The 72,089-nt window shown below is 33.2% G+C and overlaps 2 protein-coding genes across 2 annotated transcripts; one reads left to right on the forward strand and one right to left on the reverse strand.

Moving 5' to 3' along the window:
• Nucleotides 1–18,054: 18,054 nt before the first annotated feature.
• LOC127726515 (uncharacterized) lies at nucleotides 18,055–39,071 on the reverse strand. The gene is made up of 5 exons (XM_052233882.1): nucleotides 39,003–39,071; nucleotides 28,376–28,726; nucleotides 27,052–27,278; nucleotides 26,127–26,334; nucleotides 18,055–21,631 (listed from the first exon to the last, which is right to left on the reverse strand). Exons 2-5 carry the CDS (start codon nucleotides 28,644–28,646, stop codon nucleotides 18,087–18,089), a joined length of 4,251 nt encoding a protein of 1,416 aa, XP_052089842.1. The 5' UTR covers nucleotides 28,647–28,726; nucleotides 39,003–39,071; the 3' UTR covers nucleotides 18,055–18,086.
• Nucleotides 39,072–66,467: 27,396 nt separating this feature from the next.
• On the forward strand, nucleotides 66,468–68,164 carry LOC127726765 (temptin-like). The gene is made up of 3 exons (XM_052234220.1): nucleotides 66,468–66,567; nucleotides 66,970–67,113; nucleotides 68,076–68,164. Exons 1-3 carry the CDS (start codon nucleotides 66,468–66,470, stop codon nucleotides 68,162–68,164), a joined length of 333 nt encoding a protein of 110 aa, XP_052090180.1.
• Nucleotides 68,165–72,089: the final 3,925 nt, after the last annotated feature.

The raw sequence follows: 72,089 nt of genomic DNA on the forward strand, positions 1-72,089 counted from the left end.
AACCCAGATATATCGTTGAAACGAGAGCAGCTGGATGCAACTACGGTTATTTTAAACAAAAACGATGTTGTAGTTAATTTTCCTTTTGTTTTCGGGAGGAGTATTCTTTTCCATGATCTTTCAGGTACGTGGAAAACATGAATTCAGAATGACCTGAATATTCCAAGGGTGTCTTTAAAATAGGAAACGAAGTAGAAACGAAACGAAATTACACGAAACGAAACATCAGAAACGAAATAAAATGAACGAAAACAGAACGAATAAGAATAAGAATTAACGAAACGAAACGCAATAAAACATATTGCTAAAAACGAAGAGAAATAACAATTACTAAAATAAATATAATTCAATTCACTCTTTCCGTTTAATGTTTAGAATTGGTGAATTAGTTGATGTCTCCCAATTCGTTCTGTATATATATCTTCCATATGTGCAAATCTGATTTAAAATAAAACTTAAACAGAAGGCAAACAAGTTTTATAAAGAAGAACGTATAACAAGAACAACGAGTTGATGAAATATAGAGTAAGAGGCATGTTACATTAAATGTAGACTGCAGGCAGAGCTAAGTTTTTGGAATTTCAATAAATGTGTCAAATGAAAACGGCTTTTTTTTCAAATTTTGCGGAGGCTTTTTTGCGTAAAAAAATAGTTTCAATTGTCAAATTTTTATATATATTTTCTGAATAATAATGATTATTTCTACAAATTGACCTTACTCTTGTGCATCATTATATAATACCGTAATTTGGCTGCAGTTCTTTGATTATTTTGTCAATTTCACTTTCCTTTTATTTCTTTTTACAAATTATTCTAAAGTGCCGAATATGTTTACTGTTTTTCATTTTAATAATATAATGTTTTGATTCATTTCATTTGGTGTCACATATTTTTAACAAATGTTTTTAATTTCTTTTCGCTTCGTTGATTTCTATTTCTCGTCGTTTTATTTTTTCGTTGATTTTGTTTTTTTTTGTGTCGTTCCGTTTCTTTTTATTTCGTTTAGTTTCTTTTTGTTTCGTTTTTTACTCCATAGGCACCTATATTCCAGCACCAGTTCCGCAATATTATATATTTGAGTTCAGTTTCATGGTAGTTTTACCTATTTTAACCTGTACAGTTTCGTTTGTCTGTGCAGTTAGGTCTGTCTATGATTTAAAGTAATCGCATTCATTTAAGCTTTCAATTCATGATAAGACGAGCCATTTAGAAATTGCCTTTGAAAAATCAAACTTTAAAGAAATAATTATTTGAACCTTACAAGGAAAACACCAAATCTATTTTACTGTACTTTCTGACACACACACGATTGAGTTTCGAATAATTTATGATTTATTGTAATATGACCATTATGGTGCAGAAAAAAATGGTACTGTTTATGTTATTATAGATTTAAACGTGATTTTTCTTTAATGATTCGCATATGATTATGTGTCGCCTTTCGTGTTTATTAGATAGTACCGCTTTTTTTAAAATTTAGTACACAATATCATTGTGGAATAATAACAATTATGACAGCCATATTTCTTTACTAATTTTTGGCGCCTTTTGATAATTCGTCAACATATTTCTTCACAGATTTTGAAGTTGAATAGAATTCAAGATACAATACCAGATCTTACACGTACGACCAAATCGCAATGCTTGAACACAGTAACGTTACTTATTCTTTTCCCAATCCTTTTTCTCGATGACAACCGTGCACTAGCTCAGTCGATTACAAGATGAGTTGAAAATATAATAAATGGAAAAATTAATAAATTTATTAATTGTTGGATTTTAGACATTAAGTAGAGACTCTGTTGGATTCTGACGTTACCGACGTTATATCTGCCACTGCAATTTTGGTAAATCATTTCTTCCTGATTATAAAAACAATTTGATTTTACTACAAACCAACCAATTAAAAATTATACCTAATTCAAAACCAGTATTCTACAGAGTAATCGTCTACTTTCGTTTTACGACAAATCAGTGCATGAAGTCCGATTTTGATGATTGTTTGTAACATTTGTATTTTTAACATTCTGAATTTGCGATCGTCTTCTAACAAACACGTCACACTTAGAACCATTTCGATATAATGTATTTTCTATGCATAAATGCAAGCATAAGAAAACATAAGATATTAAGCATTGTTTACCCGAATTCGTTTAAGACAGTTAAAAAAATAATGGTGATAAAGCAGAAACAGTGCATTTATTTCAGATTAATTGAAAAAAACTAGGATTTGTCGATTTGTCGAAAATAGTGTTTAGCTATCACTAAAAACATGGTATTGTGTCGTTTTATTACAATTACGGCGTTGTTTATTTAATCTAAACTATAAAAAAACCTAAATTTTTAAATTATGAGACACATAAAACGGTGTAAGATAATATACTTATTGACTGGTTATGAGGATAATAGCAAGTTTGTATATCTGAGATATCAAGTATTGCACGAGGTCAGATGGGGTGTTTGGATTTTTTAAATATTCTATTTTTTGGGGGGGTATAATAAAACACTTAATGACTGGTTATGAGGATAAAAGCAATAAAAATAAACTGTGTTTTTTTTATGTTCAGAGAATTAATTTATATTATAATAATTTCATATAATATATAGAAAACGGAAATGGATTCTTAATGTAACTGCTGTTTGATGTGGGCATAACCTTGTACAAATTCAAAATATATTTTTCAAGGAAACTCTATACAATTTCAAAACAATTGTAGGAAATACTTTAAACTGACACAGTTGTTTTATTCAAACAAAGAAAACCAGATCACAGAAAAACAATCGAAATCACGAGATAGTATCTATATACGGAAATTTTATAAATAGAATTCAATAATGATACATACAAGTCATGTATTGAGTACAGATGTTTAAACTTAAACTCTGAGATAAAGAAGAGCTTGAAATTGTTATTTTCTCTTTTGTATACATTTGATTTCTGCATTTTGCGTTGCGGAATACTCATTTTCATCCTGTCTTGTGCAAAGTTATCTATTTTCAGTTCTTACTAGACCAAGTTATTCATTTTCTTAATCCTCACGCCCCCTCCTAATCAAACGGTCTTCCCTTTAATTCAAAAATATTCATGTTTAATATTTTGCGAATCTTGCTTATATTTGTGCGCGTATGTTTTCATTTTTTTCATCTTTAGGTAAACTTCTATTTTTCCTCTGTATACTAATTTCAAGAATCCCCTTCCCCCTCCCATCCCTAAATTTCAAATTGTCCCCTCTTTACAGTATATAATTGTCATTTGTCACATATTTCTGATGGATTTAAAATTTATACATTAAGAAAAGTAAAATTAAATTCTTATAATTGATATTCAGCACTGATATCATAAGGGAATTGTAAGTACTTACGGAACAAATATTATATCTAGTTTATCCTGCATAATGACGATCACAAAGACGCTTGATGAACTTTAATAGAGCAGGGATACAGGCGATTCCCTCTATCTGGTAAACGACGTCACAAAGGCGCACAAAATTGACGAAATTTTCCGGTGAAGGACTTAACTCGAAAGTGGTCTATGCACTGATCATTCAAGTTTGCAATTAAATGAAAGAACCTTAGTGAGCACTCTCACATACCCCACGTCCCCACATTGTCATTGGAGAAATAAAATAAGTTTAAGAAAAAAAATTGTAGCAGAAAAAAAAATTGAATCATAATTTCCTGTCAATATGCACATCTACATAGTATGTCCTTATTATCTACACAGTTTCATGAAATTCTGTTGTGTGGTTTGAGAGGAGTTGCAATGACAAAAAGGTTGCAGTAGTATATTGGGCAAATAAGTTCAAAGGGGCGTAACTCCTGGGAAAAAATTGAATCGTAATTTCCTGCCGATATGCACATCTACGAGGTATGTCCTTATTATCTGAAAAGGTTTCATGAAATTCTGTTGTGTGGTTCGAGAGGAAGTTGCGATGACAAAAGGTTGCAGTAGTATATTGGGCAAATAAGTTCAAAGGGGCGTAACTCCAGGAAAAAAAATTGAATCGTAATTTCCTGTCGATATGCACATCTACGTAGTATGTCCTTATTATCTGGAAAGGTTTCATCAAATTCTGTCGTGTGGTTTGAGAGGAGTTGCGATGACAAACTGTTGCAGTAGTACATTAAAGTAAATAAGTTCAAAGGGGCGTAACTCCTAGAAAAAATATTGAATCGGAGTTTCCTGTCGATATGCACATCTACGTAGTATGTCCTTATTATCTGAAAAGGTTTCATGAAATTCTGTTATGTGGTTTGAAAGGAGTTACGATGACAAAAGGTTGCAGTAGTATATTGGGCAAATAAGTTCAAAGGGGCGTAACTCCTGGAAAAAAGATTAAATCGTAATTTCCTGTCGATATGCACATCTACGTAGTATGTCCTTATTATCTGGAAAGGTTTCATGAAATTCTGTCGTGTGGTTTGAGAGGAGTTGCGATGACAAACTGTTGCAGTAGTACATTAAAGTAAATAAGTTCAAAGGGGCGTAACTCCTAGAAAAAATATTGAATCGTAATTTCCTGTCGATATGCACAACTACATAGTATGTCCTTATTATCTAAAAAGGTTCCGTGAAATTCTGTTGTGTGGTTTGAGAGGAGTTGCGATGACAAGAAATAGGTCTGACGGACTGACGGACGGACGGACAGACGGACGGACGGACGGGTCACAAACATTATACCCTCCGCAACTCGTTGCATGGGGTATAATTACACTTTGCCGACCGAATTTTTTTTTCGGAATAGGCATGCAAAACTTGATGCCTGTTTTAAAGAATGTCACACAGTCTTCTCTCTCTGTTCTTTATTAGATGCACTGTTGTACCCTATGCGATTGATTAATTCATTTACGGGTGCTCTATATCAAACGCCAATTACTAATTGAATATTCAGGACAGCAATGTGTTATTATTAGGCGAATATTACACTGCTTCACCTATCTGAACAATGATAATTGTATTTGACAGAGGTAAAACGCCAGAGAAATGTTAAACAAAAAACTTTTTGCTTATTCCATAAAAACAGTTTTTGAATGTGTTTCCTTTATACAAAATAAATAAATATTATGATGATTTTTTTTTTCATTTTTACATTTTAGAGAAATTGATGTAGGTAACAGATATTAGCAACTTTTAAGGAATTGAATTGTTTTATAATTTGACATATTGCATTGGTTTGCCTACTGCTGGAGACCTTTGTCGAACTATTAAGTCTTTTGTATCGTTGGAAATTTTAAGAACGTTTACGTCAATTTTACGTGCTTTTTATACAAATGCTCACCTATTTTAAAACTATTCAATCATTAATATTTAAAAAAAAAAGAGATACATGCATTACTTTTCGATTTTTGTTTCAGTTCAACTTGTTGTATGCAAAATTCTACCAAAATCTGTAACAAATATAAATAAGAAGATATGGTATGAGTGCCAATGAGACAACTATCCATCCAAGTCACAATGTGTAAAAAGTAAACAATTATAGGTCAAAGTACGGCCTTCAACACGAAGCCTTGGCTCACACCGAACAGCAAGCTATAAAGGGCCCCAAAATGACTATTGTAAAACAATTCAAGCAGAAAACCAACGGTCTAATCTATATAAAAACGAGAAACGAGAAATACTTATGAACCACACCAACAAACGGCAACCACTGAACAACAGGCTCCTGACTTAGGACAGGTGCATAAAAATGCAGCAGGTTTTAATGTTTTAACAGGCGCCAACCTCCACCCGAACCTGAAAGTGTGGTATAACATTACAACATAAAAAGACACAAAATTAAATATCAATTGAAATGGCTTAATTCGATCAAAAAGACAATACACAACAACAAGTAGATATACACTGAACGAATAAGTTTGGTCTATGACACAATATGAATAAAAAAGATGTTTCAATGTCAACCTAGGACAAGCACATTTACTGTAACTTGACCTTAAGACGGTGTAGTCTTAAACAATTTAAGGGATATCAAACGATTCTTACATTTTACAAATGACACTCATGTAGTGCAACAATTAAAAAATTCAATTCGACTGGTTTCGTTTGCTTAAATTTTTACCAAAATCTGTGACATTACCCTGTCCCTTTACCTCAATATGGATATATCTGACGTGTGTTGTCTATAAAAATCATACAAAACAAATACAAAAGCTATAGGTTAAGCATTTTAAAATTTAAGGAAGAGTTACGATCACGAACTATGTAAACTTTGTTTTATTAATTTTGTATTTACACTGTGTCATAGATCAAATTTATCGTTCAGTGTATGTTCACTTGTTTTTGTTAATATGTCTTTTGATTGAGTTAAGCCATTTCAATTGATATTTTATAGTGTGTCTTTCTATGTTGTGATGTTACACTATTGTTTCAGGTTAGGGTGAAGTTTGGCGCCCATTAAAACGTTTAAACCCGCTGCATTTGTTTGCAACTGTCCTAAGTCATGAACCTGATGTTCAGTGGTTGTTGTTTGTTGATGTGGTTCATAAGTGTTTCTCGTTTCTCGTTTTTTATATAGATTTGACCGTTGGTTTTCCTGTTTGAATGTAGTCTTTTAAACTCTTTGTGTAAAACTTTGATATTTCAGTTATGAAGAGTTGTGTCCTCAACTTTAAATACTAGTATGTAAATCAAGGAAACTATAGAACTTCCTTTTTCCAAGAAATGTCATTATACGTTATGGGTTTAACTCATTGTGGAATGTCGTACAACGACTCATAAATGCTTTTTTTCCATTCATCGTTTTTTTTAAATAGATGTTTCATTGGCAATATCATACCACATCTCCTTATTTATATTGTTACGGTATGTATTTTGTTTTACGTTTCTCTATTTTAAACAAATTCAAAGCTTATACGTACAACCTTGCACTTGCATTCAAACACCCATACACACACATATAGAGTTTGTTAACGGGTATTTCATTTTGTCGATTTTCGTTTTGTATCTTCCACCAGATAGATTTGAACATGCTGAATGTTTTACTATGCATGTTGAAGACCGTACTGTGACCTATAATGGTTTACTTTTATACATTTTGACTTGGATGGAGAGTTGTCTCATTGGCACTCATACCACATCTTCTTATATCTATTTACCTAATATGTATTTGTGATTTGATTGCGTATTTTCTATTCTAATTCTTGTTCCATTTATTTTTTTTTAACATTTTTTTCACAAAGCATCAAAATATTATTTGATAACTGTTTTTGTATTTTAAGCTTGGCCTTCGTAAAACGTAGATTTTACTAGCAAATTGAGTTTACCTAGCGACGCGTATTTGCACTTTTCGTACGCTTCTGAATTGTTTAAATATTGACAAAAAGAAGATTTTGAGGCACAAAATGTTCCTTTTTTGTTTATTTTCGGAGAAATTACATACCAAAATAATCGGAATCCAAAATGGTGGCTTTCCTTACGGACTGGTAGAAAGTGGAATCTAACTCTAATGTGCAATGAAAATTATCGTTCCAAACGAATTGCATTAAAATAGTTGATTGACGTTCTAGAAAACTAATTGTGTATTCTGAAGAATTAACAAAAACTGACAGTTAGATCACCTTGCTATTGAAAATTTGAAAAGAGCATTGCACTATACGTTTTTGTTTATTATTATTCTCTTGACATGTCCATTTATGCGTTTATCTATAATACAAAGCACAATGACTATATAGATTTGTGTTACATTATCCATGATCTATCTAGTTCCTTACAATCAAGCACTATGGTCTTTTGTCTCACTAGCAATCATACCACATCTTAATATATTAATTTAGGTTTTCGAGATTCATTCATCTTTATGTATTATACAAATTCTAATGGTAATGTTGATAACAAATTCAGGATGTGAGCTTACATTTAAAAACAATAGTTTAATCATGTACGCTACCGATTCATAGGACTTTTTCAAGTCGGGAACTTCTTCAATGGATGTCAAATGTAAAATTTTAATGATTCTTATTATTTGGAGAATTTGGTGTTGATTGCAGATCTCTGTTATTTTCGATTATTAAAAAAACAAAAACACCTGTCTGGTGTTGAAAACTATATGTTTTTTTTTTGGTTATTCATGTCCTGTCTGGTGTGGTAGACTATATATTTGTTGTATTTTCTTTGGTTATTCGTGTCCTGTCTAGTGTTGAAGACTATATGTGTTCATTTGTTATGCATGTCCTGTCTGGTGTTGATGACTATTTGTGTTTTTTTGGTTATTAGTGTCTTGTCTGGTGTTAAAGACTCTTTGTGTTTTTTTGGTTATTCGTGTCCTGTCTGGTGTTGAAGACTATATGTGATTTTTTTGTTATTCGTGTCCTGTCAAGTGTCGAAGACTATATGCGTTTTTTTTATTATTCATGTCCTGTCTGATGTTGAAGACCATATGTTTTTTTTTGGTTTTTCGTGTCCTTCTGGTTTTGAAGACCATGTGTTTTTTGGTTATTGGTGTCCTGTCTGGTATTGAAGACTATGTGTGTATTTTTGGGGTTATTCGTGTCCTGTCTGATGTTGAATGCCATATGAGCTTTTTTGGTTTTTAGTGTCCTGAGGTTTATGTCACATTGATTGTATTTATTCATATCTAAATGAACTCTAACAAGCATGCCGAAATGTTTGAAGTTTAAAAAAATCTTTTGTAAAGTGTTGTTTGATGGGACATTTTTCTTGGAATACATTCAGCTTAGAAAGTATGAATAATGATGTTTGTTGTTATAATACTAGAATATAAATAAATTTGGTGTATTTACTGTCTTCTGATTGGTTAAAAGTATTACCTTTATTTTCAATGTTGTTAATTTTTAAGGCGACACGCCCACTCTGACGTTGTGTATTCATACGCCAACATGTGTGTACTTTGCTATTGTTAATATAAATAATATAAAAAGCTCTTTGAGCCTTATTTTTGATAGAAATTTATTCATAATGAATGGCTATTATTTATTTTGAATTTATTGAACCATAAAATTAGTTTTTGACTCTTCACATTTTACATAATCCGCTTCGCGGATTATTCAATGTGAAGAGTCAAAAATTAATTTTATGGTTCAATAAATTTAAAATAAATAATAGCCATTCATTAAATAAATCAGAAGTTCAATTTAAAAAATTTAAGCTCGAACCATTATTAGCAACTTTATATTTGAATAATGTCTACAATGCCTCATATAGGTAGAGTGTCACACTCTTTTCACATATGAGAATCGTTGCATCAATCATTTCAAAGGTCTGTATAATGTAGTATATAAATGGTGACCTGTCAGAAGGCTAAATATCTTCCCTACGAAGTACACGCAATTTTTCAAGTGGAAATCCAAATTTGCCACTCATCATTCCAGTTCAACAATGTTTCAGAACTCACGTTTTCTAAGTATTGTTTAATGTGTTCTCGTCCTGAATTTGCATGAAATATTGGTAAGAATTCCATATGGCATCCCACCATACTAAACGAAAACAATAGCATATTACAGGTTATTCCGAGGAGTGCAATATGGAATTTTTACCGAAATATTTGCCAATGAAACTAAAGTAAACAAAAATCAAATAACTTATTATACAATCATGCTTCAGATGGTAATTTGAATATAATGTAATCTGTTAGGTACTTGCAATCTCTTTAACATTTATGTTGCAGGATCATGGCCAGTAATTGGAGTATGTGTGGTGTTTGTGATAATCGTCATATAACCAACTCATCAGAAGTCTGGTGTTCCGAATGTGAGGAAGGACTGTGTACAGATTGTAAAGAACATCATGGTGTTTCTAAGGGAACGAAACAACCATGCAACAGTTTCCATAGTCGATTACAAGAAATTACCGACTGAAACCCTTCAAATCGCACAAGTCTGCGAAATGCATAACAAGAAATACGAGTTTTTCTGTAGAAATCACGATTGTGTATGCTGTAAATGTTGTTTGAAATATCATAAAGGTTGCAAAGGTATAACTGACATCAACAAAGTAGTAAAAAACGTCAAAACTTCAAATGCATTCCATGAAATCGATCAATCCTTGCTAGAAGCTGTTGTGAATATCAAACGGATTAGTTCTAACAGGGAAGACAATTTAACAAGGCTGGTAAACCAGAAAAGAGAAATCGAAGAAGAAATAAAACAAACCAGAACCAAGATAAATAATCACCTTGATAAACTTCAGAATGATTTGATGAAAGAATTAATGGCGACGGAACAAAAAGAAAGCAACAAAATACGAAAGTTGTTAACTACTTTAAAACAGAAGGAACAAAAGATGGCAAAATACCAAGCAAATGTTGCTAATATAAAACTGTATGCATCGGAGCTGCAAACATTTTTGTCAATGAAGCATTTTCAAAAAGATATGGCTGTTGAAGAAACATTTGTTCAATCGCTGTTCAAAAGTGACACCACAGATCAAGTATATATTTCATGCAAAATTAACAAGTCTTTACAACAAAACATAGCCAGTGGTCAGAATTTTGCCAGGAAATCACAGACAGCGTACAGAAGTTTGGAAATAGGAATCTCAGTTCTGCTCGATGTGATTTGGCCATTCAGAAACAAAAAGATAGACAAGCCCAGATTATGGTAGCTCTTCCAACCAGAAATATCCATAAACTGACTTTGACGCTACTGAAACGTATCAATACAGGGTTGTCAGAGGTCCGAGGTTGTTCAATGCTTCCAAATGGTAGGATGGTATTCTCCTGTTATTACCAAAAAGAAATAAAAGTATTGAAATCAGGCGGATCAACAGATTTTGAAATAAAGACAATTGATCATACGTTTGATGTGGCATTTATTGGTAATGATTCGATTGCTGTAACATCTGCCGAATCAGATAAGATTAATATAATCGACATAAAGAAGCAAAAACTGAAGAAACAAATAAAGGTAAATTCAGGCAATTATGGAGTAGTATACAAAGATGAACATTTGATTTATTGTTCGAGGAAGAAAGGACTAAAGATGATTAGTCTTAGTGATGAATCCATTGCCAATGTTCTTCGTGACGAACTACCTCCTAATGCGTACGTTACAACATCTGCTGACAGACTGATCTATACAAAAGGCAACAATAACAGTGTAACCTGTTATGATTACCATGGTAACATATTGTGGACATTCTGTGATACAAGCGTTCTGATTTATCCACTCGGTATCTCTGTAGACAATGGCGGTAACGTGTTTGTAGTTGGATATGCTTCTCACAATGTGGTCGTCATATCTCCCGATGAAAACGCCACAGACAACTTTTATCGCGAAGAGCTGGACTGGTTCATCCGACAGTTCTGCACTATGACCAATGTACCAATACATTGTTAGTGGCTACTTCTAAAGGTGACGCTTCTGTATATAACGTTAAATGATTATTTCAAACTTACCGAATAGGACATTTCGTTCATTGAGATAATTGAACAGGTTCAAATAAATTATTTGGTTTTATCTTATCTTGTTTTTTAATCCACATTAAACAAATTGCAATGGGGTTCCCCTTACTATGGCTGACCCTCCAAGTGAATTTACGGGCAAAAGACTGATAATGTTGCCAAAACATTTTTCAAAAAAAGTCATAATTTAAAGAAACGATATTTTTCTAAAAGTTACTAGTTTAGTAACATGCTGTAATCTTGAACTTTGACTTATTGACTCCAAAATCGATAGGTATCATCCTCTTTCCTATATTTTCCACATTCTATACAATAAAGAAAAACTAAGTGACCATATGAAAATTGTTTTTTTTCAAAAAGTGTAGATTTTTAGTACAATGACCTTGAACTTTGACCTATTGACCCCCAAATCAACAAGCGTCTTCCCATTTCCTATATATTCCGTTTTGTAAGTTTCATTCCAATCAGACAAAAACTGTCAAGTTTACATCCGGAAATACTTTTCCAAATAAATTCTCTATTCTTGTGACAGTGATTTTTGCTATGGAATGTTCATTCGTTCATTCATTTAAATTATATACATCACGTATACTTTTATGAAACCGGTTTATGTGATCGCTAATCATTTTGATTACGTTTACACATAATTAGAATGAAATGTATCTATATAATAACTAATTCTTTCAAGTATGAGGAAGTTTACAATTGAACATTACTAACATTTCTTTTGAACGTTTGAATATTACAATAGGAAAGGATAATTTGTAAGGTCACTCGAAGATGTGAATATGTTCTAAATTGGTCAGACAATACTTGGTCATGTTTTATGAACATTTAAAACCCTCGACTACGCCTTGGGCTTTAAATCTTCATAAAACATGACCAAGTATTGTCTAACCTTTACATCCAATTTAGCACATATTTACAACTCAAGTAATCTTTTAATTGGTCTATTTATAGTTTATTTTGGCTGACTACTTGTATCACAGGTGTTTGTAAAACGTAGTTCATTAACGAAGTTATATGTTTTGTAAATCTTCTCACTAGTATCATAGTAAAATACGTGATTTCAAGAGGCCCTTGACTCCAGAATGAAAAGATGGTAGCTCTTGGTGTAAGTATGTTTTTGATATAAAGCGGTTTTATACTATTCATGTACTTCTTTACATGATAAGATGACAAAATAATTTGACTAAAAGCAGACAATAATTAAATTGCAGTGGAAGCTTTACATGTTTTGAAAACATTTTTTTATTTCACAGTAAAACTAAAGCTATTATAAATTTGAAACACACAGATAGTATGTCCTTATAGATAGTCTTGCAGATAGATCAGTTCCATAAAAATAAGAAAGCAAATTCAAGCCATTTGATTGGACGAGAAGTTGTAAGTTTGTGCTAATAAAATATATATTAAATAATTAACAGATCTGGGACAAAATATATTGACGTAAGTATACTATTCCTTGACAGAATTAATCTTGTTTAACAACAGTCAAAATCTACATATTAATATACTCATATAAATTCTGTACTACTAATTTGCGAAAATCTTCATATGAAATAATAAGAATACATATGTTATTAGCTCACCTGGCCTGAAAGGCCAAGTGAGCTTTTCTCATCACTTGGCGTCCGTCGTCCGTCGTCGTTAACTTTTACAAAAATCTTCTCCTCTGAAACTACTGGGCCAAATTTAACCAAAGTTGGCCACAATCATCATTTGGGTATCTAGTTTAAAAAATGTGACCGACGACCTCGCCTGCCAACCAACATGGCCTCCATGGCTAAAAATAGAACATAGGAGTAAAATGCAGTTTTTTGCATATATCTCTAAAAATAAAGCATTTAGAGTAAATCTGACAGATAAAAATGTTCAGCAGGTTGAGATCTATCTTCCCTGAAATTTCAGACGAATCGGACAACCCGTTGTTGGGTTGCTGTCCCTCAATTGGTAATTTTAAGGAAATTTTGCAGTTTTTGGTTACTATCTTGAATATTATTATAGATAGAGATAAACTGTTTACAGCAATAATGTTTAGCAAAGTAAGATCTACAAATAAGTCAACATGACCAAAATTATCAATTGACCCCTTAAGGACTTATTGCCCTTTAAAGTCTATTTTTAACCTTTTACAAAAATCTTCTCCTCTGAAACTACTGAGACAAATATATCCAAACTTGGCTACAATCATCATTTGGGTATTTAGTTTAAAAAATGTGTCCAATGACCCCGCCTGTTAACGAACATGGCCGACATGGCTAAAAATAGAACATAGGGGTAAAACGCAGTTTTTGGCTTATATCTCTGAAACTAAAGCAAAAGTATAATGGTTGCATTATTTCATGCATCAATTATAAACAAAAATATCAGGTGAGCGACACAGGCTCCTTGGAGCCTCTAGTTTTATTTATTCTCTCCTTTTTATTATGTTACATGAAATCCGAAGTAATGCTAACTGGCAATTTCTTCTACTTCTTCTACTTCTGATGATGATAGATGGATTGCTGTTTAACGTCCAGCGGCAAATTAAATGCATATTCAGGACAAGAACATGTTTATGTTATATGAAATTTAACCCTGATTAGTACTAGACAAACACGCTGAGCCGGGCACATTATTCTGACTCCGAACCGTCCAATCTTTGATCTTACTCCTTATTGCCGCGTTCTTAGCGGAGAAATAGCAAATACCAATTTTAAAGTCTTTGGTTTGACCCGGTAGGGCTTCGAACACACCACCTAACGCACTCGAGGCGAACATGCTACCAAGTCTCATCTACTTTGAACAACTCTTATAGTTTTACCATGTTGTTACTGAAAGAGGAAGGTTGTGACTGTTCCCATTGGCCTATCGTTTTCCTGAGTTGTGCTTTTAAACATGTTAAAACTGTAAACACTTATCAATGAAATTTCATGAAAACATTTTTTACGAACATTTATTTGTAATATGTTTTGTCGTGAGAAATAGATTAGTACAAAATCATGAATATCTGTGTACGCAGGGGGATTTTTAATTTGATGACGTATACCAGTCAAAGGTTAACTTGAGGGTTGATGAAGCATCACTAGTAATGTTACATCATCGATCGACCAGGCATCACTTATTATCAGGGGCTTGTTGTGATACATAACTGATGACGTTAACAATAATACATGAATTCAGATGCATTTATTTTGTAAAATGGTTCTTATATAGATTGAAATGTTTCAAAAATATCATAAGGTGTGCTTCCATATTTTTATTTGATCATAATGAGCCTATTTGTTTTTTTTTTGTTTTTTTTTAATTTTTAATTCAGTTTTAAACAGTTATTTCATATCACGACTGTAAGTACAAATAATATATATTTATCACCATGGAGACATTATAGCATCTCATCTCATGATTATACATCATAAGAATCTATTTATTAGCGTATTGTATACACAATACACAATACACTGTGTCCAAATGATGTAGATGTAGAGGTATACAACTATGTCAGGTAAACATGTCTTGGTATACCTTTAGTGAAACCATAATTATCATATTATGTTCTACCTGTCAGGTAAACATGTCTCGGTATACCTTAAATGAAACCAGTTGTATCCTGTAATGTTTTACCTGTCAGGTAAACGTGTCTTGGTATACCTTTAGTGAAACAATGATTATACTGTGATGTTCTACCTGTCGGGTAAACATGTCTCGGTATACCTTTAATGAAACCATGGTTATCCTGTAATGTTAAAGTTTCAGGTAAACATGTCTTGGTATACCTTCAGTGACACCATGAGAATCCTCTGATGTTTTACCTTCTTCTTCCATATAAGAGTTGGGTTCCTAAATGAAACGTTTAAACTCTGCGGGACTTCACATGGTGACATTACAAATCTAGTTCCCTAAGGCTATATACAGTATAAACTGTCAGGTTAACATGTCTAGGTATATCTTATGTGACATCATAAAATCCTGTGATGTTTTACCTGTCAGGTAAACATGTCTTGGTATACCTTCAGTGACACCATGAGAATCCTGTGATGTTTTAACTGTCAGGTAAACATGTCAAGGTAAACCTTTAGTGAAACCATGATTATCTTTAATATTTTACCTGTCAGGTAAACATGTCAAGGTTAACCTTTAGTGAAACCATGATTATCTTGTGATGTTTTATCTGTAAGGTGAACATGGCATGGTATACCTTAAGTGAAACTAGTATTATCCTGTGATGTTTTACATGTCAGGTAACATGTCAAGGTAAACCTTTGGTGAAACCGTGATTATCATGTGATGTTTTACCTGTCAGATAAACGTGTCTTGGTATACCTTTAATGAAACCATGATTATTCTGTGATATTTTACCTGTCAGGTAAACGTGTCATGGTATACCTTTAGTGACACCATGATTATTCTGTGATGTTTTACCTGTCAGGTAAACGTTTCATGGTATACCTGTAGTGAAACCATGATTATTCTGTGATGTTTTACCTGTCAGGTAAACGTTTCATGGTATACCTGTAGTGAAACCATGATTATTCTGTGATGTTTTACCTGTCAGGTAAACGTTTCTTGGTATACCTTTAGTGAAACCATGAATATTCTGTGATGTTTTACCTGTCAGGTAAACGTGTCTTGGTATACCTTTAATGAAACCATGATTATTCTGTGATGTTTTACCTGTCAGATAAACGTGTCATGGTATACCTTTAATGAAACCATGATTATTCTGTGATGTTTTACCTGTCAGGTAAACGTGTCTTGGTATACCTTTAGTGAAACCGTGATTATCATATGATGTTCTACCCGTCAGGTAAACATGTCTTGGTATACCTTTAGTGAAAAAATGATTATCCTGTGATGTTTAACCTGTCAGTTATACATGTAATGGTGTACCTTCAGTGTAACTAAGAGTATCCTGTCACGTATTACATGTCAGGTAAACATGTCAAGTTATGCCTTTATTGGGGCCATGATTACCTTGAGATGTTTTACCTGTCAGGAAAACGTGTCATGGTAAACCTTTAGTTCAACCAGGATTATCATGTAATGTTTTACACGTCAGGTAAACCGATCATGGTATTCCTGTTGTGAGACCATGATTATCATGTGATGTTTTCATGTCAGGCAAACAGATCATGGTAAACCTTTAGTTCAACCATGATTATCATGTGATATTTTACATGTCAGGCAAACAGATCATGGTAAACCTTTAGTTCAACCATGATTATCATGTGATATTTTACCTGTCAGGTAAACAGATCATGGTATACCTGTTGTGAGACCATGAGTATCCTGTGATGTATTACATGTCAAGTAAACAGATCATGGTATACCTGTTGTGAGACCATGAGTATCCTGTGATATTTACATGTCAGGTAAACAGATCATGGTATACCTGTTGTGAGACCATGAGTATCCTGTGATGTTTTACATGTCAGGTAAACAGATCATGGTATACCCGTTGTGAGACCATGAGTATCCTGTGATGTTTTACATGTCAGGTAAACAGATCATGGTATTCCTGTTGTGAGTCCATGAGTATCCTGTGATGTTTTACATGTTATGTAAACAGATCATGGTATTCCTGTTGTTAGACCATGAGTATCCTGTGATGTTTTACCTGTTATGTAAACAGATCATGGTATACCCGTTGTGAGACCATGAGTATCCTGTGATGTTTTACATGTCAGGTAAACAGATCATGGTATACCTGTTGTGAGACCATGAGTATCCTGTGATGTTTTACATGTCAGTTAAACAGATCATGGTATACCTGTTGTGAGACCATGAGTATCCTGTGATGTTTTACATGTCAGGTAAACAGATCATGGTATACCTGTTGTGAGACCATGAGTATCCTGTGATGTTTTACATGTCAGTTAAACAGATCATGGTATACCTGTTGTGAGACCATGAGTATCCTGTGATGTTTTACATGTCAGGTAAACAGATCATGATATACCTGTTGTGAGACCATGAGTATCCTGTGATGTTTTACATGTCAGTTAAACAGATCATGGTATACTTGTTGTGAGACCATGAGTATCCTGTGATGTTTTACATGTCAGGTAAACAGATCATGGTATACCTGTTGTGAGACCATGAGTATCCTGTGATGTTTTACATGTCAGGTAAACAGATCACGGTATACCTGTTGTGAGACCATGATTATCCTGTGATGTTTTACATGTCAGGTAAACAGATCACGGTATACCTGTTCTGACACCATGAGTATCCTGTGATGTTTTACATGTCAGGTAAACAGATCATGGTATACCTGTTGTGAGACCATGAGTATCCTGTGATGTTTTACATGTCAGTTAAACAGATCATGGTATACCTGTTGTGAGACCATGAGTATCCTGTGATGTTTTACATGTCAGGTAAACAGATCATGGTATACCTGTTGTGAGACCATGATTATCCTGTGATGTTTTACATATCAGGTAAACAGATCATGGTATACCTGTTGTGAGACCATGAGTATCCTGTGATGTTTTACATGTTATGTAAACAAGTTCATGATAAACCTTTATAATCATTGTTTCACTCACGGTATACTTTGACATGTTTACCTGACGGTTTTACTTTAAATATTCCTTGGTATGTTTTTATGACTCCTAAACATCACAGGATAATTATTTTGAGGAAATTCATGATTTGTTGGATTGATTTGGTCACATGACATATATATTATTCTAAGTCGTTATTGTTTCAGTTTTTATTTATTTTCTACAACATTCTCTCAAACTAATTCACAAATACAAACATAAATTGACACAATATATCTACATATAAAAACATCACTGCCAGTCCATTCATAAACGGGATCATTTTATCGAAATTCCCTCTGAGTATTTTCTTAACAAATACTACAAACATACTGTTTAAAAAACTATAAGCACATGTTGCATGTAACGAAAGATTCAAACAAAACAAAGACATGAGTCCTATTTCTGACAAGTCTATTACTCCTGATTCCACTGTAAGTGTTCCATGTGTACCATTAAAACCTGTAACATTTGGCACAATACTACACTGTACAGAGAAATCGACACCATTTTTATAAGTATTATTATAAGTTAAACTTTTACATGAGATATTTACAGTACTAAATTCTGTACAATTTGGAGCTGCTATGTTCAGTGTATTTATATTGTTCATGGTATAGAAATTGTCGAATTGTTGGTTATCACTAGATGTAATAGATAAAACAAACAGTAAGAAAATAAAAATGATTGGAATGAATAAATACATTAGAAAATGTATATTCCCTGTTTTTAAATTTACTGATGCTAATGCTACATTTTTTAAAACAAACAACATTTTTATAAGTATCGAACACAAAATAACACCGTAAAACATTGAATACATAAACTGGTATATGATTTGAATGTATGCAAACGCACCAAATAATATGAATAAAATACCCCCTAATAGTATTAATACAAAAAACAAAAATAAAAATCGCCGAATGATATCTGAATACCTCATGTAAAACGTTATTGATAATATCCAAAGAAGTACAAAAGTGAGTAATACAACGTTTATGCTTCTCGTCACCTGCACCAAGGATATACTACCAGATTCTTTGGCATGGCTAACGCAAAAAAATGCATTTTGACTTTCCTTTCTAATAACAGAGGAAAGATATATAGTTAGGCCAAAAGTCACTCCCATTAAGAAGAACATGACTAAAGCAAAAACTTTATAAGTCGTCTCAATTGATTGTCTATATTTTTCACTATTGTTTATGTATTTGGCTGTATCACAACTGCTTTTGATTAACTCTAATGCTGAAGTGTTACTGTCATTAAGTAAATACGGATTTGCGCCATATTCCAGCAACGTTTCTATACAAATACTGCTTTCCTCTTTTAGAAGGCGCCTCTTAATAACAGAATGTAAGGGGGTATTACCCTCCCAGTCTGGCATGTTTACACAGTCACGAAAAACATTTCTGAAAGAAGTTTTTAGAGTGATATTAAAACACATGACCCCGAAAGATGGTATCGGTGAATTTGTATACTCTATATCCTCCCCTACGTTTCGATTAGTCTCTATGCGCTGGTTCCGAGAGGTATGAGTGAGCAATGTTTTTGTTGCACTTTCACTCGTTATGTAATGTAAAGGGGTTCTATCAAATACATCACGAACCTTTACTTCAGCTTTATTACGAAGCAAAATAGATAGTATATCGATATTATTTGTAATAACTGCTAGATGGACAGCAGTTAGTCCATTATTGTCAGGTATGCTTACTTTAGGTGTCCGCTTTCTACACACAAATTCTCCTTGGTCAACTTGCGTCAAGTCAAAATTGGAATCTTCGTTTTGGGGCAGTTCTTCATGGAACAAAACCTTCACAGCTTCTAAATTTTTTAATAATACAGCGTAATGTAGGACTGTCCATCCGCTTTTTGTTTTAGAATCAATATTCTCTGATCGAATATTTGATCTCAAATGTTTTAAGTCGTTATGTCGGACAGCTTCATGAAACTCTGTTTTGTTCGAATCATATTCAAGAATCAAACTATTTAATTCGTGTTTGTTTGAAGTAACCGCAATTGGGATATTCATTGTAAACCATCCTCTAAGGTTTACCTGTGCTTCATTTCTCACCAGTAAGTGTACCATATCATACCGGCCTGATTTAACTGCTATATATAAAGGTGTTTCCCAAAATTCGGAAAAGCAGTTAACATCTGCACCGGAACGAATTAGTTCTGTTACAATATCTAAGCTTCCACCCAGAACAGCCAGGGGAAAGAAGGGTTTTACTGGGGGTAGGAAAATATAATCGCTAGCCAACATCCAATTACGATCTAAAGTTGTAATCTTACTCCAAGCATATTGAAAGAATTCATAGCAGCCAAAAGCTACAATCCAGTACATAAGTGTACTTCTGAAAGGTATAGCCTCTATAACTCGACTAATGGCATCTTTTTTATCTTGTAATTCATCATTGGATAGAATCTTTAAAAACTTGTTAAAGACTGACTGGTCGCCACTCTCTCTCCGCTCGGAACTTACAATCTTTAAAAAAGTATTTATTGATCCCAGTATGCTCTGATTATCTTCAAAATGTGTTCCAAATATACGAACAAAATTTTTATTCTTAAAAAGGTGACTCATCAACACACTTGAAAATCTCCCATTGCTTAATTCAGTCCACAATCTCGTATATAAAGGTGTAAGACTATTCAATTCATCTTCCCTAATAATCACAATATTTTCATCACCATTTTCAATCATGTTTTCATTGGCATGAACTCTGTCTCGATCTCTAATAAAGAAGATATCACAGTCCGAAAACATTACTCTGGGATCAAACGCATAGAAATGACAGCCTGTAATCTCTTCAAGAGCATCGTGAATAAACCGGAAATTATAAATGTCCTTGGTTAGATAAGATCCTACTGCAGAAAGAGCGCTATCTTTAAGTTCTGTTTTATGCATGTTTCTTTGAAGTCCGCAAGTTTGCATTATTCGGTGTATTTTCGCATCGTATTCATCTGAGTCAATATCAAATATACTTTTACTCAATAAACCATTATACAACATACATATCACCAAAATGCAGTATAGCTTCTTATTTTCATTACTTATTCTATCAATTTCATTCCTTAACAGTGATAATGGTTGCCTAAAGAATGCAATTCTTTTTCTGAATCTTTCCTCGTCAATTGAAACCAATCTGCAAAGAAGAGGAAATGCATAATTCGTTTTACAAATTATCTCTACCTCACCTGTTTTAATTTCCTTTTCTAAGTTATTTTTCTTAAGATGTTCAATAAATATTTTCTCCTTTTCCTCGTTTGAAAGGGCATTAGACTCGCGCTCTAAATTTATGACTTCTTTGTTTAAAATTGTCAATGCGTTTTTAAATCTTTTATGGACTGCTATTTGTGATCTCAGTGTACACAATAGTTTGTTTGAACCGAACTTTGTTTCCAGGCAGCTTATTAGCTTTTCGTTCATTCTTTCCCATTTATCCAACAGTGTCGGACTCAAATCGTATTTACCAAGAACATCATCAATAAGAAACACTTGTTTTTGTTTTGTCCTGTATTTGATTATATCCTTTGGGGACTCTACGGGAACAATTTCAAAGCCTTCACGTTTAAATTTTAATGCGATATGTCTGATGGTGGCTGTCTTTCCTAATCCTGAATTGGATGTCACCAAAGTACAGCTACAATCCTTTACTTTATCATAAACAAGTTCTGATCCCTTTGTCTCATAAAAACTTGTGTCATCTTTTAGCCATGTTTCCACCAATGTTGCATTCACATCTGTTAAAAATCAATTATATAATCAATAATTGATACTCCAAATAAGGATACTTTCCACATTGTTTAGGTTATAAATTATCTGATACAATAATTAAGAAATCTGTATATTTAAATGTTCAATAGATCATATTAAAATTTAAGTTGAAGCCTGTAACAAGTCAGGTACATTTTCCATTCGTATGATGTGTTTGAGCTTTTGATTTTGCCAATTGTTAAGGGACTATCCGTTTTGAATTTTCCTTGGAGTTCGGTATTTTGTTTTACTTTTTTGATATAGACGCATACTCAACTAATATAGAAACCCTAAACTTGGTAATTTTCTACATTATCAAGGTTATTTTCTACATTATCAAGGGCATACCTCAAGATGTGAGAATAAACTGTTGACACAGAGATATGTCTCACCTTTATGTAATTTTGATAGAATTATGCAAGTGTTGAAATTAAAATGACAATGCTTTAATATATTATCTCTGCAAAACATTCAAAGTCAATGAACCATGACTGAATGTGCAAGGCCAAATATCTGCCGTGGAAATGAGAAATGCCAATGCTAATACAACTGCATACAAAATACCATTGACTTATCTTAAGTGGTTCTCTTTAAACACAAACTTCATCGAAGCTAATATTATCTTTTTTGTCGTAAAGTTTTGTTTTCAACTGACCCTCGATGTCAACTTCCAGATGTAAGTCAAAATATGATGCAGACTTAACTCTATCTGTTGAATCCTTTATTTCAAGTTTGATTAGATGGATGCGTTCAACATAGTAACCAACATTAGAATTATTTATTGAGAAGACATCATCTATATGGCAGAACGTGCAGTAAAAGGATAATGCTATTTTTCCATTCTTCCTAAGAAGCTCTTGTATGAAGTGTTCCTCATGTGAATAAAGGAACAAGTCTGCAAGAAGAGGACACAGTTGGTTTCCATGGGAGTGCCGATTGATCATTAAAAACACGTCATCCAAACGGAGAAAATGTATTGTCAATAAAAAATCAAGCATCGCGATAATGTCAGTTTTAGAGAATTTTTCTTTGAATTCGAATATTTTCTACAAAGTACGATTCATCACTCCCTAAGACACGTTGGTCATTCTCTTCTATGAAACATAGCAGGACCAACTATTTCAATTTGTCTTTTAGTTTGGGAATACTTGTGTAATAGTTAGAAAAGTCAAATGTTTAATACTAGTGCAAGAGGAAAGAGACTTAAATTTGTATGTATTTTAACAGATTTGTGGAATTCTGTAATATCCACATCTGATTTACTCCACCCAAGAGTAGGTAGTTTCATCATAACTGTGAAGCGCGCCTATTATTGTTGATTAAATTGATGTTAATAATTTAGACAGAGGTTTCGTGGAGCACTTGGAAAACCCTGTTTGTGAGGACACTTATATGTATATACATAATTTAGGTATCAAATGCAATGAAGATAAATCTAGTTCTTATTCTTTGCTTGAAATTCCAAAGGAACATATAACAAACCTGTGATTATTCATGATTTTCTCTTTGGTAAATGTCATGAGGATATATGCTGAGTTTTGATGTGAATTGTCATTACCGTCTTCCTTTATCAAGCAGTTAATGTAATGTGATTTACACACATACACGATGTTGTTGGGGGCTTTATCTCCGGGGACAACAACATATTTGTCATAGAGGTAGAACAGGTGCTTAGCTACATTTTTGTCTTTTAAGATCGATGTAGAGTTTGTATTCATAGACCCTTTCAGTTTTAGAATTCTAATTTGTAACAACGACTTCACAGCCTTACACATTCGGAAAGAGTTTCTACATCTTTTTTATGCTTTCAGCCCATTGCCTGGCATAATCCTCGACTAAATCCATCAGTATTTTGAAGTTGTGTTTTCAATTGATGAATTTAGGCTTACGATAGGTCGGGGCTTTGGATAACACATTTCGCTGAGAATTGTTATTGACAATGTTCGTATCACCAGTAATAACGTGGACAGTTGGGTTCTATATGAATAGGGAACTACCACAGCTGCAATCCGGAGAGTTTGACTTGAAGTCATCAATATTGATATCCTGCAACACGTGTTTGTAGTTGAAAATCTTAGTCGCAATCGGTTTGGTATAGGTAAAAGAAATGAAAGGTACAAACTGATCTTTTAAAGTAGGGAGGTCTTTTCGAGTAAACTGATTTATATTGAAGGAAATTGCACAAGTTGGTGGAAAGTTAAAGAACGAAGAAATTTCTTTTCAAATGCGAACCAGTCTGAAAAGTCTGTGACTGACAATATCCGAGATGTTAGCTATAACTTTACATGTATATTGGTTTGGATAAGGGTTTGTATCAGTGGTTTCCAAATATAAGTTATACAAAGATGAATCAATTGTAGAAGGTCATTTGTAGAGACATTACGGACAGTATGTGATGTATGACGACGATGATCATGACTATGTCTACGTCAAGGAGCAGAGTTGAAAGTATTCATCACATTCAACGAGCTAGAGAAAGGACAAAATATAATACCTCTACCATTTTATCATTGGAACAATATGGTGTCGCAGTTCCCAATTCGCAAATCCAGTAGTTTTCCTTTTGTCTATGGAGAGGTCATAATTTACAAATAAATTAAGCTTTGAACAACCTTTGAATCTACTAACCGCCTGTGTTAACTGTTTAATATTTAAACTCTTGATTGTCATATAAGCAAATATAAGCGTGTGACAAATAAAAAGCATACAAAAAAAAGATTTTAATACATATTGTTTAAGCAATGTTAGATGTCATAAGGCCACAACTTCTGCAGCAATTGCCCAACTGTAACAAACCTTAAACTCAAACTGTTTCTGATTCTTATAAAATGACTAAAAGAATAAAAAACAGGAAGTCAATGGTGCGGAAAACTGGTTGAAAATACCAGCTTTCCACTCTTTTCTCTAGTAGGGGCATAGCAGAGAAAAGCGCGATATTTTTCCAGTTTCCAATGACCGTAGCACTCTAGCTTTTATACCAAATAGCTAATCAACTAATCAAAGAATAACAGATAAGAGGTGGAAACAGATATTTTCAAAACATTTCCTATGTCCGAGGGACACGACATCCGAATAATTCACACAATTAGAACGAAATTCGAACTGTATCTGAAACGTTTTTATGATATACCAGCATGGAAGTATCTACTCAATTGAGTAGTTCATCTACAGATCTACAATTCTGACAATACTAAGGTTAAGAATTCAAACCCCGCTAGTGGCAGGTGCTGTGCGTTCGACTCCAATCTTAATTGACTAGGATTGCCATTTTCCCTGGCACTACTGATCACCCACCATATATGAAAGAGGGTTTAAAGTGGCGTTAAAAACCAACACTCAGTCAATAAATCTAACCAATTGAGCGAAATGAATGCCCCTTTCCAACATACACGTATTTTTCAATGGCAGTCCAAACTTCCCGCCCTTCATTCTGGTCGACCTATATTGCTGAAACTCCCTATTGTATTTATTGTTTATGTGTTCTTCTTCTGAATGTACATGCATTTTATTCCACTTGGCGTTAAGCAAGAGGCAATCAATCAATCAATCAATCAATCAATCAATCTTAGCAATTGATTTAATCATAATGGAAACAAGTACCGAACACTTAAGTGTTACCGACTGACTAACAGACGGACGGACATATGCCCTATTTGGCTTTACTGTTTGGGGACGAAAAAGACGAAAGACAACCAACAGTTCACAAAACACTATTTTTGTTTTGCCTTTGAAATGTTTGAAGGTCCTCCTTCCTTACAATATCCAACTTAGTAGTGATTGATTGTTTGTTTATTTAATGCACAGTGGCAAATATCTTATTCATATTCAGGACGAGAACACATTTAACAATAATTATTCATTAATTGAATAGGTCCTACAGAGTGCATAGACAGGGGTGAAGAAATGGAATTTCGGATTCGAAAAAGAGGTTCTGTTGGACAGACCCCACCAAGAGTTATCGGAATGATTATATGACGTTTGGAGGGCTTGACACTCTTCAAACCCAGGGCATCAAAAGAATTCACAATTCTCATTTGGACCAGTCTTGGCTGCATAATCATGCACCCCGCACCATCCCGTCTCTTTTGCAAGGTTCTTCCTGTCGGACTGGAGAAGTCCAGGGGACAATATTCCTCTTCCTCTGTCAACCAGTCAACTAATTTAGTGAGCTTTTATAGTAAAAAGTCAACACATCATCGGATACATAATGTTATTAACTAAACCACACCACATCCATTTACAATCAACTATATACATAGAATTTAAAAATAAGAAGATGTGGTATAATTGCCAACGAGACAACTCTTCACAAGAGACCAAATGACACAGAAATTAACACCGTACGGCCGTCAACAATGAGCAAAGCCCATACCGCATAGTCAACTAAAAAAGGCCCGTAAATTAGAGATAACAAGAAGAAAATGAACTTACAACAAATAAGAGACGATTTAAACTTGATTTATTGATAAGATTGAAACAAACCTGCAATGTTTTTCGGAAGATTTCCTTCCCTGTAATAAGCTAAATCACTTTCTATTTGCTCTTTTTCCTTTTCACAATCCATGTATTGTTTTTTTAGTTGCCTCAGTTCTGTGTTTGCTAATATTTTTGCTTGCTCTCCATCAAGATCGTAATTCAAGATTTCAGTGACCTCGGGTGGTCTTTGACTTTTATTTAAAGATGTTAATGCCTAAAATGAGAAGAGCATACAAGTAATTGATGATAAATCTATTCTCTAAAAGGGCATATTACCTTTTAAAACATTTCATAATTTAAATTTTGGGTTTGTAATTAGAAAAAGCATTCGGCATCAATCAGTTGTTCTTCTATTCTTTAGGTTGTCATGTTTAACACGAAGACCTTCCAACTGTTGATATTTAACGCCATCTGCCGTTAATTTTCATACAGCATCAAAATGTAACGGCTCTTCATTAGAGAAGAACGTATAATAAACCTAACCATCTTTCATATTTTATTTGGCCTTTTATCATTTTTGATTCGAGCGTCGCTGTTGAGTCTTTTATAGATAAAACAAGGGTCTGGTGTACACAATTATAAGCCTGCTATTTTTTTCCAAATGTATGCAGCAGCATTGCTCATATGATTTTGTTTACAATTTGCCATTTAGTAAATTATAATGAATCAAACAACTGTTTGTTTCCGATGATCTTGTGTAAAGTGCATTTTATACATAACACAAGGTGTACAAGTAACAAAGAATATCGCCAGCTAATTTTTCAGAATCTATTCCTCTCACGGGTACTCGAATTAATCTTGAACCTCTTGTACATTAGCTGAAGCAACCCGTGTATTCTTAACCCGTTTACTTTTAGTTTCATGTCTTTTAAATTACAATGGCTATCATCTGAACAAAATGAAGAAATATGCTTTTGTTGTCACAACGTACCTTTTCGACTTGAGACCACTTTTCTGTGAATTCATTGTTATCCATAGTAATAACTGTCGTATGGGCCAACTGATTTCTGTACCATTTCAGTGTAGCCAAGTCAGCTCCCGATGACGTATCATTCGGAAGCGGAAGTTGATCCCACCCATTGCAGGGCGAGGATAAACCTCCTAGATTGCGCAGCAGACATATCATCATTGTCAGATCAAAGTCCTTAGACGAGGTAGCTAGAAAAAAATAATGAGGGAATAAGCATTATCGCACCATTAAACGCCTACTTTGCGGTATTAACAACATTTTGTCGTGAAAAATTAAGGAGATGTGTTATGATTGTCAATGAGAGTTAAAATGAAGTGGATGTAAGCAATCATCGGCAACCGGACGGCCTTCAACAATGAGAAAATCCCCAAACCCGACATGAAAAATATGAATCAATTCAATTGGGATAACCAACGGCCTAATTTATTTTTTATTAGCAGTTTATTGATATGTAACTAACGGTGAGTTAAAACTTTAATTTCAAAAGATTTCAGCAAACTTCGAGCATTTATTAAAGCAAAAGAAAGAGAACATTTTAACCAAAGACGAATTTACTCTGAAGTAACTGTCGTTCTGATACAAATTCATTTCATGATTAAGGCCATGAATGTCTTCCAAAAAACAATTTTACTATCCATGTAAAACTTGCAATATTTCAGTGTTTAGTTGATGCTATGGTTAAATTAGGTCAGTGTTTATTTTAATTCAAAATTAGACGTTTGTCTAGTGTTTGGGTTAGGTATAGGTAAGAGTTAGTCTTGGGGGGAGGGTAAATTAAGTTAACTCCTATATGTGTCGGGTCCTGTAGAGAACGATGCTCCCACCCCCCAAATTGATGATTTGTTGATTTGGTGTCTCTACATGTATTCTATTTTTTTTTATCTAATTTTGTTTTGTTCTCTCATTTTTCACATTCCAAAGAGACCGATCCAGACAGTGCATTGAGATCGAATTTAATGCACTGGTCTAAGCTCTTCCTAATATTTGCTTTTCCTATGAAAAGCGGTCAACTGCTGGGTTGGATAGAGCAGTAACTGAAAAACGTCATGTTAATGCACTCCTCTCTAAAACTCAATCGAAGATTACCATTCATATAGTCATTTGTTTACATTCGGCCGTAAGTTTTCTCTCTTGAATTGACAGAAAAGTCGCGATTCTTTATCGTGGTACAATAACACAAGTGTAATTGTTCACAATCAAATTGAAAAGTATGGCTCAATATTTTACTCCTATTTGAAAACAGAATGTGCATTAGAAAAACTAATAACAATATAAAAATATTTACCTTTTGTTCCAACTGACGTCGAAGGAAGTGAGGGTGGCCATATCGTTCCTGTTACACCCTTTAATATTTCTAATTGGACCGCATTGATTCTATGTTTGTTGTGTAATTTGATGATGGCACACACATTACTGTTAATAGTTTGAGCTAAGACTTTTGGCGGAAACACTCCGTCAAAAAATCGCCTGACAATGTCGGGTGATACTTTAAAGTTGAGAAAGAAAAATCTGGCGAAGTTTCTCTCTTCATCTGTAAGATGTGACATCGAAGTCATGATTAAACTTTTGAGCCTCTGAAGATCAACTTTGATCCAAAATAATCAGTCTTTTTTCATCTTTTATCAGCATCAATCACCTATAGAATTATAAACAGCTTCTTAATTTATATAACAACATTCTTCAAATTTATATAAGATACTGTGGAATGTTTATTTATTTGATGATTCAGCAACAAAAGGCATTTAGAAAGAAAAATAAATTTTCCACAATAGACAGTTAGAGCATCTGTTTCCATAAAAACAATTACAGCATTTAATTCGACTTAGGATAATCATGATGTGCTTAAGGTAGTATATTTGGTATTTAAAAAAAGAAGAACCATCATGCTTTGTATACAAATGTAGTTTATATCGTGCTTTTTTCCAGAAATATAAGGAAAATTATAGGTCACCAAACTTAATTGTTTTTAAGGTTGTGAAAAAAAAATATCACGTAGGCATTATCCATCTCATTGAAAAAAAATTAACTAGAGGATGTATTAACTTACCAAGTAACAGAAATTTTAAGCAGTGTATTTTGTTAATTTACTTGCCTTTCTAGTCAAATCTACCAGTCTTTCTAGTTGAATAAGTATTTTTCATTTCTATAGAGTATTTTTAACAAGAACGGCTAGAAAAGCTAGTAAATAACAGGGACAATAAGTTTTGCTTTGAAGCGAAACTAGTTACTATGTGAATACCAAGAAACTAAATGAGAGTATATGGAGAGAAAATAAATGTGAATACAAAGAAACCTAACTGAGAGTATTTTGAAAGAAAAACAAATATAAGAGGATAGCTCTCATGAAATACGTTTAGATAATTTAAAGAAACATTTGGGTCACCGTACGTCTTTTATTGCTTTAATAAAAAAAAGAACAAATAATTGTGCATTCTTTTATAAAATTAATCTATCCGAGTTGGCTCCCCTTATAAAGCTAAATTTATTATTTTTTTAATCATTCAAACATATTGATATCTGTATCTGTACAAACAGTTGAAATAATAAGAACTAATCAGACATTGTTCTTCAATGAAATGAAAAGTCTTCCTAAGAAGTTGCATTCTTGTCTCAAAATTTTCTTATTTCATTGTTTTCTGCTATTTTACGATCCAAGATTCCGAAAGGTTTTGCCAATTACAGCTAAGGTAATATATTCCTTAAGACATTTCTAGATGATAATCCAGTAAAACTAAAAAAAAACACGTGCTTCCCGAGACAAAGGACAAAAGTTTCTTTAACACGTGATTTCTTAAAAGGATTTCTTTGATATAGGGTTGATAGAAAAAATCTTCCTGAATTTGTTGACCATTATAGAATAAATGTGTCACTGATGACCATAAAAAGGCTCAGTTTTACTACATATATCTCCATTTTTTTTTTTGTTCAAGACAAATCGAATTATTTTGACTTGTCATTCATGCCCAACACGACGATACTACTAGAAGCAAGAACATACTTAGCGGTGCATGTTACCAAATCTTTAGTTTTATGTGAAGTATGTTGCGGACTGTTGTTTTGTATATGCCTTTATGTCGTCTGCCTTTTCTTCAACTTATGAATTTAATGGTACATTTGTTTCTCTATAATTTCGCATGAAATAAAGAAGAGAAATATGGAAATTGGCTTCAAATTTTGTTTTTGTTTTAACCGGCAGTATCCATCCGACAGGTGTAGATGCTTTCGCTAGCTTCATGTAGTGTCGATCACACTTTGACTCTGCTTTCCAAATTGTCTGCCCCTCCTCCCTCCCCCTCCCCCTAATTTGTTCAAGTTAATGGTCATCCTGTTTGTAGTTGGACTATGCTGTGTTTTTTTATTGTCTGATTTAGTTTTATGACAAAGATTTTAAATATTGACAAAGAAATCTTCAAGTTAATTTGCTTTACATTAGACAAATTTCCTGTTTTCGACGATTCTCTGATAAAAATGTTAGTTTTCCCCAGATCATACTAGTTTCTGCTCATCATTTTGTTTCAGTTTCCTTATACAATCATGTTGGTGAAGTTTTAAATAGAATAACATATGACAAATTTTCCGGTTTCCTGTTTTCAAAGAGTTTATCAAAATACTTATTTCTAGTCCTGAAATTTTGCCAGTTTCCTTATACAATCGTGTTCGTGATGTTTTAAACATTGTATAGAAAGATTTTGCTCCCTTAAGGTGGCTGGGGTGTCTTCCTCCATCTTGGATTTTGAAGTAGCAGATAACAATTGGTCTAGATCTTTAATCAAATGTGCAAATTTGAGAGTAGTATGTAATTCATGTGTAAGACTTTTCATGTTTATATAGAAAATTATGTGTTTTATCATATTTACGACTGTATTTTCTAAAAAACACAATATTTTTGTTTGTTTGTTGTTTTTTTTTTTACTTTGACACATAAGGGGAGATAACTCAGATAGTAGGGGAGATAACTCAGATAAAGTAATTTTTATATTTTTATAATAGAAAGTGTTATGAATTAACCTATTTTAATATGTAGCAAGAAAACAAGTCGGGTGACCCCATTTTTTCTTTTTCTTATCTGAAAGCATGTTATAAGAGCTATCTTCTCACATTTTATCTTAAAATTCTATGGTGCAGTTTTCTTTTTATCACATAAAATTGGATTTTCAATGCATAATCTATAAAAAATCTGACAATTTTGCACAACCTGTAGCGTGAAAAAAAAGTCCGGTGACCCATACTTTTTATTATATTTTGGAAAAAAGCATGATAAAAACTACATTTTGACAAATTATTAAAAAAATCTATTGATTAAATTAAGACCCCCCCTTAATGGCATAAACATCTATTTTTTTTGTTTTCATTGATTTTCTATATTAAAAAAACTATTATTTTACCCAAAATCAACAATGTTTACTATCATTATCTTGGAAGACTTAATACTACATGTATATCAAAACAACAACACTCAATTAGAATTTGTTGTAAAAGTATCGAATTTTAATGATATTTTGCAAAAAAAATCACTTGACTAAAAGGACAATATTGATATTGCATTATAATCTAGTTACAATGAATATACACAAACCTCAACATGCTCAATGACCTTAGATGCATGATTTTTTTCATAAGTTGTTATTGATTTTGAACTAGCTGTCAGTAACTGCGGGTACTCTCAGATCTGTACTTGATGTCTTTTTGTTGTGGGGATGTATAAGTACCCTGCCACGTCCACTCTGTGTTTTTGTTAGATGTATTTCTGCTTTGTATCCATCTGATGAATTAAGCCCTTTTCAAATGATTTATTTAGTTTGTTCTTATGTTGTACTGTTACACCACTGTCACAGGTTAGGGGAGGGTTGGCGCCTTCCAACTAGTCTAACACCGCCACATTCTGTATGTGCCTGTCCCAAGTCAGGAGCCTGTAATTCAGTGGTCGTCGTTTGTTGCTGTATATCATATTTGTTTTTCGTTCATTATTTTGTACATAAATCTTGTCGTTAGTTTTTCTTTGAATTGTTTAACATTTGTCATTTTGAGGCTTTTATAGCTGACTATGCGGTATGGGTTTTACTCATTGTTGAAGGCCGTACGATGACCTATAGTTGTTAATTTCTGTGTCATTTCGTCTCTTGTTGAGAGTTGTCTCATTGGCAATCATACCATATCTTCTTATTTTACTATCAATGACAAGAGGTTTAAAATATTGATTGATTGATTGATTGATTGATTGATTGATGTTTAATAGAATTGAGAATGGAAATGGGGAATGTGTCAAAGAGACAACACCCAGACCAAAGAGCAGAAAACAGCCGAAGGCTACCAATGGGTCTTCAACACAGCGAGAAAATCCCGCACCCGGAGGCGGGCTTCAGCTAGCCCCTAAACAAAAATGTGTACTAGTTCAGTGAAAATGGACGTCACACTAAACTCCAAAACATATAAATGAACTAAAATCAAAAAAAATTATTAACGCAATTTTCAGAACTATTGTGATATTTCGTGGCGGTCAGTTTTATGGGTGGAGGAACCCGGAGTGCCCGGAGATAACCACCGACCTCCAGTAGGAAAACTGACCATTCTAGTCAATAAAGATTGAGACGTGAGGGATTCGAACTCACAACCTCAGTGTTGACAGGCTACAATAGTTTGACTACTTAGACTACTTGGCCACCGAGGCCTAGTATGAAAGATAGTAAGAAGACCATTACCGCTTTCTGAGACACATAAAAAATTAAAGGAGAACACGCTATCTTACAAACATTTTAATGAGAAAGACAATAATAAAAGTTGCTATGGAAGCATTTACAGGAAGACCTTTTTTTTATCATTTTTTTTTGGCTTAAATATGACAATTTTCAAACTTACGAACAAAGGAGATTGTATTAAAATTGAATGCTTCTTTTTGAAAAATATGACAATTTTCAAACTTACGAACAAAGGCGATTGCATTCAAATATTGAATGCTTTTTTTTGTGTAAAATATGACAATTCTTAAACTTACGAACAAGGGAGATTGCATCTAAAAGTTGAACGCTTCTTTTTATAACTTTATGGGATGTTTAGGCGTTGACCGAACCCTAAATCATTATAAAAAGAAGCATTCAATTCTTATAATTACTTTTTTTATGCTACAACCATGACATTAAGAGTTATTTCAAGCTTTTCGTTTATTTTTCTATGCATTGTTTTAACATTGTCACGGATAGCACGTGCAGTCATATCTGTTGTATTTTATAAGGAAATAGAATTTGATATTGGAGTGCCTCTGGATTGTTGTCAGCCAAATCAAAATTACGAATTCTGATGAAACAAAAATGAAATGTAATTATTTAACACTAAAAAAGAAACCGAATTACAGATAGGACTCAATCCAAGGAAATCATTTCTATGCCCCCGCTTAGGCAACGGGTGCATTAAGTGTTACCCCTGACCGACCGTCCTTCCGTCCGTCATATTTTCGTTTTTGCACTCTAACACATAAGTTTGCCTCATAAAAATTTTATGAAGCTCATACACAATGCTAAAGAACAAAACATGCAGACAGAGTTCGAATTTGGACAGCGAGTCACTTACTTTTCTAGAGTCATGCCCCTTTTTAACTTTGAAAATTGAAAATTGAGCCAGAGCATTCGGGTCCTCAGGCACATTCTTGTTTTTATTTACATTTTATTCAATGATTTACTTCGATCCCACCGATCTTACTTGTGTTTATTCTACAATGCACTTAAATTGGTAAATTGCTGAAAACCTTCGTACAACCCAATCACATCTTTTGTGAGGTATTAAGCTGAGATATGAGGTAGGTTTGTTTACTTTTTGACTTTTATAACATTTGATGTAAAAGAAATTACAATTCTATTCTTAATGGAGCATACATTTGCTTCCAAATTCATGACCACCGAATTGACTCAAGCTCTTTAATTTGAGTTGTAACATACAAAAATATTTACCAGCATAAAAAAATCTATTTTGAATAATAAATCAAAAACTATGCGTTTAAATGGCAATTTTTTGTCAAAACGTAAATTTTGACATGTTTATGACGTCATAGTGACATTATAAGTGACCTTTATAAGCTAAGTTGTCCAAATTATACTAACCTGTTCACGTATCAAAAAAATTAACGTAATTTTAAAAGGCTTGAATAAGGTTAACTTTGTCGCAATTTCAGGGGCCAAAAGTTTCTAGAATTAAACTTTTTTTCTTAACCTGATTTTTGGGTTCATATATGACTGTAAGAAAGTAATTACTTTTTTTGCTACGGCCATTTGAAAGTACCAATTCTTAATGATTTCCCCATTTTTCATCAATTTTTACCCATTTTTGGGCTACTATCATGAAAAAAATCAGTTTCACAATTAAACTTTTTTTCATACTTTCACTAAAGATGAAGTGGACCAATCTGAATAAATTTAACTTAAAAAAAACTATATGTTGGTGTTAATATTAGAAAGTTTTATAAAATTTTGTTGCTTTTTCGTGTCAAATTGACCATGCTGTCAATTTTGCCAATTTGTGATTTTTCTCTTTTTTTTGAACAAAAGGATATTATTTCAACTTCTTCGTTATAAATAATTGAAAAAATACATATCTAAGAATTTTGAAAAGAAAAAATTGATATGGGATGTACATGTTTTGGTAAAATCATTTAGTTCTTTGTTCTTCTCACCCATTTTCTCAACATTTTAGCTGATGACACTGACAGGATTGGTTATAAAATTTGAAAATCTTATTATTCAAAAACTACTCATTGTAGTACACAATTTTTTCATAGAGTTTAGTTTTATTATAATATTTTTTTCAATTCATTGTTTATTTTCCAATTGTATCACATGTTTTGGAAATAATTCCCGAACGAGATTTCAACGAGACTGAAACATCAGAAGAATATATCCTTAACATTCTTGTGTTGTTAATAACTGAACATGCTGAGCACAGGCACAATCTATCTCCAACTAAGGATCAAAACCAAAGGTGTCATACAAACGAACCAAAATGAGGTTCTATTATTGTTTTTTTAAGACAATAATGTATCATCGATGATGTTGGGCTTTTTTTGACAAAATTGAACCAAGATGACTGCTAAAAGCAAATTAATCTTTCACTCTTCAGTGTTTATAAATGGCTGAAAAAATATTCATACTTCAATCTGCTGTCTAAATCGAGGCTGATGTCCCTTTAAGAACTTCATTGCAGTATTTATGTCATACCACTGCGTGATTGTTGGCTTCGGACAAAATGTTCGGCTTTCTCTTGGTTGATATGAAAGCGTGAACCCCGTAGTCGTTGAGACTGCGCGCTAATGCCTTGTTCGCAGGCAAAGGAGTCGATACCCCTACCCCAGTCAAGAGATAGAGGAAGACAAAATATCGGAAGACGCGTCCGACACCTCGGATGAAGTGACCTTACATGGAGAAAACTCTGACCCAATTGATAGCAAAGAGGATCTTAAAGCTTGTCATACCTGCTGCATACTGGTCTTTGTAACCGCCGGGGCTTTAAACTGGGTCACATACAAATCAGTCGACTTTCCGAAGACAGGAAAGACATCTGAAAAAATCTTTAGTGGACGGTCGGTCACCGTTTGCTGTGCAAAAGACTTATCAACATACATGATTGACAAACCCAATACGGACAACTTTGACAAAATGAGAAGTCACTGGATTGCCTTTCATGTTCCGGAATCGGGTCCGCCCGACTTTTTTAATTTTATGGCACAACCGCCAGAAGTGTTCCAATGCATTTCGAAAACGTACTGATCGTTTACGGACGACAATATTGTTTTTTGCTATGCCAAATACAACCCGGATTAGATAACGTATTGACTGCATTGGGCGTAATGCTCAGAAAAACAGATGTTGGGGTGCAAGATGACATATATTTTGAAGTACTTTTAAACAGAAGATTTGAAGTCATTTCTAAGTTTCATTGAAGATATTAAAATAAGATGACGGAACACAAATACAAAAAGAAAAGTCTTAAACCACCTACGAGAACATGTAGGAGGGTCTGGATTTGGGGGGAGGGGGTCTTCATTTCTGTATTCTTTAATTTTTTAGCCCATTTTTCTCTATTATTTATACTTTTTGCCTATTCTTCTATATCCTTTATACTTTTCCCAATTATTCTCTATTTTTTATATTTTAGTCCACTTTTCTCTATTTTTTTTATTTTAGTCCACTTTTCTCTATTTTTTATATTTTAGTCCACTTTTCTCTATTTTTTATATTGTTTGTCCAGTTTTCTCTATTCTGTAAACCCCCATCCACACCTTCATGTAGCAGAGGTCAAGGTCTTAATCACATCGTGGATCGGAAAATGTGAGAAATTTTTTTTATTTTAAAGTACTGACTCGAGTAGAGTGTGCCGATCAATATAAAATTAATACATATTATATATGTTATCGTCATTTGAATTGCGTGTGAACCACGTATCATCGGTCCTATGGTATAATTTGATTGGTTTATTTTTGCTTACTTAACGTCCAGTGGAATATATTACAAAGATTGTTGCATCCTTTATCTGTTATATCATTATTAACACTCTTTTTTTTGGTCGGCCATACATTCAAATATGTTTATACTACAGCTAGTTGTGTTTATTTCCTAAATATAGTAACAAAGCTATATTGTGTGCAATGTCAATTTCATCATGGATCACTTTTTCCACAATCAGGGGTCCATTTAGGGATGAAAATAAGTTTGAAATGTTTGTTACAATTAAAATAGCTATCAGTGTATTAATTTTAAGTTGCAGTATAAAAACAATATCAGGTCAATGTCAGAAAAATATAAACTTTTTTGTATTCGGCACAAAACTGGGGAAGGGCTTGGTACAACCTCGCCCTTCCCCAGTTCCTCAGCCTCATACAAGAAAGTTTATATTTTTCTTACATTGACCTAATATTGTATATTTATGTGTTCATCTAAATTATCCGTATCTTTTGACATACATGTACATATGAATATTTCTATCAAGGATTATTTAATTGAAAACTTATAAAGTACACATATTCTTGGAAATATTGACATATTCTTTGTTATTAATCATATCAGATGATAAATTTTCCGGTTTCCTCTTTCTGAAATTTTATGTAAAATAAGCTTAGATTCGCCTCAAAATATATATTTCTGTGAAGGAAATATTTTTTTTCTTGATAAACTATTTGAGAATTTTAAATAGATTTACAATGTGATCAAAGATGTTGCTTCATTTGGGATATAAATATTTAAAATCCATTGTTTGTGTGCTTCTTCCTTATAAAGATAAGGAGATGTGGTATGATTGCCAATGAGACAACTATCCACTTAAGTTCAAATGAAGTGGATGTAAGCAATTATAGGCAACTGTACGGCCTTAAACAATGAGAAAAACCCATACCGTATGGTCGGCTATAAAAGGCCCCGACATTGAAAAATATGAAACAATTCAATTGAGAAAACTAACGGCCTCATTTATAACAAAACAGTTTACAAATAACAAATATGACAGACATGGACCAACGACAACCACTGAACTACAGGCTCCTGACTTGGAACAGGCACATATAGAATGTGGCGGGGTTAAACATGTTTGAAACGATCAACCCTCCTCCTAACCTGGGACAGTGGTGTTACAGTACAGTATATTGTATCAGTGTGTTGAGTTTTATCATTTTTTAAATCTAAACTTCTATAGAGAAACTATTTTCTTTCCGCAGGAGACTTTTTGAATTTTCTGACAACCTTTTAATAGATTTTTGACAATATTATATATACATTTAAATATTTTAAATCTTATCCCCTGGGATTCAATACGACTGACCTATGACAATAATTGTAGTAAAACAGCGAGGAAATATGGCAATTTTAGTTTCCAAATTAGCTGCTGGTAGCTTTTAAGAACTAAATGCTTTTTTTTATAATTTTATCGGGATGTGAAAGCGTTGACCAAAGCATATTTCCACTTGAGCAAGCGTCTCCGTGAAGGGTAATAGAGTATTTGCCATGGGATAGAGTAAATTGTCTCCCTCGTATTAACCTATCAAAATCTGGCATTTTGACATGAAGTATAATAAATCAAGTTTTTCGTTAACTTTTCAATGTACTATTTTAACATTGTCACGGATAGCACGTGCAGTCATAGCTGTTGAATACCTCGCGATATCACGGATAGCACGTGCAGTCATTGCTGTTGAATACCTCGCGATATCACGGATAGCACGTGCAGTCATAGCTGTTGAATACCTCGCGATATCACGGATAGCACGTGCAGTCATTGCTGTTGAATACCTCGCGATTGTTGTCAGCCAATCAAAATTTAGGATTTAATTTTATGTAAATAAATGTAATTATTTGATAATAGTAGATCATTTTTACTGGAATGAAAACATATTAAAATACAATATTTGTTGGGTGTGTTCGTTGTTCATCACAAGCATATTTGTTGGTTGTGTTCTTTAATTTGTTCATCAGAACATATTTGCAAATTAACGCAACATCAAGATGCTTGAGTTTATTATAGTATTTGTTTTGTTGTTACATGCCTTCATATAGTTCTGCCTGGTTCCTTCCTACCTTTCCTTAACGGTCACGCCTAGCCTAAAACATTTTATGGGCAATTTCGGTTAAACACCACCAAAGTCAAAACATGTGTGGCTAAGCACCGTTAACTCCAGAATATTTTCCTATACAAGTATAGAGTAAATATAAAATATCTAAAAATTAAATAATTTTACTTACCTATCTATCCTATTTTTTTCATAACGAGGCAGGAGAAAGTATATACATATATAGATATAAGAAGATGTGGTATGAGTATGAATCCATTCAATTGACTCTCCATCCATGTTGGGCCTCAATAAAATAATGATGTACTTCACTTCCCGATGGAAAGATATTAACTAAAGGTTAATCTAATAAACATATACGTACATATATTACCTTAAGCAGCTGAATCCATGATCACTACGTTTGGCCAGAAGCACAAATTGTACAAGAATGCTATGTGTAGGCATGTCAACAACAGCAGTTACATGTATAAGGAAATAATCCTCGGATGTGACACTGATAAGTGTTTCACAATGTCTTGTATGTTGTTTCTGTCATCATACACTTTAAAAGTGATGAACAAATTTCCCGCAACTTATTTTACATGCACTAAAGCCATTTCCAAAAGGTTCTCCGATCGTAACAATTTTTTATAGTATCGCTGTTTAATATGTGTTCCTTGAATTTAAATAAACAAATTGATGTCGTGTTTCTGAACTTGTAGCCGAAGTATGAATCCATTCAATTGACTTTTTGTACGATTTCGGCAAATTTCAAGTATTTATTCAAAAATTTCGTAAAGGTTTAAGGGAGCTACCATTTGATTTTTATGGGGAGGCTAGGATGAAAAATTGTGTCCTGCATTTTTTTTTAGTTGTAATCTCTGTCCTGCCTTTTTATTTTTCACTCTGTTCGGTCCTGCCTTTTTTTTTAAAGTTTATCCTGACTTTTTTTACCTAAATTGTCATCCTGACTTTTTTTTTTTGCAAGTGTCTCATCCTGCCTTTTTTTTTACTCAAAGCTCCTGTCCTGCCTATTTTTTTTCAAATTTCATCCTAGCCTCCATAAAAATCAAATGGTAGCTCCCTAAGACCACCAATTCAAAATCTTTATCTATGCAACCGAATTTTGCAACTTTCACCTCTTTCTAACTTCATAGAAACCAGGTATATTCTGAATTGTACATGTATCACCTTTCTACATGCCAATTTCCAACCAATGTTTAAAGTATTTTAATGAAATACTACCGTTCGGAAGTCAAGTACTACTAAAAATTACCTCTGGTTTTCTGGAAATATTAAATTTTATAAGTATAAAATAAAATTGAGAATGGAAATGGGGAATGTGTCAAAGAGACAACACCCAGACCAAAGAGCAGAAAACAGCCGAAGGCTACCAATGGGTCTTCAATGCAGCGAGAAACTCCCGCACCCGGAGGCGTCCTTCAGCTGGCCCCTAAACAAATATGTATACTAGTTCAGTGATAATGGACGTCATACTTAACTCCAAATTATACATAAGAAACTAAAATTAAAAATGATACAAGACTAACAAAGGCCAGAGGCTCCGGACTTGGGACAGGCGCAAAAATGCGGCGGGGTTAAACATGTTTTTTGAGATCTCAACCCTCCCCCTATACCTCTAGCCAATGTAGAAAAAACAAACGTACAACAGTACGCACAGTAAAACTCAGTTTAAGAGAAGTCCGAGTCCGATGTCAGAATAGGAAACAAAAGAAAATAATCAAAATGACAATAATACATAAATAACAACAGACTACTAGCAGTTACTGACATGCCAGCTCCAGACCTCAATTAAACTGATTGAAAGATTATGTCTTCATCATATGAAGATCAGGCACAATCCCTCCTGTTAGGGGTTTAGTATTATACCATCATAAAATATACGAGAAGAACATAACCCGTGTCATGCCAACAACTGGTTTTAGAATAAATATGCTTAATTCCGATGCAAAGACCCTATAAGTGAATCAATATTAAAGCCAAAATATGCAATCTTATGAACTGACAACAGTATCGTAACTATATCCCTTCTTAATAAGTCTGTTTAAAGGTTTTGTTAGCTTTTGAGGTGAATACTGACATAGTTTATTACTGTATAGCGCATTTATCCTCACTTTTCAATGCAAACTTAAGCGCAAGTAACTTTTGCTCAAAATGGTCTGCATATATTTCTTTATGACCAAAAGTTTCATTTCTGCAAATTTGTTGTTTAGTTTAAGTAAACAATGACATCAAAAGCACTATTTTTGTCAGGGAAGGGTTACTTTTACATACGTCCTAAATTGAAATGAGTGAATTAGTGGTCGAATACCTAAAGGGTTCCATAGAATCTTGTCTTTCACCTGCGATTGCTGCTGACAGTGTAAAAGTGTATTGTTGTTTGACAAAAGCTAGGCCCATTTTTCAGAAAAATAGAGACATATTTTAAAAAAATCATTTTTTTTCTTCTAATTCTATGTCTTGATCATGTAATCGCAAGACTTTATGACCGATTCATATAAGAAATTCTTCCTTTTATATTTTTAAGAAGTTTTTAAAGAAAACTTCGGTTGTCCCAAAATGTTTTTACAGTGGTAGTAGACTAGGACAAATTTTGCATACTAGAATCAGAACTGAGAGCAGTGGTCTGAATGAACATTTGTATAGAAAAAATTTAGTTACTGATCCTTTTTGTAAATGTAGACAGATTGAAACATCTGAACACATTTTATTGCGTTGTCCGCAGTACCAATTACTTAGAGAGTTTATGCTGAGTAACTTGTCATGTCAGCCTAATAAACATAACTTACTATATGGTCATCCTTTGATATCCGACATTAAGAATACTGATAACTTTCTTATTATTCAAGATTTTATTCTTAAAACAAAGAGATTCGTATGAATTTTATATACATGCATTGAGATATATAATTATGTATAAAAAAATTTTCGTTAATCTATATTTATATTACCTGTATAGTTTGGTAGCACTGTAGTACAGTAGTGGATATGGTCAACAATTACTTTTTATTTCAGTTAAAAAAAAAATATGTTGACGCCATCCATCTATTATTATATCATATGGGAGAGAAATTTGTAAAAGTGAAAATTCACTTGTTTTCCAATCCTAATAAAACTGTCATATTATAATGTTTACGATAATATTTTATTATATTATTTCGCTTCCGCGACAAAATGTCGAAGGCTCGATAAAATTTAATGAGACAAACATTCTTAACCAATATCAATGTTTATCGAAGTATTTTTCAGATACAGTTTAATTCATTTTGGTAAGGGTGTCCTTCGATGCAAAATTTTATATGAATTGCAAATTTTGCATTTTTTTCAAAGTTGTCTTCATTATCAATGAGTAGCACATACACACAGTTGATTTTATGGACATAGAACAAATGGTTATACTATTGTTGAAGTGTATCATGTAGACACTTTATTATTCAAATTTCATTAAGCATTAAGTTTCATCAACTAGCTGATTCTTTTTAACTTCCGGTGGTAAATTGCATGCATATTCAGGACGAGAACATCTTAATACGATATGAATATGAAACCTGCTTTGTAATAGACCGACACGCTGGATCGTATTTCTAATGTGCTAGTTCACAAGGTAACTTACTGCTCACAGGATGACACGTCTCTCTATCAGGACACAATATTCTGGTTCCAAGCCAACAAGTTTTTGTTCTTAATTCTTAATGCCGCGTGTTCAGTGGGGGAAAAAAATCTGCAAATATCAATTTAATAAGGTAGCAATACATAGTTAGGAATGTGGTTTCGGATTTTGGCCACGGTGGAATTTTCAAATATAAAGGTTATTGTGCAATAAAATTTATTTTTAGACAGCTGATGACTAATTTAGCCTTCAAAGTGGCTTTATAAGAACATCAAGATTAATTTTTACATGTTTTATGGGCTATTTTAATGCAAATACATACAGGTTGTTGCAATGGATACACCAAAAAGAAATTATCTTTAACCATTTAAACTACGGGATATTAAATCTCTCTCTGGAAGATACTTATGCACATGTATGACACAAACAGTAAATAGAATTTGTAATAAAGCAAGGAAAAGGGGATGGTAAAACTTATGAGGGTACATTTTTTAATTTTGTTCCTAACTGTATATTGCTACCTAAGCCATGGTTGACCCGACTAGGGATTGAAAGAACGACCTTCTACACTGAAGGCGGTTCATGAATTAAACAAATTCAGAGGTTTCCCGTACCTTTAAAGTAACCCATTATTAGAAGCGTCTTGAAATTCGACATAGCTTGTACTTTCCTTAAGTATTTGACTTATCTCACATACATGTATTATGATCAATAATGCATCCGTTACGGTTTTTTCCTTCTTAATGAAATTTTGTTCTCAGTGTTATACGGGAGATAATCCAATTCAACAATGTTTTAAAATCGCCGATTGCAAATTTAAAGTACTGTCGAAAGTCCGGCCGTCGCTAGTAGACCTTTTCTATCGCCGATAACAAATGTAAAGTAAAGTCGAAAGTCCAAGCGTCTCTAGAAGACCTTTTCAATAAATGTCTATACCTACAGTTGACGACGACACCGACAGGTAAAATTTAACTGGTCGTCTCAAAAGTAGTGATGATCGATCGTTCAAATGTATATGATTGTTACTAGTAGTTTACTGTTTTTGTTTAATCAAAATGAATGGCCAACGTATATATAAGTATCCTGTCTTGTGGAGGGATACACGTACTCTGTAAAAAAACACTTTGATTCAAACAAAAAAATATTCTGAAACTGACATTATCAGCAGATCAAGATGCTTCATTTCTTGATTGACAACATATATGTGTCGTTTGGAGGACGTCAACAAAAAAATGACATTCCCTTGTGAACCAACTGTGCTCCTCTTCTCTGCCGATTGGTTCCCTCATTCCTACGAGGCTAACTTAATACAAGAGCTTCTGAGGAATAGAAAATGAAAGGATATGGAGTAAATGTACATGGGACAAAATCGCACACAATACATAGAAAACATAGAAAATTATCAATGAACAGGGCTTTTACTCCTGTTCTTCATCTTGACAGTTGATGTAGGGTCTTCAACAATGAACGAATCATTCATACCCTACAACAAGGTCAAGACGGTCCCTAGCGTCGACTTAAGCGGTACTATTGATAAAAATAAACCACAGTTCACCTTCTTGCTCCCCACCCGCCTCAGAGTGTCAACTTGTGCGATGCTTGTGTACGACGGTTCTCCAGTCGAAAGCACCAGGGATACAAGAAAAGTGCAGCAATTTTGAGAGATATCGATCGCCGGTAAAATATGCCTTGAAGTTACACATGAATGAAAAGAAACTAGCATTATCCTTTAACTTCACGTTCCGCTATATATATGATGTCCTCTCACTAAATAATTCAAAGTTTGGTGACTTTGTTCAACGCATCTATCCCATCGAACTTGAAATAAAGGATATAACAGAAAAAGTCAAGTCTACCTCGTATCTTGACGACCTATAATTGTTTACTTTTTACAAATTGTGACTTGGATGGAGAGTTGTCTCATTGGCACTCATACCACATCTTCTTATTTCTATTAACATCTATAAATTGACACCGAGGGTCGGTCGAGAATAAAACTTTATGACAAAAGAGATGATTACAGCTTTCCAATTGTGAACTTTCGATTTCTAGCAATATTCCGACAGCTCCCGCATATGGAGTATATCGCCCAGTTGATACGATATCCAAGAGCTTGCAATTCCTATCATGATTTCATTGATAGAGGATTGATGCTAATAAGGAAGCTATTAAATCAAGAGCTCCAAGTGCTGAAGTTAAAATTTTCCCTTCGAAAATTTCACGGACGCCATCACGAGGTGTTTGACAGATGACGACGGATATGTTCCAATTGTCGCAACCACAATTCCGTCCTCTTTTCCTCGAATATGACCTATCGAATAAGACTTGTCACCGGGTTTGTACTTACATGAGCAACACGACGGGTGTCACATGTGGAACAGGATCTGCTTTCCCTTCCTGACCAACCGAGATCGCCTCCGAAAAAAAAAACATGTTTGCCTATATGAATGAGAGGATGGACGGGTGGTCCCTGATTCCGACGTTCCTATTCCCTACTCCCACTTCCCCCTCTACCCCAAATTTCCTCTCCCTACTCCCACTTTCATCCTTCTTACTTCCAGACGGAAATTGATAAAAAAAATCCCAGAATATCCGTATTTTTACTACACCTCTCCCGGGTTCCCTCCCCCTTGACTTCCCCCTTTGACTACAACTTTTCTCCCCCGGAATCCTGCTTCCTGTCCCTAATTCCTGTGTTCCCTCACCCCTGTCCACCCCCTCATGTATGTTATACTTACCACAACACTATTGTTCTTGTTTTGGTTGAAAAGCATTCGTTGATTACTGTTTCAATATTATTTTTGAATTGATATGAAAAAAAGGGAGATCATCAATGTCTTATTCAACTTTTCAAAAACGAGATTCTAGCTTGCTTCCTTGATAAAACTGGTAAAATGAAAGAAAAAACAAAGCAAAAGAAAAGAAACCCACTTTTTATTTCAGTAGTAAATGTTTTACATCTATCAACAAGGTCGGCTCGTGTCTTTACAATGTCAGTTAGTCTTGGTCTCGGAAACCGCCATAATGTACATGTACTCTATAAGTTTTTGTTTTTTAATTCGTCAATTTGATGGTTAAATGAATTCCGTATTCAATGACAATATGAACAGAACTTTCACAAACTGCTCCTGTCCAATTTTATATTTTGATTATATTTTTTGTTTGAGTTCCAATAGCACATAATGGACTGACAATAGTGAGAAAAAGAACGGATATGGGAAAAGAAACGAAAAAATCATAACTTCGCACAATGCAACACGGGAAACAGAAATCTCGAGTCACCACGTGATATTTTATTTTATTGTTTTTCTTTTTGCACGTAGTGATTTTGTGTCATGAAATAATAAACCTTCCCTTTATTTCCCCTAACCTTTGCTAAATACACGTGTACGAGTAAATAATAAACCTTCCCTTTATTGTCTCGCCTTGACGGAGTCAACAAGCGAGACATATGTATGCTGTATCCAGCCACGGCGGCGGCGGCGGCGTCAACAATGTATTAGTTTGTGATTAGGTCTACTTCATGGTGAACCAATAGTGGTAGGTCAATGATATTTGGTATGCAGTTGTATTATCATTGGCACATCTCATTACCATGGAGATTATTTGGCCCCGCCCTCTCAGTCAAGGTCTATTGACTTTGAAACTTTGCATTGTTTACATGTATAAGTTTGTGATTAGGTCAGTTTATGGGGAACCACTAATGGTAGGTCAATGATATTTGGTATGCATTTGTATAAGCATTGGCATATCTCATTTCCATGGAGAATATTTGGCCCCGCCCCCTCAGTCATGGTCTATTGACTTTAAATTTTTTGCTTAGTTTACATGTATTAGATTGTGATTAGGTCAGTTTAAGTGGAACCGTTAGTGGTAGGTCGATGATAATTGGTATGCAGTTGTATAAGCATTAGCACACCTTATTTCCATGGAGAATATTTGGTCCTTAACCCTCAGTCATGGTCTATTGACTTTGAAACTTTTGCTTAGTTTACATGTATTAGTTTGTGATTAGTCTGATTAGGTCAGTTTAAGATGAACCACTAATGTTAAGCCAATGGTATTTGGTATGCAAATGTATTGGCATTTGCAAGTTTCATTTCCAGATTATATAACCCCACCCCTAATTATGGTTCACTAACTTTGAAACTTTTACATAGTTTACAAGTTAATGTTTGTGTTTAAGTTTGTTTAAAGGGAACGACTTATGAAAAATCAATGGTATTTGGTTTGCAGTTGTATTAGCATTGGCACATCTCATTTCCATGGAGATTGTTTAGCCCTGTACCTTCAGTCATTGTTCATTGACTGTGAATATTTGCATAACTGACATGTTAAAGTATTGTAATTTTAATTTCAACATTTGCATTATCAAAATAACAAATAGGCGAGACATATCTCTGTGTTAACAGTTTATTTTCCATTACCTTTGCTTAATACACGTGTACGAGTAAATAATAAACCTTCCCTTTATTTTCCCTTACCTTTGCTAAATACACGTGTACGAGTAAATGATGTCACTTTCCCTTACCTTTGCTAAATACATGTGTACGAGTAAATGATGTCATTTTCCCTTACCTTTGCTAAATACACGTGTACGAGTAAATGATGTCATTTATAACTGGTTTTAAACTTTGGCTTGGAAATAAATGAGGTGTGGCTTGAATGCCAACCAAACAACAAAAAATAACCGAAAGACAGCTAAGGGTCATCATAAAGTGTTCAACAATAGACAGATGTCCCAGTCTATATTACATATAGATTGTGCATATAAATTATGCGCCTGTCTTTAAATCCATAGTGCTTTGTAGTCTGTAATGCTTTATATCAAGTAGGATTTTCAGTGCCGTATTCTCTGTTCGTCATGAAATATCATTGTTTATGGAATGAAATAAGAATGTGTGATACGAAAATTCCAAGATCATACCGTATCATGTAACCCATTTCTTTAAAATGTTTAACCTAGAGAGCTAAGAGGAGTTTTACTGGACAATGGACAGTTCGATATTAACTTCACATGAAATGAATGCACAGGTACAGTACATAACAAGACAAAAACTGTTCTTTACTTCTTTGACAAGACAAAAAAAAAAAAACTCGAACAGTGTTCGGAATATAAATATATAGTTATTAGATATTTATATTTTGTTAATAAATGCTAATCTATCATAGTATACAAATTAGATAGTATGGGTCTAGAACGTGCACTCGTGAAGTTAGTACAATGAAACAAGTCTATCCACTCGTTTCATAGGTGCTACTGGATATTGGTAGAAGAAATGGAAAATTCACAATGGGGAAAAAATGATTAGGCCTAATCTTATCGCCTTTAGTTAAGTTGTATATGTTAATAAAAGAAAAAAAATATATGAAGATTTTTTTATATATTATGTTTTCATTAATGCAATTTTCAAAGTTCCGTCTTGACGTCTATATTTTTTGGCGTACAACTTTTGTTGTGATGTAACAAATAACCAGTGTTTACAGAATACCGTTTTCATACATGTGACTTCCGACGTCATTTACGTCACAATATATACCACTGTTGACAAGGAGATATCTTCCCGGCGTTATCCATCTTCAAGATAGTCGATAGATCTGAGTTTGAATCTTATTTTGGATCTATAATATAGATTTCTCGAATAAAGATTTGGTAAGTATATATTTTAATTTAACAATTATATACAAAAAAAAAAAAAAACATTGATAAAAACAAATATATCAAAGAGAGAGATTGGGTTCCTTGACAAAAAAACATAATTTGTTTGAACTGTCTGCTAACGCATATGTTAATGTCTTTATTATATTTTTTATTAATTTAATTAGAAGCCATAAATACTTGAAAAACAGTAATAAAAAATAATGTACAAAAAACAAATAGACCAGAGTTCATACACAACTGAAACAGACCAAAGCGTAACAGTAGAATCCGTCTCCGAGCAACAAAATGTAATTTACACATGGCTGGAAAAAAATAACAAAATACTTGAGAATTATTCACAGTGGATTCTTTTTTTCTCAGGAAAGATATTGATAGATCTGGCTCTAGATATGTTTCTTTTTTTTTCTCAACAAAGATATGGATAGATCTTGCTCTAGAGACGTTTCTATCATCCTGCCTGCTGCTTGCAGCGACAAAACACAACATGGAATAAATATTGAGGTTAGTTTACTGATTGGAAGCTTGTTATCTGCAGAATACTGATACTTTTAACAAGACTCGCACGATTAAATAAAAAAAGTCATCGGTTAAAACCAACGAAGGAAATCAAAAGACCATTACATTTCTAATAGGTTTTGTTCAAATAAAAAATCCTAATGCATATTAAATCTGTAATTACAAATTTTGGAATTCGTAATATCTCGTCGCTAAAACCTCAATTTGCGGTCATCAAATGGTCGTCAATTAATGCCAGCAAACCTCAATCTAATAAAAATACAGATCTCTGATTTCGGTATGCTCATATAAGGGTCTTGATGGGGGTCCTTCATTTCTGTATTCTTTTTTCTCTATTCTTTATATTTTTTCCTGTTATTCTCTATTCAGTAAACCCCCATCCACACCCTCTAATATGAGCTTCGACGAGAACACGAGTTCCGATAGATTTTAATGTTCATCAAATTTTAGCAAACCTTTCAAATGCAATTCTGTTGACATTATAAAAAAAGAAATAACAAAATAAATTCTGATATTTAAAGCTACAAATTCTATACGATATAAAATTCGTGTATAATGTAGATTGTTACAAAGATATCTTCATTTATTCTTCTTCAGAAAAAAAGATAATTTCAGAAGAACACACACGAAGAATCCCGTTGAAGAAATGTTGATTACTGATTTAAACAGTAAGTTTTTTGAACGAGAAACTTAAAGAAATAGCTTTTACAATGCTTCCAAAAGGTAGAGTGAATTTCAAAGAAATAGGATGATTTTCTTTGTTACCATGGTTATTTGATTTAATAGAGATTTAGATTATAACACAATGTTGACTGCTGTACCCCAATTTTTGACATGTTTACCTATTATGTCTGTTTGTTTTGCTCACACATTGGTGTCAATATCATGGAATTGAGAGATTTAGCTTGCTATAAAACCAGGTTTAATCCACCATTTCCTACATATATAAGGAAATGCCTGTACCAAGTCAGGAATATGACAGTTGTTTTCCATTCGTTTGATGTGTTTGAGCTTTTTATTTTGCCATTTGATAAAGGCCTTTACGTTTTGAATTTTCCTTGGAGTGCGGTATTTTTGTTATTTTACTTTTTTCTCATAGATCGTGTAAAATGAAAAAGTAGAAATTTTAGACATAAATCGGTATTTCAGTCACTTCCATTGAGAGTGCGAATCTTTCATTTTACCGTTATAGTGTTATATTTTATACATATATATATATTTAAAAACATTGACTTTTTTAGATAAAGCATCAAACAAGAAGAAATTGTCTTTTGCGAGGCGTGTACTCAACAAAGTTATGAAGGTAATTAAGAAAGGGCTGATTATGTTAATGCCACAAAGTATAATCAATACTTAAACGAGGGTCTGGATGGGGGTTTACAGAATAGAGAATAAAGGAAAATACTATAGAAAAATGGGCAAACAAAATAAGGAATAGAGAAAATAGGCCACAAAAATAAAGAATAGAGGAAAAAGGGATGCTTAACCATAAAGAATAGACAATAATGGACAAAATTTATAAAGACTTGAGAAAAATGGCTAAAAAAACTGAAGAATACAGAACTAAAGGACCATCATCCAGATCATCTTATATAACTAATAACTAAAAGGAATTTTAACATAAATACATCAATACAAGTCATTAAAAAATAAACAAAACTGAGAGGTCCTAGGACATATCTTATTAATGTACATATAGAGCCTGTCTATAAATAGGATACGACGGGTGCCTCATGTGGAACAGGATCTGCTTACCCTTCCGGAACACTTGAGTTCACCCGCGGGTTTTTGGTGGGGTTTGTGTTGCTCAGTCTTTATTTTTCTATGTTGTGTTTTTTGTACTGTTGTTAGTCCTTTCATCTATTTTTGCCATGGTATTGTAAGTTTTTTTTTCGACTTATGAGTTTGAATGTCTCTTTGATATCTTTCGTTTCTAATTGAGAAATATGGCGCGACCATATTTCATTTAAAATCCGCACTAAAGGTACTAGTATTATTTTTAACTGCCTTTATGGTTCCCTTTTAGGTCGTATGGTTTAAAGGCAGACGATAATCGACATGGTTATACTATACGCAATGAATTTATGCTTGCTTTTACGCAAATTATGCATAATTGGGGAACAATAGAACAATTGTTGCTAGTTCGCTCCTATTCAGAATAATGTGTTCGAGGAAGGTTCGAGTGATATGTAGTATACGCGGACAGGTAAAAGTCTATGTGAGTGAATATGTTTAAGAAAAGACCCGTTTTGTCTGTCTACTACAAAGCACAGTATACCTCGTGTGAACTTTGTCCTGAATATGCAAGTAATATTTGCAACGGGACGCAGAAAAAAATATTAAACGTTACAGAATACGAATTTGTAGATTTATGTTTTTCAGACATTTCAATTTTCTTTTTTCTTCTAGATTAAAGTTTCAATGACCAGACGAGTAAAATCTAGACAGACAGCTGATACAGAGTTTTGTTATGAAGACGACGAGGAATATTATCAGCAAGGTAACTGTCAAGGTTTCACATATATTGTTGGGAAAGATTCATGTGTTTTAGGGGGAAAGGGAGGAATTGGAACTTTTCATGTACCATTTTAACAAAACACACTGTCAGAAGAACAGAGTTAAACTTATGGCATTAGTTACACGTTGTGAAGCAATATATAAATATAATATTTCTGGAAACAACAAGGGACATATTTTCTGGAAGAGTTAGTCAGAACAAACATTAACAATTAAACAGCATGCAGTACAATCTATAAAATTGTATGCAAGAAAAGCTATTTAAACACCTATTTTAAAAGGAAACAACTCCGGTTTCTTTTTCATTTTAATATTATCCAAAGATTCTTTTCTTTTCAGAATTTACGACGACGCAAATGACCATGGATAATGAATGGATTGATTTATGTACAGATTTTGAGATCTTTTTCAGTGATGAATTCTGGGATATAACAAGTAAAGACTGTTTAACGGAAACAGCCTCAGAGTATGGGGAATTCTGGGAAATAACAGACAGACATTGTTCAACGGAAGCACCCCCAGAGGAAAATGAATTCTGTACTATAGCAAATAGAGACTCTCCTACAGAAACAAAATATAAAAGACCAAACAAGCTTGGTAGCAAATTGTTCAGAATTTATTTATGTTGCGCTTGCAAAACAACAAGATAGATTAGGATGTTATGAAATTTTTTGAGTTTTTTTTGTTATCAATTAAAATGTTTTATTTTAATGGGTTTTGTTGATAATTTGTGTTGTTTACGTGAAATATGTATAAATATTCATATAAAATTAAAGGATGATTAAAATGGAGCATGTTTGAGTATATTGACCCCATATTGACATGATGTCTCCATCATTTTCTAAAAACTTAAGATTAAAAGAAGCCATAACCATTAGAGACTGTACTTGGTAGACGTAATCATCTGACTACATCATAAATTATACTAGTATACACAGTGTTAAAGAAATTATATAATAGTATACATAGTATAATTTAAAACATAGCAAACATAAGGATACCGTTAGTTTTCTTGTTTGAATTGTTTTACATTTGTCATTTCGGGGCCTTTTATAGCTGACTATACGTTATGGGTTTTACTCAATGTTGAAGGTCGTACGCTGACCTATAGTTGTTAATGTCTGTCTGTGTCATTTAGTCTCTTGTGGAGAGTTGTCTATGGCAATCATACCACATCTTCTTTTTTATATTTTTATATTGAGATACACCGATGAAACAGCAACCAAACAATACAATGCAATACGAAAATACATCTAGAGGTCAATATACTATCTCCAGTAAAAGACAGGTGAACACATCACATGTCAAACTCTATCGAAAAATAAGGAGATGTGGTATGATTGATATTGAGACAACTATCCACCAAAGTTCAAATCACGTGGATGTAAACAATATAACTAAAGACTAAGGAAATGTGGTATGATTACCATTGACACAACTCTCCACCAGGGACCAAATGACGTAGAAGTCAACAACTATAAGTCCTTCGACAATGGGAAAACCCCACATCGCACAGTAAGCTATGAAAAGCTTATGAAATATTTGTTTTTTGCACCTTTGGTGTGTTGGACAATGATTGGTCTTTCTTCGACTTTCGGTTTTTTAATTGCCCTTTGGTATAAAGACCGTTATTTTTCTAAATTTCTTTCAAAGGTTGTCAACGAATTTTAGAGAAACTACAAATTTACAACAAATTCAGTTAGATACAGTTATTAAATAAAAAAATACAGGATTTGTTGGTCCTACTTATTCTGTAACCACAAGACAAATACAATGCTCCGCCAGGTGAATTCATGATAAAATTTGGTTATATATTTGACGAGATAAGGTCATACAAGTATTTCCAGTTGTTTGTGATAATTGCAATTTTAGCCTTAATGGCATTTCTGTAAAAGTTATTTTCGACAGTAGTTCATTGGATGAGACTTAAACAGATCTTAAATGTCCTTTCATAAAAAACCAAGGCCTCGGAATGGTTCGAACGATTTTATTGACATTCTATGGAAAGTTTTCCCTAGGTATTTTTTTTCGAAATCTGGATTATTGAGATGAGGTAAACGTCAACAAGACAACAACATAACGTCACAAACACATAATACATCTATGGGTCAACAGGTATAGACTTTAGGTACTGCATTTCGGTGGACTGGGACTTTGGAGAAGGTTCACGAAGGGTTAATCTTGGCCCTTAGATTACATTTTTTAATTAATCTTACCTGAATACTACAAATTTTACACAGAAATAGTTGTGATGAAACAATTGATACAAACCAACGTCTCAAGTTATATCTAAGGAAGGTAAAACCCCTTAATTATGCATTAATTGTGTTGAAACTTTAGTTGTGTGTCCAATTTATCAATAAATTAACTTGGGATTGTAGGTTGCGGCGAAATTGTCCTGAAGCTTTTATGTGTGAAAAATGCACAAAATCATTGTTTTATGACATCATCTTCCAAATGCGCTGATTTTGGAGTCTATAACATTATTTTATGTAGATATTTGTTTTACTTTATGTCTTTTGAAATAGATCCATTCAAGAACAAAATTGTGACCTTTTTGATAATATATATGATAACGTTAATATTCAAGGCCATATTTTTGCAAACGTAAACCATAGGAATTTAGACTGCGACTGGGTATAAATAAAAGGTCACGTGGGGTTTATGTCAATGGAACAGCAGTCTATGTATATATGTACTGGTAGATTCCTCTGTTATTCGGAGCACCCCTCGAGAGCTGCGATGGTACAGTGGAATCCGTGTACACTCCCTATCAGGATTAATGGAGATGTGTCACTAACGTATTTACAACAATATTTACAAGGACAATCCCCACCCCAACACAAAGGGAGTGCTAGGACGCCGGGAAGTCTGTTATTATGGTGGAGGAAGCCGAAGTACTCGGAGAGAACCACCGGGACACTCGGTGGGAACAGACAAACCAAAGAGATATCAGCAGATTAATACAAAATGTCAAGTTTTTATTCGTCCCGAATCTATCGAAAAGATGTGAACCATGATTCGTTCCTTATTACAATATTTGATAGTTCCTAAGTACGCAATTGGAGTTCTCTGATAATGTCAAGAGCTTGTAAAATTTAAAAAGGTCAAGGATATTCTACAACATATGGAAATATTTAAATATAGTGTCAAGGGAATTCCGATAAGAGCGATTTTATGTAAGGAATTATTATGTAGGTTTTCTTTACTGAATCAGATAAATTACGTTAAGATATATATAGTTTACTTTATAGGTTTTCATTACACAATGATTAATTATATACAGGTTACATTTTTTCTGTTGGATACTATTTACAGAAGGTTTTATTAATGACGTTTCCTTCTAAATGTGACAAAAATGTCAACCTTAAATAGTTCTGACCTTGCGAATGCGAAGTAAATGTGGAATTTAGAAAATGGTTCACCTAAATTACAGATCACATTGGTTTAAATGTATTTGGTTGATTGATTGTTGGTTGCTTAACGTCCAGTGGTTAAATGTGTTTTGTTTCTCTTCATATAAAATGAGGAAACTGTATCTTATGATTAAAATAATCGTCACTTTGCTTAGTCAAATGATAAAAATGAGCCAAAATATTATTGCATTTGAAGACAAGACGTCTTAAACATGGTTATACCAATATTCCCGTTTATTTACAATTGATTCACACTTTGAGAACGATCATTTAACTCTGAGGGGTTATGGCTTTTTACTAAAAAAATATTCTGATAACCAACTTTGAAGAAAAAAATAATTTCGATATTAAAGGGAGAAGAGAACAAAAAAATGTTCTGATAGAGAATTTTTGTCATTAGATTAAAGAAAAAATCATAAATAAATAATTTGATGCTGGCAAGGAACGAAAAAAAAATGGATTGAAAAAAAATCAATAATGATCGTTTTCTTTTAGTATGTATTCTTCTGCTGGCTAAACAGATACCACCATGTGTTGTCACAATTATAAACTTTCAAATAGTATGAAAATGATTGCGTTTTTGAGGCATCGATTATTCGATTGCAATTAATATTTATTTAATTGATCCGCATATTGACCATACTGATTGTTTATCTGATTGAAACAATTTCGAGTTACATTATTACTATGAGCACTAAAAAGTGGCAGCTCAAATGTGTGAACCTTGTTACTTAACATTTGATACCTGAGATGTCAAGACACTAGAAAAATATTCAAGATATATGTCTTTATAGATATCCAGACTATGCAGTATGGGTTTTACTCATTGTTGAAGGCCGTGCGGTGACCTGTATTAAATTGTTAATTTCTGTGTCATTTGGTCTCTTGTGGAGAGTTATCTCATTGGCAATCATACAACATCTTCTTATTTTTATATTCACTTTTCTTGAAGCCTTCATATTTACGTATTCGTTGACATTTAACTCATGTATTAAATGACATTTGACGGATTTGTGTTTTTTTTTTGTTCATTGTCATATGTATGTGTTTGTATGTGCTTATTAAAGTACAGTAGTATGTATTTTCCACTGTAGTTCTACTACTTTAAGTACAGTTGTTAATATATGATGTATACCTTGTGAGAGCTTTTTTAGCTGTGTCTGTTGCTGAATCTTTTTCATAGTATCTTAATGAATAAAATATGTTTAAAATCAAATGAAATAAAACTACGAATTTGCCACTCATACATTGTATAGCAAACATAAACTACGAATTTACCACTAAACCGACTCATCAAATCGATCAATAGATCAGAGTTTGTTCTGGTGGTTAGAAAATACAAACAATAACACCATTACAAACACAGTTCCATTTTAATATTCTTGTCATGGTTAGAAAATACATAAAATAGCATCATTACGTACGTGTCTACAATATAACAAATCTATTCTATTTTTAGAAATTTACCTGTGATAATATAAACGTCAGAAAAAATACGTCACTTTTTGTGGCGTTGAAACATTCGTGTGACGTACAGCTTAAAATTCGTTTTTGTGTCCTGGTGTGCTGCATTGGATTCATGGGAGTTGTCCGTTGTTATTCTGTGGTTTACATGTTGTAATGTACTATTATATTAATTATTTATGTGCTTCTCTGTCCTGAGTGTTCTTGCGTATATTTGTACTGCATTCCTGTACCGTAATGTTGTCATTTTAGCATTTTTAACTTTACCATATAAGCGGGAGGTTTGGCTAGCCATAAAACCAGGTTCAACCCACCATTTTTTTCTTAAAATGTCCTGTACCAATTCAGGAATATGGCAGTTGTTATCAAATAGTTCGTTTCTATGAATGTTGGTGTTTTTTTTATGCAGTTCAGTGTTACTGTTGTTCCGTTGTTTTCCTCTTATAGTTGATGTGTTTCCCTCTGTTTTGGTTTGTGACCCGGATTTGTTTTCGCTTAATCGATTTATGACTATTGAACAGGGTATACTGCTGTCGCCTTTTTTTAAAACACGCAAGATTAAATATTCGATACGCATATAGTGCATTATCTAAATAATGTTAATTGTGTATTTTTTTCATTCCTGTGTAGTTATAAGCAATATTGAAAGAAATAGTCACCTGTCATTACAGAGAGCGTTGTTAGAGTTTGGCGGGACTTTTCATTATTTGAACGTGCAAATTGCCTAGTGCATTCACTGCAAGTAACCGTCTAAGTTGACTAGGTTATGGAACTCATTAGATAAATCACATCTGACTTGCTACGATTTGCATTTAATTTATCGTTATGAAAAACGCAGGCCGAGGCCAAGTTTTCAATTAATTATGTAAATAATTTAAAACTTTCAAATCAACGTTTAATCTTAAATATTTTAATTTAACATTTGACTGATAAAAATTCTTTGATCAACATAAATCGACCAAGGTCCAGAAAAATTGACATTTATAAGTATCTGACAAATAAATAAATTATTATGATAAATAACCAATCAATGAATGAAATTGTTATCTAAGAATGTTTAATTCATTTCATAATACCGTAATAAAGACGTAAACACAATGCAATCTTGATCTTTATACTTAATAGTAATCAGACCAATGTATGGCTTAATCTGACTTTCCTTGACATATAAACCAAAATATTTTCTTAAATTATGTTGAATAAATAAAGGGTTAAATTGGTACGTCTACGAACACCAAATCATTGACTGCAAGATTTAAAAAATTTGTTTGTAATAACTTCAGATTCAAAAAAAAGAGGCGAAAGATACTAAAGGGATATTCAAATTCATAAGTCGAAAACAAACTGACAATGCCATGGCTAAAAAACAAAACAACTAAAAACGATGAAAAGACAAACAACAAGACACAAAACATAAGGGAGCTACCATTTGATTTTTATGGGGGGCTAGGATGAAAAATTTTGTCCTGCATTTTTTTTTTAGTTGTAATCTCTGTCCTGCCTTTTTATTTTTCACTCTATTCGGTCCTGCCTTTTTTTTTTAGTTTATACTGACTTTTTTTTACCTAAATTGAATTATAAGGGGGTGTATTTCAATGATCTAGTTAAGACTTAGCCATTTGTAGCCATTTGTATATCAATTGTTACATTTGTGCTAAAAGCGCTAATTAATTTTTTAAAGCTAAGCTAAAAGTTTTTTTGCAAGTGTCTCATCCTGCCTTTTTTTTTACTCAAAACTACTGTCCTGCCTATTTTTTTTCAAATTTCATCCTAGCCCCCCATAAAAATCAAATGGTAGCTCCCTTACATAGAAAACTAAAGACAGTTTTTAAAATTCAAAATTGATTTACTAGTAAACCACACTACATGTATCCAAAATATAAAATAAAATAAAAACAATTAGGCAAGACAGCCTTATCTTTGGTAACCAGTGCTATTCTTTTAATACAAATACCAGTGTCTTTAATCATCCCTTACAACATGTACCACCCTGAACATTGTTATAAACAAATCAACCAGTGTGAAGATCCGCTATGTTTTGGTTATTAAATTTTATAATTAAACTAAAATATATTTATGGCATAAATGTGTACGCCCTTTGACATCTGTTTTCAGTGGTTAAATAAACATAATATATAGTACGAGATTATATAAATGTCATATTTTCAAATTATTTACACCCAGTGTGGGAGTTGGATCATTATTTTTTCACAAATAGAAAAAAAACAAAAAAACTATCCAATATAATAATATAATGGATGTTCTTTGATTCACATTTTAAGAAAAACAATTGAAATTTGCCATATTGTATATTTTTAATATCTTATTGATTAATGTAAAATTGGTTAAAAATGTTTTTCATATTATTTGAATGACATGAATGATTACTGTATTAAAGACTTTGTATTCAAGTTCAATATGAAAATAAGGAGATGATGTATGATTGCCAATGAGACATCTATCCACCAAAGTTCAAATAAAGTGGATGTAAGCAATTATAGGCAACCGTACGACCTTCAACAATGAGAAAAATCCATACCGTATAGTCCGCTATTAAAGGCCCCGACATGAAAAATATGAAACAATTCAATTGAGAAAACTAACGGCCTAATTTATAATAAAACAACGAAAAACAAATATGACAACATAAACCAACGACAACCACTGAACTACAGGCTCCTGACTTTGTACAGGTACATAAAGAATGTGGCGGGGTTAAACATGTTTGTGAGCGCTCAACCCTCCCCTAACCTCGGACAGTCGTGTAACAGCACAACATAAGAACGAACTATAAAAATCAGTTGAAAAAGGCAACTCATCACATCGATACAAAGCAGAAAAATATCAAATATAAAAACGGACGTGGCAGTGTATTTATACATCCCTCATCCCTAACAACAAAAAGGACACTAAGTACAGATCTGAGAGTACTCGCAGTTACTGACAGCTAGTTCAAATCCAATCACAACCAATAAAAAAATCATGTATCTTAGACTAAAATATCAATCAGTACACATCCAACATCAAATGGATTTAGTGTAAAGACGTCATTAACAGTCAGAGAAAAAAAAACATGACACATCAGGTTTCGACAACTTAAAAATCTCGAACTAATGTGTAATCAAATTCCGGAAGGGAGATATGAGTTAAGCCCTTTTCAGTTGATTTTTATAGTTTGTTCTTGTGTTGTGCTGTACACCACTGTCTCAGGTTAAGGGGAGGGTAGGGCCCCAGCTAACATGTTTAACATTCTGTGTATGCCTGTCCCAAGTCAGGAGGCAGTAATTCAGGACTTGTCGTTTCTTTCTATATATCATATTTGCTTTTTGTTTATTGTTTTTCTAGATATATCAGACCGTCATTTGTCTCGTTTGAATTGTTTTACTTTTGTAATTTTGGGGCTTTCTATAGCTTGTTAAGTGGTATGGGTTTTGCTCATTATTGAGGTCCGTACGGCGACGCGTAAGCGCTAACTTCAAAGTCATTTTGTCTCTGTTGGAGTTCTTATTCTTTATATTTATCTTGTTATTTTGATCAGAAAATGTCAAATAAACGCTGATTTTTTAAATGTACTCTTTTTAGGTTGATGTCGGTTTCCTTAATTAACACTTTAAAATACCTCTTGAAAGTATCTTGACGGCTTGTAAAATACGTACTGGTACATCAATGTGGCGATAAAGAGTGTTTATCTAGCTACGTGGGGATCAATGTGACGTCATACAAACCCAATCTTATCGCATTATTTACAATTTAACAAACAATTAAATTTCATGACCAAAACCTCAAGATAAATTCATACACTGACATTGCGGAAATAAAATGTCAATATTTACAAACCAATAACGATAATATTTTGAACTCAATCATGTTTATCTTAATATAAGCACGGTGGGTAAGGTTGTCCTGCGAGAAAACGTTATGTGCTGGTGATTCGGTCCTGACTGGTGCTGGTGATCATTGAAAATATGTAAACAAAGACAAAAATGATGATTTTTGACGTTTTCTCTCATAAAAAATCGAAGGAAACAGTTGAGATTTTTTAATTTTGATTCTTATGGGTTCATAGGCAAACCATTAAAATTGTGACCCTCTAAACTGTTTCAGTAAGCGTAACACAAAAATGCTCATTTTCAGAAAATCGAGAACTGACAAAATAAAACAAAAATGCTCCAAGAGTTCGCTTTCTATACCCAAATCCACACGACAAAATTATTTTGTGAAAAACCAGTGCAATTTATCAAAATTTTGCATTTTTTCAGTTTATTCATGTCCTGATACTGTGCTGGTGGGTCCTGTCATTGTGCTGGTGGGTCCTGATACGGTGCTGGTGATTTTGGATAAAAAGTTGGTCATATTTGAAACAAATGTTACAAAATCAATAAAATTGGGCAGATATTGTATTCAATCGGATCTGTGACTCCTATTTTTACTTTTGTGCATCCATTTGGCTGTTTAATAAGCGTTTTCAAAATAATCGTAACTTATAAAACATAAAAGGCCAACGTCTTCCGTCCAATATCAGATGAAAGTACATCTAATTAGAATAGTTTTATTTAAGATATTAAATGCCCTTAAATTTATGATTATCTACATAATATACCAACCTAAACAGTTTTAAAAGGTGCTTAAAGTTAAGCGACATTTATAAAGACAATAAAGGTTTGACTGGTTTATTTCAGTTAAATATATGAGGATAGATGATCTAATTACTGGTGCCTCTAATTTCTTCCTAAATATATACACTGTCTCCCATAAACTTCGACTGGATGAAAAAAACCTACCTAGACTTGCTTTTCAAACATGACTGATAAAAACTAACTAGAATGGAACAAAATGTGTACAATTGCGATTCAAAGTATGACCTTCAAAAACGAGCAAAAACCATAACGAATACTAGCTATAAAAATGTAAACGATTAAAAAATGAATACCTTCGGCCTGATTTTAACTACAACTTTGAACAAAATACAAATATGACAGAAAGCAACCATCGACAATCACTTGTTTTGGGCACTCCTGACAGGGCTTAACTTATAAAAAAAGAAGATGTGGTATGATTGCCAATGAGACAACTCTCCACAAAAGACCAAATGACACAGAAATTAACAACTATAGGTCACCGTACGGCCTTCAACAATGAACAAAGCCCATACCGCATAGTCATTAACATGTTTGTTTGCGCTCCACACACCCCTCCCCACCTCCACCCAACCAACCCCTCCTCCTTTCCTCCTTTATTGGTAAAGTGGTGTAACAACACAACAATTTAGCACATAAAATAATAACATTAAGACACAAACTATTGAACAACGAATACTCGCAGCTACTGAAAGCTAGTGCATAGCCGCATTTTCAACTTATAGATAAACCATGTTCTCTTAGATAAAATCTCAATCGTACCGATCAAAAAATTTCGCAAAACTTCAGTTCACAGTACATTTTAATGTTTGATAAAGCAGAACTTTTAAAGTGTGCAGTGAATCTTGTGCTCACAACAGTTATTGTCATAATTATGTATACATCAGACATTATAAAGGCATTCGGAAGATACTAAGAAATATTTTACAGTTCAATTTAATGATCATGAAGGGATGGAGATTGCATGGAAGTTAACATAGGATAAGAAGAAATTTATAGTATTTTTTGGCGAAAGACTTTAAACCTTCTTTGCATTAAATTCTAAAAAGTTTCTTGTTGCCATAAATGGTCAAATCCTCAACAAAATCTCAATAACTTTGTTGGAACGAATAAACGTTTTAAATCAAATTTTCATGGACTTTGATCTACTTTTTAGCTTCCACCCTGACGAGCCATGTAAGCTGTCGGTATCCTGTTGCACCTACCGCACGTAAACTGTCACATTTCCATCTTGTTTTCTGAAATATTTTACCCAATTCATACGTGACAGGATTATTATCCTAGTAACTGGTGTTACCAATGTATTGAACATTATTAAAAAATTCAACAATACTATATTCATTTTGTGTGTCAATTTGTTTAGGCAAAACACAACTGCAAACTCTTCGAATACAAGAGAGATTTTTTTCAAATGTCATGATTATCTATCGATTTCTAGATCTATGCTTAGTATTTATTTCAGATGACATGGACTTCACACCCTGGTGACCCTGCTGTCTTTCATAATTAAATTCATATACATATATAAATAAACAAACTAAAGGCTGGAACTGGTATTTTTGCATTTAAAATGATTCGTTGTAACAAGAATATCTGTGTTGGTCAAAATCTTATATTGCTTATAAATGTTGCTGGACCAAGTTTGTTATCTGATCTGAATTTTCTGAAAAGTGCAAGGTAGATAGACATTGGCCTTTTGAATGTATTTACTCGGTAAGTTTTGCTCTAACTGCTTGAACTTTTGCGATATAAACTAAAAACTCGAATACATTTTAAAAGACAGTGGTCATGTTTGTAGATGAATATTGTTTTTCCTAGATTCACTCTTGAAAAATCATTTGATAACATTTGGTCAAGTAATTTCAGAAAAGATCTTTTTGTAATTACGGACGCCAAGTCAATACATGTAGCTCACACGGCCCCTCAACACAGGTGAGATAATAGCGAAACGGGTTGATAACCAGTTGAAATTAAACCAGTTTTGTAAAGTGTGTAGGTTTGGATTGTTTTAATCTTTTATGGCTTTTAAAAGTTAAATGTAGGTGTATAATTCAAGATTTTTTTGCATCTTATATACTTGTTTATATTCAATTGGTAGTATGAAGATACGAGATATTTTAATTTTTGAAATTAAAGGCACATTTAACAAAACAACCGATTTCAATAGGTGCATATACTTCTGGATTTTTAATATGCACAAGAATAAATTAAACTGAAAAAAAACCATATACGAATCTCTGAACCACCCCCCGGCAACATCTTTTTTTTTTTTTTTTTTGGGGGGGGGGGGGTCTATAAATGGGCAATTATCTTATCGTAAAGAGACAGTCGAGTACGTATTTTACTTTCAAGGCGTGTTTGAGTTGATTGTTTTGTCCTGAAAACGCATAAATAAAAAAAATTGTTTGATATATCTGGCTTTAGATTCGATTTTTTTTTTAAATATATGTAAAGGCTACATGTTAATATAATAATACTAAGAATTTACAGTATAAAATAATAAAATAAATGGGTGAAGTGAAATACCTTAGTAACGATTAATTACTTCAGAGTTTGACACACAAAACTTAAAAGCATCGTGATATTACCAATATTTAAATAAAAGTGTATTTCTTAGTCTGGTATTTTTTTCCGTTCACTCATTTTTCACTTATTTTCAATTAAAATTAAGGCATATTTTATTTTTAACCGGATTTTCGAAGGAAATATCGGTTATTAAAATGGTGACATACGGCGGGCGGCTGGGCGGATCTACTGGTGGCTGCCAAACAGCTTGTCAGCAGAATAACAAGAAAACGCGTTAACAAATTTTTTTTCAAATTTAATTATTAATGAAATATATTTAAATATGAGCTGCGTCGGATAGAAATCGACCTTATGCAAGTGCACGTTGACATGTACATGTGTAAGACTATGATTGATTATATAACATTCAAATACGAAATAAAAGATGAATTTTGAACTGCTTTGTAGGGTTCTTATGACAACTCGATTTCCAAACAGTTACAGACTTTCCGTGGAGATTTTTTCAATCCGAAATAGGTTTACAGATGTATTCGAATTCATTTGCATAAGGTCGATTTCTCATATAGAAAAGTAGGAGACATCGTTTACTCCCTTTCCCTTAGTTCTTTATCAAAAATCCTTGACAACAGACTTTATTTTGGCATTATAAAATGCAAAACTTAAAAAATCTTATTTCTGTTAGTGTTATCTAGGTTATCTCGTCTTCATTCTCTGACAAATTCTAGTCTGCCTTTCCATAAAATAGTGAAATATTTTTTTAAGTGTTCTATTGAACTCCCGAAAAAAAAACTGACAACCGTTCAGACAAAACTTTTATGGTGAAAAAATCTTAAAGATATAGCAAGTCATGCTTAATAGCTAATAGATACATTTTTATTTTAAAGTACAACTTTTAAATCTTACGGGAAACTCCGTGCCACTCTTACAAAATGTTTTTATGGTAAAATTATCATCTGCAGTAATAAAATCGTTCTTGAGCATCTGCATCAAATTATTTTTTATCAACAATTTTAGAATTTAAAAACTATTCCAAGCTTAAAAACTTTCACTGTGACCTCCCTCTTCCTTATCCCCTCCCCCCCCCCCCCCAAAAAAAAAAACAAAAACAAAAACAAAAACGCAATACTTTTGTCATCCTTTTAGTCAGCACTAAATTGCTCACAAAGAAAAAAGATTTTAGCTGCTGAAGACACATGATTCTTACGCGCAGAAACAAGGCAAAGTTTCATTTGGTTGAATAAAAAGAAAAGTATCTACAGTATCGTAAAAATTTGTCAGAGAAACATCACTAGTATTCAGGATGCTTACATGTATGTTACACTGAATGTATTATCTAAACTCATCTAAGAAGTGTTCAGGCTCACCTAATTGTTTGTGCCTGATTATTATAAAAAATGTTTAATCCCGATGCATTTTAGCGCCTCGCCCAAGTCAGGAGCCGCTTGCCTTTGTTAGTCTTGTAAGTTTTTTTTTAAATTTTAGTTCATTTATATGTTATGAAGTTGAGTGTGACATCAATTTTCATTGAACTAGATTACATTTTGTTTAAGGGCCGGCTGAAGCCCGCCTCTGGATGGTGTATTATTTTCGCTGTGTTGAAGAACCATTGGTGGCCGTCAGTTGTTACCTGCTCTATGGTCAGGTAGTTGTCTCTGACACATTGCCTGTTTCCATTCTCAATTTTATCAGAAAAAAGTCCTTTGTTCTATATTTATGCTCTCCATTTTTATGCAAAACCTTTTACATTTTGATTTTTTGGGTCATTGTTGAAGGTCGTACGATGACGCATGGTTGTTAACACATACTTCCTTTGGTTTATTATGGAAATTTGTCCATTGACAAACATACCACATCATCTTTTTCATATAGGTATTGTATATTTTACACCGTTGTTTGGTGATCATGCAAAAGAATCGTAATCCCGAAAATCGTAAACATATTTTCTTCTTTTCTTAAAAGGTGACAAGAGGAGTTCCATTAACAGTTCAATAAATAAGATTACAGTTAATAGGGGTATTTTTTTTTTTCATATAACAGTTAACAGATTCACAACAATGTCAATTTTAAGAAAACAGATAACAGCTAATTAGTCAATAACAGTTAAGCATCAATGATCTTGAATATTTGCCACTTTTAACTAAAATATAAAGGCACAGAACCAGGACATAGGAGCACAGAACCAGGACCGTTTTTCTAATCACCAGCACATCGTCAGGACAATTTCGTTTGGCGAACTTGCACGACTTTTGCAATAAAAAATTGTTGTAATATTCTTTGCATGGTACTTATGACGTATCAGAGAAAAACATAAGCAACAAAACGGCAGTTTTATTGCCGTTCTGATACAATGTAAACAAACCCACCAGCACAGAATCAGGACCCACCAGCACAGAACGTTCTCTCGCAGGACAACCTTACCCACCGTGATAAGGCTTCTTTCTTCTATGCTTCCATGCTACATATATAGTGAAGTTTACTATTTGGTTGTATTATCATAAAAAGATCATCGAAGTTCACATTTAAATGTGATGGTTGGCAGCTAAAAAGGCAGCGAAATATATATGTCTAAATAATAACAAATGTTTAATATTTTCGATGTTCCTGATAATGAACTCACCAATATAAATAGAAAAAGTTGTGGTATGATTGCCAATGAGACAACTATCCACCAAAAGCCAAACTAAGTGGGTGAAAGCAATTATAGGTAACCGTACAGCCTTCAACAATGAAAAAAAAAAACAATACCGTATAGTCGGCTTGAAAAGGTCCAGACATAAAAAATATGTAACAATTCAAATGAAAAAAAAAAAAAACTAACGGCCTAATTTATAAAAAAACATTTTACGAAAAAAAAAAATATGACAGACATAAACCAACGGCTACCACTGAACTACAGGCTCCCGACATGATACATGCACACAAATAGAATGGTTTTAAAAGTAAGTTGACCAGAATGAAGGCGTCATTCTGGAAGTGACAACAAATTGATAACGTATGGACAAAGCAAATAAGCCGTAGCAAACATCAGACCTTTTCTGGTTTTCTTACGTTCTCTTTATGACTTGTGTTAAATTATGCACTCACTTTGTTAGTTGTTTATGGCTTTTGGAAAAGAAACTTGACGTTAACTTTATCAGGTACATGTCGTGCACAAGAAAAACGTATCTTAATTTTTTTACAATCTATTATTAAAACCTACGACACATACTCCCTGTAGTTTCTCCTTGAAATAAAAAAAATGTTTCCTATTAATTTCATAGCTTTGCAATGGCTATTTACATGTACTCACGTACCATCTAAAATGTATTAAGGCATGTGACTTCTTTTTAATTAATTGATTTCAATTCTTCTAAATGTTATCTACTGACTTTTTTAGGTCAAAATTCTATTTATACGTTATATATATAAATAACGCAATTCTGAAATTTTGATATACAATAACTTCAGGCTTGACGAAACAGTTTTTTGACAATTGCAAATATCAATAATGCGTCAGATTTTGATTTCTGTATTCTTAATTTCTTTGACATATGGATATCCGTGGTTCCAGGGGAAAATTCCAAATGGTAATAAAGTGCCTGATCCCTGTAAAGGAGGCTCGTACATATGGCTTGGTGTAGGACATAAAAGCGAAGCAGGAAGCGGTCCAAGGAACAGTTTCGGTCAGGTGAGTTTTTAATTTTACATGACATATGTTATAAAATGAACATATTTAGGGTGGTTGTTCTACGAGCATGTGGCTATGCTGTCAATTTAAATTTGGTGTGGTACCAGAGCAAAATAATACTACCTTTCAATAAATATGCAGTTGTAAAAACTGAATATATATTGTTGAATTTATTTTCGTTAGTTTCATTGAGTTTGATTTGATAAAGACAATTCATTGTATGCAATAAAAGTATCAAGAGGTTAAAACAAAAACATGGTCCCCCAATATGTAAATCGACAAACAATTTAATCGGGACTTTTTTTGTAGGACTTTTTCCTAGCTAATTTCCGATGGACTGTTAATATTTGTGAAATGGATTCTGACGGTGACGGTAAGACCAATGGAGAGGAACTAGGAGATCCAAAATGTGAATGGTACATGGAAGCAACAAACCCAGTGATATCTAACGCCACTGGACATCCAGGTTAGTCCATTGGAAAGTTTATAATAGACTATAAACGTACAATGAAGTTAATTGAAACACTTAAAGTCTTTAACATATTTTTCCTATGTCATTCGGCTTTGAGCGTTCCTGATGAAGGTAAATCCAGAAAAGTGCGTCGGACGCATTACATTTACAACGTGTTGATTTCAGTTTTTACAGCACTGGGTCGATACCTATGTTGGTTAACTATTAGTCCCCGAGGGTATCATCAGCTCAGTAGTCAGTACTTCGGTACTGACATGATTTATAACAAACATTTCTAGAATTGTCCGTTTATGAATTTTGAAATTATAAAGAAACTGAGGTTTCAACTACCTCAGGCAAAGTTGACCTTAGATGGATTGGCCTATTATTTAGGTCTTTCTGGCCAAACAGCTCTTCCACTGTTTCTGTTCTTATACATCCTTGGCTTTCAAATATTTGGCTTTGAGCGTTCCTGGTGAAGGTAAATCCAGAAAAGCACTTCAGACGCATCAAATTTATAACATGTTGTTTTCATTTTTTATTGTCTTCGTGCTTGCAGTTGATTTTATATGATCCGTGTATCTAATTGTACAGACCACATCAACCCCAGAGACAATTGTTCAATAAGAATGAAAGAAATTAGTTTTGGGTTTAACATCAATGTGGCAACAAAACAATTACACAAGCCAACCAACAAAAAAGGACATTTCTTTCCGGTATTGTTTGAAAAACTTTGTTGATTATTGGAGCTCGTATGAGTTGTTGATCGCAAACTATAGTACAACAACGATTTTATTATTTTTTCTAAATTTATTTCAACGAGATAGAATTTCATCAAAAATATAAAAAAAATGAAATAAGAAAACAGTAAATAAATAAACATATAAAAGAAGAAACCTAAAATCATTTTCCACTATAATATAAAAACAAAGGTATTATAAATAGTCATTAAATAAATTTTTTATGTATAATTTCAGGAATATGTGAACCCATGAGTAGTCTTAAATGCAGAGACAAAAATGTAGGGATATACTGTGACAGTGTTAGTGGAAAATTTGGCCGATAAGCAGCTTTCAAACCATGCAAGACGAACTGGAAAGGAATTCTGCATAACAAACACACAATCATTGTTCGGTTACACGAACAAGTGCAATATGACGTTGTTTTATAAAATGCCATCCACGAACAAAACATAACAAAACATATTTTGTAATTGCATTTTATTTTATCTGTAAAACTATATTTTCATGTGTATTGACCTTTATTATGTGTATTATTAGAGATATAGATACAAGGGATCGACAATAAAAGCCGCATGCTTTTTGCAATTATCTGTGTTGTTTTAGTGTCAATAGATCGAACCCTTAGCTGTTTTTCAGTTTTCAGAAATTATCGTCTAGAATACATTTTCTGTCTTATATATTGATAGCCTTTGCTATGAATGTTTTAATACAGATTATTACAGAAAATTACAGAAGTCTCTACATAATCCCAGTTTTACAATTTCTAGTTCATAAAATTATATTATTGCAGTAGAGGATAAATCTATTTTTTTTTCTTTGATTGTAAACTAATTTAATGAAAATCCGAGAAATATATCTACGAAGACATATATAAAACAGATCTTTTTCCACACAAGAAGAAATAGTGGAAATATCCTATACCCACTAAATAATGTGCTAGTGAAATTACTTCGAACCTTATTTTACAACAGCCACAAGCACTGAGGACAGACTACATTAAAATTTTATTTTCACCGAACATAATCATGATAACGCTTTTCTATATCGACTGTATGTGCCTGTCCCAAGTCAGGAGCCTGTAATTCAGTAGATGTCGTTAATTGCTGTATACCATATTTGTTTTTTTCGTTTGTTGTTTTGCCTATAAATCAGGCCGCTATTCTTCTCGTTTGAATTATTTAGCAATTGTCATTTCGGGGCCTTTTATAGCTGACTATGCGGTATGGTTTGTGCTCATTGTTGAAGGCCGTACGGTGACCTATAGTTGCTAACTTCTACGTCATTTGGTCTCTGGTTGAGAATTGTCTCCTTGGCAATCATACCACTTCTTCTTATTTTTATATGTACATTTAAATACTGCCTTTACTGTTTATATCACATTGTATTTGTTGTATATGGTATTGATCCTTTAATCGTGCTGGACTTTGCATCATAAAAAAGAGACGGAAGATACCAAGGGGACATTCATTTTTATCCGCCACATTCGTTAGCGATAACATTCCATTTGTCTGACATACTTTTATGTATCAGATGCCTTAATGATGCAACTATTAAGCGATGCTGTATCGTATATGGTTTATAGACGGCAAGGTCAAACAAAATATGATTTATGTTTTTTGAAAGGGGGCGTAATTTCATAAAACTGAAGAAATACTGCTGAGTGCAGCGAGGCGAAATTTATTTTGGGACGATTTTACACTTTGAAATGATATATTTTCCAATGAGAGGGGAGCGTACACCCTCTACGCTCCCATGAATGCGCCACAACAGAATATATCAAGGAGTTCACATAGTACTGTGTACAAAAGTTAAGTTTGACCAATACAAATCTCTTCTCAAACCAGGAAGAGCACTTCCTGTCCAACTTTTGACACCCGTTTTGTAGACTGGTTCCCTGTCTTTTATCTGTTTGAGTCTGTCAGATATAAGTGACAACACGGGTGACTCAGATACTCGTATGTTGCAAGGGAGAGAACCAGCATTACTGTCGTGTAGACTGGTACCCTGTCCTTTATCTGTTTGAGTCTGACCGATATAAGTAACAACAAGAGGGACCCAGATACGCGTATGTTGCTTTTGGCTATACTTTTTTTGTCCTTTTAGGTTTATAGCTCTTCATCTTTTATTAAAGCTTTGAATTTTCAAATATTTTGGCCTCGAGCATCACTGAAGAGACATTGATTGTCGAAATGCACATTTGGTGCAGAAAAATTGGTACCGTTTATAATATTGCAAGGGAGAAAACCAACCTTTCCTAGTGTTGCTCATGACAAGTACAAATCTAATGATTGTCAAATAGGAATGCATACAAAAGAGCATTCACAAAAACACGAGGAGTTGCCGATGAGAAAGATCGAACATCAGATATTACTGAACAACAACAACAAAAATATTACCTAGCATAACGAAGACATTTTCATGGAAAGTGGTTAAGAAATGAGTTCACAGAATATTTTTTTGAAAACATACAATTTTTGATAAGATAATAGGGACAGCTTTGAAAAAAAGTTGACTTTTGCCTAATATGCTGTAATGTTGAAGGATAAATGAAAGAAACGATAGGAATATCTTTTGCTTAAAATGGATTATTCTGAACAAAAATTAAAAAGGTATTTTCCTCAACATGGACAACTATGAAATAAAAGGGAAATATAAAAATTAGATGATGTGGTATGCTTGCCGATGAGAAATCTATGAATCCAAAATGACGCAGATTTGTGTACCTATAGGTCATCGTCCAGATGTCCATATTTCTAATCGAAAATTATGTCAATTTTTCTATCTAAAAAAAAACATGTAAGTAAAATACCAAAAAGTTGTGGCAATAAAATATGCATTGTTACCTACCATGAAAATGATAATAATGATAAAATGTAGCAGTTTATCGCATATGTATAAGTAACTTTATAAATATAGTTTTATCATTTATATACCAGTTTCGGACAAAAATCAAATATGCTTTCAGCAGTTTGTATGAAACTTTGTATGAAACTTTGGTGAATTGTTTATATCTATATTGATGTAAGCTCCGTTTAGAATTTTATAAATTTTACATTTTACATTTCTGAGTGATGGGGTTTTATTCATTAAAAAAGGGGTGATTTTCCAGTTTTCGGACAATAGCTCAAAAATGCTGTCAGCAATTCTCATGAAACTTAAGTGAATTGTTTATATCTATTGATGCAAGCTCCCCTTACATTTTCATAAATTTCTAATATGACTGGGAATTAATTGAACTTTATTTGTTTATAGTCTGACGACAGATTTACTAAGTATTGCGCAACAGCACAGTGTATTGCACAACAGCAAGAAATTTTTTATTTCATCACGTTCTAATGAAGTAACAAGCTTATTTTGCCGAAAGTTAGAATGATTTGATCTACGCTTGAGTAACAAGTACCAGAAGTGATAAAAAAATTGTCTTTATGAAAATAACATGCAACCAACTTAAAAATCAATGCTTTAACCTCCTAAAGAAAATAAATCGTTTATGTCTTTGAATATCTCTACTTTCAAATGAAAAATTGCTGTTTCATCGACTTGGTAAATGTTGAATATTGCCGATGATGAAAGCGACTAAATTTGAGTATCGTAAACAACAGGGCTACTAGATTTTGCTTTTGAAGGTCGATCAAAGCGAAGTGGCGACCGGGTAAGCGACTTTGTCGCCCCAGTAGCATAGTAACGTGAGCCCTGCACAATGCTTATTACTTTAAAACACAGTCCTGTAATATTTTTTATTCTACTTTGAATATTGCCTGCTTATTTCAGCAACTATTCTTACAAAACAATCTTCTATTTATCCTAGGTGTTGCACTCAGTATTGTTGATTATATTTATATGTATATGTAGTAAAGTGAATGCAACCCCCTTTTTGAAGGTAAGTAACAGTTAACAAACTTTATCACTTATCAGTAGTTTAGAATGGTTTAAAAAAAGATCTAATAGATGTTACATGCATTATGCCTTCCTCTCGAAAAGTTTGCATGTGTTTTAAAGTGGTTATTTAGCAATGTAATTTTTTCCCTCAGTATCAACATTAATTTGGAAGCAAGTTAAAGGATTTCAGTTAACCAAAATTATTTCACGCCTAATTTATATAAACAAATCCCACGTCGATGTATAACATGTACAACAATCAAACATCAACCCACGCCAAACTGGATGTAATTGAAAGACATCTAGAGGTCAATATACAGTCTCGAACAATCCACCTACCATTTTATAAAACTGGGATTTCATTGCAGC

The sequence above is a fragment of the Mytilus californianus genome, unplaced genomic scaffold, assembly GCF_021869535.1.
Source record: "Mytilus californianus isolate M0D057914Y unplaced genomic scaffold, xbMytCali1.0.p SCAF_18, whole genome shotgun sequence".
NCBI classification, from domain to species: domain Eukaryota; kingdom Metazoa; phylum Mollusca; class Bivalvia; order Mytilida; family Mytilidae; genus Mytilus; species Mytilus californianus.

Bases quoted from the DNA above. Each gene is read 5' to 3' on its own strand.
- LOC127726515 (XM_052233882.1), bottom strand. From the start codon at position 28,646: ATGACTTCGATGTCACATCTTACAGATGAAGAGAGAAACTTCGCCAGA. The intron at 27,279-28,375 runs GTAAATATTTTT...ATTTTTTTCTAG, and splicing joins GACGTCAGTTGGAACAAAAG to CTACCTCGTCTAAGGACTTT. The intron at 26,335-27,051 runs GTACGTTGTGAC...TTCTCATTTTAG, and splicing joins AGTGGTCTCAAGTCGAAAAG to GCATTAACATCTTTAAATAA.
- LOC127726765 (XM_052234220.1), top strand. From the start codon at position 66,468: ATGCGTCAGATTTTGATTTCTGTATTCTTAATTTCTTTGACATATGGA. The intron at 66,568-66,969 runs GTAAAGGAGGCT...ACTTTTTCCTAG, and splicing joins TAATAAAGTGCCTGATCCCT to CTAATTTCCGATGGACTGTT. The intron at 67,114-68,075 runs GTTAGTCCATTG...GTATAATTTCAG, and splicing joins TAACGCCACTGGACATCCAG to GAATATGTGAACCCATGAGT.